This window comes from Mchenga conophoros, linkage group LG3, assembly GCF_057382185.1.
Source record: "Mchenga conophoros isolate Kocher_MC1m ecotype Shallow Benthic linkage group LG3, M_conophoros_male_GT1.1, whole genome shotgun sequence".
Lineage (NCBI taxonomy): Eukaryota > Metazoa > Chordata > Actinopteri > Cichliformes > Cichlidae > Mchenga > Mchenga conophoros.
This window is the reverse complement of record NC_140528.1, coordinates 42,889,348-42,961,056: the sequence shown is the minus strand read 5'-3', so window position 1 is coordinate 42,961,056 and position 71,709 is coordinate 42,889,348. Positions and strand designations below refer to the sequence as shown.

The window sequence follows — 71,709 nt, the reverse complement described above, 5'->3', positions numbered from 1 at the left end:
TTCTGTTCTGTGGAGACTTGGGGTGTATTTGTGTTCAGGGTTGGGTTGGGTTGGGTTGGGGGGGGGGGGGGGGGGGGGGGGGGCTGTCCCATTTCGGTTCTTCATGGCCACTGGCATTTTGGTTTGGTCTTTTTCCTCTTCCTTTTTATAAATGGTTAATGGCAATATAGACCCCAGCATTGCTGGGTCAGGTATGCCTCTTAGATTCATTAGTTGGAATATCAGAGGTATGGGTAACCCTGTTAAGAGATCTAAGGTTTTTACTCACTTGAAACGTCTAAATTCTGACATAGCATTTTTACAGGAGACTCATCTTCGCATTAAGGATCATTACAGGTTATATTGCCCTTGGGTAGGTCAGGTATTTCACTCAAATTTTAATTCGAAGGCTAGAGGAGTGGCCATTCTCATTAATAAGAAAGTTCAATTCTCTTCGACCAATGTTATCGCTGATAGGAATGGCAGATACATCATTGTTGCTGGTACCCTGATGCAGAAAAAGGTTTTGTTGGTAAATGTATATGCCCCGAATTTTGATGATGCTGAATTCGCTAATAGACTGCTGAGTAACATCCCCTTTCTGAATACACATTTGCTTATCCTTGGTGGTGATCTGAATTGTGTTTTTGATCCAATTTTGGATCGATCTAATCCTCGTAATTTGACTCAATCATCTATGTCTAAATCATTCTCAGATTTTATGAAACGGAATGATCTTGTTGATCCATGGAGATTTCGCAACCCTTCAATCAAAAAATTTTAGTTTTTCTCTCAGATCCACCAGTCTTATTCCAGGATTGATTATTTTTTCATCGACAGAACTCTTAATTCACGGGAGGTTCGTTTTGGTAAAGGGTAAATTAGAAGAGGAGGAAGTAACATTATTTAATGTATACGCTCCGCCAGGAAGCACCAAATCCTTCTATAAGAAGCTACTTGATTTAGAAACACGAAACACATTTCTTGGAAACACGAGGAGTTTTGATTTTTGGTGGAGACCTCAATGTTCAACTCCAGCCAAAACTAGACTCATCCAACCACCAGCAGAAGAAAAACTCAAATGCTATCATGGTCCAACGCATGCTTACAGAATTGGGTTTGATTGATGTGTGGAGATCCTCTCATCCAGGGGATAAACAGTTTACCTATTACTCTGCGTGCCATTCAGTTTATACTCGTATTGACTATTTTTTTATGTACAAATCAGACTGGCATAAGGTCGAGGAATGTAAAATCGGGGTCAGAGATTTATCTGATCATTCAGGAGTGTACCTAACCTTGAACCGCGCTAAACAGCGGACAAATACACTTTGGAGACTCAATACCAGTATTCTGAATGAGAAATCAGCACAAACACAAATCCAGCAGGAATTTGAAACTTATCTACAATATAACGACAATGGCGAGGTATCTCCAAACACTCTATGGGACGCAGCAAAAGTTGTCATTAGAGGTAAGATTATTGCCCTCACAGCTCACAGGAAAAAAGAAAAGCAGGAAAGACTTGAGAAGCTACAGGGGGAATTGAAATCGCTGGAGTCAAGACATATTGCCCAAAAAGACCCCCAGATATTGGTGAGGATGAATAAAATTAAACAAGATTTAAACGGCATTTACGACGAGGAAATTGAAAGAAAGCTCAAATTTACAAAACAAAAGTATTATGAGACGGGACCTAGGGCGCTGAAGCTTCTGTCGTGGAGGCTGCGAAAACAACAGGAAAAGAACAGAATTCATAAAATCAGGAACCCTGAGTCCCAAATTATTTGCAGTAAACTGGAGGATATTCAACGGGCATTTGAACAGTATTACAAAAACCTATATACCCAACCTCCCCTGGTAGAGAATATGACGATGGATGCCTTTCTAAGCTCATTAGACTTACCGTCTATAGGAGAATTGCAAAATAAGAAACTTATGGCTGAGATAACTGTTGAGGAGCTGCATAAAGCTATTTCCAGACTGAAGGCGAATAAGGCACCAGGCGCTGACGGTTATCCGTCCGAATGGTATAAAGCATTTAGGACACAAGTAACACCAGTGCTGCTTAATTGCTTTAATCATACGCTAAGAACAGGAGTAGCCCCACAATCCTGGAGAGAAGCAGTTATCTCAATTATCCCAAAAGACGGCAAAGATACAAAAGAATGCAGCTCGTATAGGCCAATTTCTATCCTCAATGTGGACTATAAATTATTTGCTTCAATATTAGCTAAGAGACTGGAATCAATTATCCCGGAGCTGATAGACTTAGACCAGACAGGCTTTGTCTCAAATAGACAGACTCAGGACAACCTGAGGAGAACGCTACAAGTGATGGATCACATAACATCAGGAAATATTAGTGCAATGTTGGTCAGCCTAGATGCCGAAAAGGCATTCGACTCGGTGGGTTGGGAATATCTATTTAGGGTACTAACACGATTTGGATTCAAAGATGGCTTCATTAAATGTATCAGAGCACTGTATTACTCCCCAACAGCCAGGATCAGGATTAATGGACACCTGTCTCAAAGTATTATTTTGAAGCGAGGGACACGCCAGGGCTGTCCCTTGAGCCCGTCCCTGTTTGCCTTGTACATTGAGCCTCTGGCTCAGGCTATTAGAGAAAACTCTGAAATACAAGGAATAATGATCGGGGGTGAAGAACACAAGACCTGTATGTTTGCGGATGATGTTCTCCTTTTTATTACAAATCCTGAGTCTAGTTTGTCCCAATTGATGACCTTACTAAAAGCCTACAATCACTACTCCGGCTATAAACTAAATATTCAAAAAACTCAATCCCTTACGTTCAATTATACACCTCGACCGGAAACTGTAAAGAAATTCAGCTTCAAATGGGACTCTCCTACAATAAAATACTTGGGAGTAAACCTAACGAAAGACATGTCTAGACTCTATGAAATTAATTATTGCCCCCTCAACAAAGAGATCAAATCTGACCTAACTCGGTGGTCTCTCCTCCCTTTGGATATGAGTAATAGAATAGAAATAATTAAAATGAACGTTCTGCCTCGAATTCTCTATCTCTTCCAGTCACTACCCCTGGAGATACCCCAAAAACAATTTGACGAGTGGGACAGATGGATCTCACGGTTCGTCTGGAACGGCGGAAGACCGAGGGTCCAGTATAAAACGCTGCAATTGAAAAAAGAGAAGGGAGGGAGAGCTTTGCCGTGCTTACAAGATTACTACTACGCCGCACAACTGAAGCCCCTGGTAAACTGGTGTTCCCCAAACTATGAAGCTAAATGGAAAAATATGGAAGTTACACAATTAGACTTCCCATTACAGTCTCTTTTAGGAAATAAGAACCAAGCTGAAAAATTTTACAAAGATTTGAACCATTTGACCCGGTTCACCCTGAAACTATGGTTCAGGGTTGTGGGGAAACTACAAATAGAAAAGCAGGCTAAGACCTTGAATTGGATAGCTTATGACCTGGAGTTTGTACCTGCCAGGCTGGATGGGACCTTTAAACAGTGGACTCTGAGAGGAATTACTTCTTTTTGTTCACTAGCAACAAATGGGGGATTCCAAAGCTATAAAACCATCTCAGATACATACGGATTGGCAAAGCACGACTTCTTTAGATACTTGCAGGTCAGAGACTATTACAACAAGACGTTGCTAATCAGAGATGAAAACGAATACAACCTAATTCATATCTTTCAAGAGGCATACAAGAGAAATGACTCTAAAAAGATGGTCTCGAAAATATACGGTAGTATACAAGCCTCTAAAAATCACTCTACGCTGTACATTAAGCATAAATGGGAGAGGGAATCAGGCTCACGAATTTCGGAGGACAGCTGGTGGGGAATATGTGAGTCTCAGGCTACCACTGCAAATTCAAGGTCCTTAAGAGAGTTTGGTTGGAAGAATGTAGTGAGATTCTTTAACACTCCTAAACTCACAGCTCGGCAAACAGGCTCACAGAGCCAGGGCCTATGTTGGAGAGGTTGTGGAACCCCTATGGCAAACCATTTTCATGTCTTCTGGGCCTGCCCAAGGATTCAGCCATATTGGGGGGAGGTGGCCCTTGAGATAAACAAAATAATTGGGATTAAAATAGACTATTCATTTGATACATTGTATCTTGGCAAATTGCCTACGGCACTCCCACATAAAGATATTTATTTATTGAAAATACTTTTGGCTGGCTGCAGGAAGGCCATAACCCGTAGGTGGCTAAAGGCAGACCCTCCAACTCCGGCCCAATGGCGTGGGATAGTGGAAGAATTTTTTGGAATGGAAAGGCTTACCTTTGTTCTTAGACTCGAGCTCGAGAAATTTAAGAAGCTCTGGGAAAAATGGGTTGTGTACTCCCCTTTGCACTGAATAAATGAATATTACCATGATGTAAGTAGATGCTATTACTGGAACTGTGAATGTTTCCCATGCTGACCTTAAGTTTTGTATTCCCATACTGTAAAATGATAAATAAAAAGTTATAAAAAAAAAAAGAACTCTTAATTCATGTGTTAATTCCTCTGACTATTCTGGTATTGTAATATCTGATCATTCTCCTCTGCTATTGGATGTTCAGCTTTCTACCCATAAACGTAGCCCTCCACTTTGGAGATTTAACTCTCTCCTTCTGGCGAATAAAGAATTTTGTGAATTTATTTCAAGCTCTATTGAGGAGTTCTTGTCCTTCAATCAGGATGATTCTGTTTCATATTCTCTGCTATGGGAGACTCTTAAATGCTACCTGAGAGGTCAAATTATTTCTTACTCTGTCCGTGCTAATAAAAAGATTAATGCCAGGCTTAAAGAACTTATAGCTGCAATTAGTAACCTTGATCAAAGTTATACACTGAACCCTTCTCTCCAGAATTACTGAAGCAGCGCCTTGATTTGCAAGCAGAATTTGATCTTATGTCAACCAAAGAGGCTGAGCACTTATTACTACGCAGTCGTGGCTCATATTACGAATATGGTGACAAGGCTAGCCGCTTGTTGGCACATCAGTTACGACGTCAGGCCTCCTCGCGTGTGATACCCAGTATTAATGTCACAGGCTGGGTCTCCGACCCAGCACTCTGAGTTTTCTTTGTATTTTTTGATATGTTATTAGTTTGTGTTATTTCCTATTTTGCCTTTAGTTTAGGCAGTTATTGGTTATTGTTCCTGGGTTTTCTATGTTTTGGGGTTTGGTATTTATTCATCACGTGTTGGGTCTGTTGTGTTGTCATGTTTAGTTGTTAGTATTTCCTGTTTTATTTTGACAATGTCATGTGTTCTTTGTTCATTGTATTTAGCTTTCTCTCCTGGTCCTGTCATTAGGTTTATGTCTGTCAGCTGTTCCCCCATGTGTCCCCACTTCCCCTGATCACCTCATGTCTGTATTTAAGCTTTTTGTTTTCTTCATGCCATTGTCGGTTCGTCTGTTTATCTCACCAGGGTCACAGTTTTAGTCATGGTCTTAGCCTGTTTACCTCACCTCAGTCATAGTTCTAGTTTTCATCTGTTATGTATTATTAGTCTTAGTCATGGTCTTTGTTTATTATTTTTCCACCACAGTCATAGTTTAGGTTTTGGTCTCAGTACCATTTAGTATTTTGTTTCTTAGTGTTTTGCCTGTTTGTTTTTGGTCTCTTGGTTCATTTCCCTGCCGTCATCGCATTAAAGGTTCACCTTTCTGTTAATCATTACAATTCCTCGTCATCATCTGCTTTTGGGTCCTGTTTCCACACACATCGGCGCACCCCGCCGTGACAGAACGAACCGACCAGTATGGACCCAGCGGATGCTGCTCTCACCGAGTGTCTGGAGGAGACTGCTCGGATCCAAGTGATCCTCGACCGCATCTTTACAGCGCCCGATTTAAAGAGCAAGCAGGTAATGGTTAACGTTGCTGAAGCTATTATGGAGAGGGATCCCCGCCTTCTCCAGCTCCCGGACTCACCTGCCATAGTTGCTGCCTTTACCAGGATAAAGGAGATGCTGCAGGCCCAGGCACTGTCGAGTCAGGAAATGGCTTCCAGCACCCACCAGTCACAACAACCCCACAATCAGTCATCTCCATTGCTGCCTCCGGAACCTGAGTGTGTTCGTGTCGGTTCGCTGAGATTCGCCACAGCGTCACCACCTCTCAGCTCACCAGTTTCCACGCCCTCATCACAGTCTCGCCATACTCCTGCCACGGTCCAGCGCGAGGAAGCGCTGGACACCGTTGATTTAGATCACGACGAGCGTCAGTCGATATACTGCGCTCTATTGGAGGAGGAGCTCCGGTGGAAGCCGTGGCTCATTCCGGAGCACGAGCACTCTTTCCGGGGAACTCGACTGGCTCTCGGGGGACCTCGGAGTTACCAGGGACTTCCACCTATTTCACCGCCGTCTTCCACTCCTAAGAAAAAGCGGCGTACGCGCCGCCGACGCTCCATTACACAAACACAAGTGAGTGATTATATCTTGGCACCTCATGTTTTTTCTCCGGAGGTTATGGAAACTGACACTACTTTTCCGGTTAATGAGCCCGGCTATACAGAGACTGTTTGCCCTGGAAAAGCTAGCCATCAGGCTCAGCTAAGCTGCTGTGGGACTGCTATCCAGGCCGGTTTGGAGACGGAGGTACAGCTGGTGCAGCCAATTTCAGTGTCAGTCGGAGGGCCCGGGGAGCCCGTCCGGCCTCATGTTTCGTTTGCTGGAGGTTCAGGAGAACCCAGCCAGCTTCATGTTTCGTCTGCTGGAGGTTCAGGAGAACCCAGCCAGCCTCATGTTTCGTCTGCTGGAGGTTCAGGAGAACCCAGCCAGCCTCATGTTTCGTCTGCTGGAGGTTCAGGAGAACCCAGCCAGCCTCATGTTTCGTCTGCTGGAGTTTCAGGAGAACCCAGCCAGTCTCACGCCACGTCAGCTGGCGGGCCCGAGGAGCCCGTCCAGCCTCACGCCTCGTCAGCTGGAGGGCCTGAGGAGCCCGTCTGGCCACCTTCTGCTTCACCACCTGTGGCTGCAGCGCCACCTCCTGCGGCTCCCGTGCCGCCGCCTGCAGGACCACCACCTGCTGCGCTACTGCTTGCTGCTTCTACGCCTCAGCCTGAGGACGACGCCTCACCTGGTTCTGCCACACCTCAGTCTGAGAACTCATACGAACTCATTTCACCCACTATAGACTGTGTGTTGCTGCAACTTGAAAAGCAACCTGCCTCGTCAGCTGGAGGGCCCGAGGAGCCCGTCCAGCCTCATGCCTCGTCAGCTGGAGGGTCCGAGGGGACCGTTCAGCCGCCACCTGCGGCCGCCTCGTCGTCACCTGGTCCAGCTTCATCCGAGTCTTCATCCTCGTCTGGTCCAGCTTCGTCAGAGTCGTCATCCTCGTCTGGTCCAGCTTCGTCAGAGTCTTCATCCTCGTCGGGTCCGGCCTCAGCCTCTGCTGCTCCGCCTGGTCCGGCCTCAGCCTCTGCAGCTCCGCCTGGTCCGGCCTCCGAGTGTTCAGCTTCGTCTGCTCCTGCACTTCCCGTCCGGCCTGCTCGTCCCGTCCGGCCAGCTCGTCCTGCACGTCCTGCTCGTCCTGTCCGGCCTGCACGTCCTGCTCGTCCTGTCCGGCCTGCACGTCCTGTCCGGCCTGCTCGTCCTGCACGTCCGGTCCGATCTGCACATCCTGTCCGGCCTGCTCGTCCTGCACGTTCTGTCCGGCCGATGACTGGACGTCGTTGCCGTCATGGACAGCCCTCTGAACTACGCCGCCGTCATGGACGGCCCCCTGAACTGCTACGCCACCTGTGCCTCCCGCCCGGCCGGCCTCCTGACCTGCTCGGTCGCCGTCGCTGCCTCCCGCCCGGTCGGCCTCCTGATCTGCTCCGTCGCCACCGGTGCCTTCTACCTGGCCGGCCTCCTGAACTGTTTTCTGGGCTCTTGGACCGTTGGCCTCCGGGTCGGCCCCCTGAGCTCATGGATTTTGGACTGCTGGACCGTTGGCCTCCTGGTCGGCCTCCTGAACTTTTGAACTGTCTTTTGTTTTGTTGTCGGCCTCCGGGGCGGCCACCTGAACCGCTTCGCCATTCGCTCCTGTTCTGCCGGGTTCATGGTCGCCCTCCTGAAGTCGGGTCTCGGACTTTTTGTGCCATTGTTGTGTTTGCTCTGTGTGTTTTCGTTTCTTTGTTTTTTGTGGCCTTGTTTCTGGCCCTCCGTCCTGGGCCCCCGCCGCCCGCCCTTGGTGGGTTGTTGTGGTTTTGTTTTCTGGGTGTTTTCGGGCGTCTGGAATCCGCCCTTGAGGGGGGGGCTCTGTCACAGGCTGGGTCTCCGACCCAGCACTCTGAGTTTTCTTTGTATTTTTTGATATGTTATTAGTTTGTGTTATTTCCTATTTTGCCTTTAGTTTAGGCAGTTATTGGTTATTGTTCCTGGGTTTTCTATGTTTTGGGGTTTGGTATTTATTCATCACGTGTTGGGTCTGTTGTGTTGTCATGTTTAGTTGTTAGTATTTCCTGTTTTATTTTGACAATGTCATGTGTTCTTTGTTCATTGTATTTAGCTTTCTCTCCTGGTCCTGTCATTAGGTTTATGTCTGTCAGCTGTTCCCCCATGTGTCCCCACTTCCCCTGATCACCTCATGTCTGTATTTAAGCTTTTTGTTTTCTTCATGCCATTGTCGGTTCGTCTGTTTATCTCACCAGGGTCACAGTTTTAGTCATGGTCTTAGCCTGTTTACCTCACCTCAGTCATAGTTCTAGTTTTCATCTGTTATGTATTATTAGTCTTAGTCATGGTCTTTGTTTATTATTTTTCCACCACAGTCATAGTTTAGGTTTTGGTCTCAGTACCATTTAGTATTTTGTTTCTTAGTGTTTTGCCTGTTTGTTTTTGGTCTCTTGGTTCATTTCCCTGCCGTCATCGCATTAAAGGTTCACCTTTCTGTTAATCATTACAATTCCTCGTCATCATCTGCTTTTGGGTCCTGTTTCCACACACATCGGCGCACCCCGCCGTGACAATTAAACACTCTTATGACAATATTACTACAGATCCCTTGGAAATTAATTCTACCTTTAAAACATTTTACTCTTTGTTGTACAGGTCCGAATTTCCCACAGATAAAGCTAAAATGAATGCATTTCTTCATAATCTTTCAAACCCCGTTATTGGTGCTAATGATGCGGGGCAATTGGACTCCCCATTATCTGTCGAAGAAGTATTAAAAGCTATTACAGCTATGCAGTCTAATAAAGCCCCGGGCCCGGATGGGTTTCCAATTGAATTCTATAAAACATTTATTGGTAAATTGGCACTATTGCTTTTGTCTGTGTTTAACGAATCCTTGGAAATGGGTTCATTACCGCCTACTTTCACACAAGCAACCATAGCGCTCCTTCTCAAAAATGACAAGGACCCAACCTCCTGTGGTTCCTACTAGAGATGGACCGATCCGATATTACGTATCGGTATCGGTCCGATACTGACCTAAATTACTGGATCGGATATCGGAGAAAAATAAAAAATGTAATCCGATCCATTAAATATCACGAAAGCACCTCGCAAAACTTGCAACACGCCGTAACTCACCTCAGAACGTTAGCAGTCGGAGCAGTATGCATCACGTGATAGAGCGGCTGTGGCATGCCGGACCTGTTGGTGGTCTGGATAGCATGTGGAGCTTCGCTAGCAACCTGGCATTTCATCTCCGACAAAGTTATCCCCGAGAGAAGTAAAGCAAGTGTGTAAGTCCATCTCTGAATGTTTGTAAAGCATTCCCACGTTAAGCTTAACAAGCGACTGCCTCTGGCTCTCCGGCTGCTACTTCAATCGTGAAACTGCTTAAATGATCAGCTGATCGGCTTTTCTGTCGCGAGTCCGTCTCTCTTGTTTGTTTTTGGCCCACTTTGCACCAGAAAGAGGAAACCAGCGGCTGAACAACAGCAGAACGTTTAAGCTTGATAAGCTGTTGTTAGAATTTATTTAATATTACTTTCTACTCCAGGATCTTTTTCTACGTAGCTGACGCTGGTAACTGTGCAGGGGCGGATCTAGCAAAGTTTAGCCAGGGGGGCCGATAGGGCATGAACAGGGAAAAGGGGGCACAAAGACATACTTTTCTTTCTTATTCTCATTTAAAATGTCGAGCTTTTAATAAATAATTATCTGACACCCAAAGTTTTAATTTGATGTAAAATGAATAGAAGTCAATTACTGTATATAGTGACTATTAAGTCTAATATATACCCTAGTAAGCTATAGTACTTTTTACTTTGGGAAGGTACCATCTGTGCAGTCTGCAATTTTGTTGAAGAAAGATGTTGAATCTATTTAATATTTCTTGAAAAATAATTGATTTCTGTGCATTTTTTTTCACACTGCATCAAATTAAGGTTGATTACGTCGATTAAGCATCATGAGGTGGCGCGTGAGGGGTGGTTCCTTATTTTTTTATTTATTTATGTTTGTTGTTGCTGGGAGTTGGAACCCTATTAGTTAGGTTGCTTAATATTTACGCTAAGTACTCTTTAAAATACCAGAATAGGGAGGATGGTGTAGGTCTAAGTTTATTAGATTGATCAGTATTGCTGAACTATGAAATATTTTTTTGTATACAGGTATAACAGAATAGCTTTAGTGTAGTTGTTGTTTTAAACTTGAGTATGAACTTGCAGACTTGCAAAATGCAGCAAGATATTTTGGAAAACAGTTTTGTTGATTAAAAAACACTATATCGGATTCATATCGGTATCGGCAGATATCCAAATTTATGATATCGGTATCGGTATCGGACATAAAAAAGTGGTATCGTGCCATCTCTAGTTCCTACAGGCCATTATCTCTGCTTAATGCCGATGCAAAGGTATTGGCTAAAGTAATTGCATCTCGCCTTGAGGATGTGCTTCCTCAAATTATATCTGAAGAGCAGAATGGCTTTATAAAGGGACGGCAATTGTTTTTTAATACCCGTACACTCTTCAATGTTATTTACTCAAAGCGTCTATCTGAACTTCCTGAACTTGTGATTTCTTTAGATGCTGAAAAGGCTTTCGATAGGGTGGAGTGGGAGTACTTGTTTGCTGTTTTAGAGAAATTTGGTTTTGGCGATAAATTTATTTCCTGGATTCGGCTTCTTTATTCGTCCCCTAAAGCCAGTGTTCATACTAATGATGTTTACTCTGATTATTTTGCGCTGGGTCGTGGTTGTTGTCAAGGTTGCCCTTTGTCTCCCTTACTCTTTGCCATTGCCATCGAGCCTCTGTCTATTACATTGAGATCTTCTTCTGTATTCAGGGGAATCATCCGTAATAGAATTACACATAAAGTATCATTGTATGCGGATGACTTGTTATTATATATGACTGACCCGGCATGCTCCATCCCTGCTGTTTTAAGTATTCTGGAGAACTTCAGTTCGTTTTCAGGTTATAAATTAAATTTGGGGAAAAGTGAGTGTTTTCCTGTTAATACGGCAGCACGTCAACTTCAACAGTCTGATCTGCCCTTTCGTCTCAGTCCATCTGGGTTTAAGTACTTAGGGATTAACGTGACTCGCTCTTTAGCTGGCCTTAAATCAGCAAATTTGTCTCCTCTTATATCAAGGATCACATCTGATATTCAAAGATGGGGTAATCTCCCCCTTTCTTTAATCGGTAAGATTAACGTTGTTAAAATGAACATCTTACCAAAATTTTTATTTTTATTTCAGTCAATTCCCTTATTTTTGCCAAAACACTTTTTTGTTTCACTGGACAAGATTATTGGTTCTTTCATTTGGGGAGGGAAGCCACCTAGGGTCTCTAAAACTTTGCTGCAGCGATGCAGATTTAGTGGAGGACTTGCATTACCTAATTTTTTAGTCTACTACTGGGCTGCTCACATCCATAAACTTTGCTACTGGCTAAAATCTTCTGGTTCCTCGTGGTGTAAATTGGAGCTATCATCATGTAAGGGCTCTTCTTTACCGGCTTTGCTCTATTCCTCTTTACCCGTGAGACCCTCTCTGTACACTGATAATCAGGTGGTTCTTAACACACTCAAAATCTGGTTTCAGTTTAGACGTCACTTTAATTTTGTAATGCCGTCTTCCTCGGGTCCTCTAAGCGACAACCATTTGTTTCCCCCTTCACTTTTGGACTCGAAATTTTCAGTGTGGTGTGACAAGGGTATAAAACAGTTCAAACATTTATATGTGGATGGTGTTTTCGATAGTTTTCCCAACTTGTCTTCTCGTTATAATCTCCCTATTACCCATTTGTTTCGCTATTTTCAAATTCGAAATTTTGTTGCCAAGTGTTTCCCAAATTTCCCCTCTTTACCTCCAGAACAGCAGTGGGAAACTACGTTATCATTTATTCCTCATCACAGAGGAACCATTTCGAAACTCTATGATGCTATTCTGTCTTTTAGTAACCACTCTAATGTTAAGCTTAAGTGTACATGGGAAGAAGAACTGGGAATTCGAATACATGAGGAGTCTTGGGAACAGGCTATAGCGAGAGTACGATCTTCCACCTCCTGTGCTCGTCTTGGACTTATTCAATTTAAGGTCATACACAGGGTGCATTTTTCTAAGTCTAGACTTTCTGAATTGTATCCAGAAGTGGAAAATAAATGTGATAAATGCCATGGTTCTCCTTGTCACCTTAGCCACATGTTTTTTCTGTGTCCTGAGCTACAAGGTTTCTGGACAGGGTATTTTGCTATTATGTCAACTGTTCTTGGGGTAACTCTTCATCCTTGTCCTCTGATTGCTGTATTTGGGATTCCTGTTCGCTCACTTACACTTGATTCCACACAAAAGGACATTATAGCCTTCACATCCCTACTAGCGAGACGTCTAATATTGTTGCATTGGAAGTCTGTTAAGTGTCCTACTATTTCCCGGTGGCTTAAAGATGTCATGTTTTTTTTAAAACTTGAAAAAATTAAATATACGTTGAGAGGTTGCACAGCCAAATTTTTTCACAAGTGGCAACCCTTTATCTCTTATTTTGCTAGTCTAGAGGTATTGCCTGTTTAACTCTACTTTTGTTACTGTTATATTCCTCTAATATGTTTGATGGTTGTGTTGATCTGTGTGGGACTGGGGGGAGGGGGGGCGTTGTGGTTTTTTTTCATATATATGTGTGTTTATTTACTTAGGAAAATGAAGAAAGGTTGATTGTATTTTGGTAACTGCAAGTACTGTTGTTTTCTTTTTTCAATAAAAAATATTTTCAAAAAAAATTATTAAAACCCACCCCTGGTGGAAATGATCCCACCATCCTTTTCATAAAACCACTTGGTGTTTATTTTGTCTATTAGCTGAGAGTTGATGGAATATATAGTTTCAGCTGGAATAATTATTAAGTAAGATTTTTGCCACCTGTTAAAAATAACCGCGTCGCTTTTATGTTGGCTGGAGATGACGAACATACGGAATTTCTCTCCCTGACGACAGCAACTGGGAGTGACTGAGTGGCAGTAAAAACAAATACGTGAGACGGAAGTGTTATTTTCCGGGAAGACGGCACAGAGTGCAGTCGTTCGGCTGTGGTAAGTATTCGTCTTTGTTTTGTTAAACATTGGGGAACAGGGGTTTTATGCGAATGTATATTTATTTCAGGTTGACGGTGTCCATGTGAAAAATGTTTAAAAGAAGAAGAGAGCTGGTTAAAAGTCCGAATTTTAACCATCCCCAGCTGCCGACTTATTACGCCTTTTTGGTGGCTTCATAATCTGTTTAAGCCGTGACGATCCTCAGAATCACCTCAGACACAGTTAACACAAAAACAAAGTACTACAGTCGAGCCACATAACGAGTCAGTGACGTCATTTCACAGAAACTGGTCCTTGTTTATCACGTTTGGTCACGCGGTATTCTGAAGAACGACATGAGTAGGGATGGGTATCGTTTAGGTTTTATCCGATACCGGTGCCAAATTGGTACTTTTGAAACGGTGCCGGTGCTTAAACGGTGCTCGAACCGGTGCTTAAAGAATGGAGAACACAAACTTTGTCCAAAAACCTCTCATGTTCAGCTGGTTTTTTGTAAAAAGATAACAATGTTAGCCTTTTCTGCAGCTATGGGGCATATATGGTATCACTCTTGGCTGGAAGCAGTGCTTAAACAATGGAAAAAAAACACAAACTTTGTCCAAAACCTCTCATGTTTAGCTGTTTCCCACTTTTTCTTTGGTCATTTTAGCCTTTTTGTCCAGGGTGAAGGGAGTATCTGCCATCAAACAAGAAGACAGCCGCATGTAGCTATGATGATGTTTGCTAGTTCACCTTACATGCATTAATGTAATAACGTGGTTAGCCTACTCAATGTAAATTACACACGAACAACATTAAGCTACTCACGCAGAGAAGAACGGCTGCTGCTGCCATCATCATCCTCATCATTTCTGCTACACTGGCAGGGCTAGGGGCCAGGACTCTATTCTTCGGGTTTTTGGGGGATGTTGCTCCAGGTCCGATAACTGGCAACCCACCCAACGTGCACAGTGTGAGGTCTCGCAGCAAGCTATCAAATGCAGCGCATTTCTCGGCTTTTAAAAAAAACGCTATGCGTCGCCAGGTGTTTCATCAGATTCGAGGTGTTACCTCCTTTGACAGTATCACAGTATCAGCTTAAAGCACTTGTTGCTGCTGAGTTTGCATATTTTGCTGTGAAGTACAGCCAGACTTTTGACCGCTTCGCCTTGGACATTTTTAATCTGTAGCTCTGCTCTAACTGAACGTACGTACCTGGCCCCGCCTACTATCCTCGGAAACGTAAAATGATTGGCTAGAAGTGTATCACAGCTCAGGAAAAAAAAGCACCGAAATAAAGCACCGAAATGTGCGCTGCTTTTCGGTCTGGTTACTACCGTTTATGTCAGAACCGGTGCCATGACCGGTACCCATCCCTAGACACGAGCTTCATTTGGATACGCCCCCTTTGCTCAACGCATGCTTCGTTGCTCATTGTTGCACAGCATGCGTGACCTACGTGATGTGAACATGGGACAGAAAAAGAAAGACAACAAAGATCCAGGTTCATCAAAGTCTTATTATTAAAAGATAGAACATTTAAAGGGTTCCCACGCTTCTCAAATATTCTCAGAAAAGATTAAAAAAAATGGGTAACAATAAATAAAACTTGTTCAGGGGTAACTGACCTCCAACATGAAATTTTACAGAGACAAACTCCAGGCTTGAGTGTTACATTTCAATAATGAGGAACGCCTACGTAAAGATTATATTTAAATACAGCTTTATGTCAAAGGTTAAATATTTCTTACAAAATTTTAAACGTACTTTCTAAAAAGGGATCTAGATTATTATTAATGTAGGATTATTTTCAAATGGTTTGTTCTTTTTGCTGTTTCTATGGTTAAACTCAGATTACCATTTGTTTTTCTCTTTTAAAAGTAGTTTTTTTAATTTGAAAGCTTTGAAGTTAAACATTAAAAAATAATTTTATGTTATTGCTGTATTAATGTGTCAGTGCATCAGTAAAGGTTTGAAATATTAATCAAAAGCTGCTTCTAATGATTCAAATTTCATTTTGCAGGTGACAGAGAACTAAAATGGCAACAACAACTGTAATGCTTGACAGCGGGTAAGAACCAGTTTCCCTACTCTGTAATCTCACTAAGTTTTGTTCTAGTGAGTCATGTAAATAGTTTTAGATCTCAGGTTGGAACCTGCCCAGCACCAGTAGCGGTTTTTGATAGGGCGACATGGGGGGTTGCCCAGGGAAGCATCATGGTAGGGGTGGCATCACGGGTATCTCCAAAAAAAAGTTGCTCGTACTCATGCATACATCAGCCAGCGCAATTTGGAGATGTCATAGGCACTGATCGGTCTTCTGCCGCCCATTTGCTGGGAGTAAGGGCGCCCTCCGTTTGCAAGGTGCGCCTGCTGCTTGCGGCAGAGTAAGGAGAGCGCGGGGCGGTGGGGGATTCTCTGGCTGGCTGGAGCAGCATCTAATATCCAACCCGCAAAATGAAACAAAATAAAAACAAACCAACAAACATGAAAACACTGGACATTATGATACAGACTTATAATTTGTACCTATGTTTTTTCGAAATTCTATAAAGTGAGTGCGAGAGCCCTCGGTGAGCCTGCTTGCTGCTGTGCTGAAGTCAAAGTAAACTTTATTGTCATCTCCGCTGCATACAGTACATTATATAGAGAGACGAGACGACGAGGCTCCAGTCACAGCAGTGCAAGTAAACAAACAATAAATATAAGAAGAATAGGAAAATAAATATACACTTTAGGACTAGGGGTAAAGGGATCAATAACTATTTAAAATTTACAGTTTGATGATTTAATATCTCACACACAACCTGTCGACAGGGGAGGGGGGTGCCGGCTTCGGGTTGGGGGATGGGTGTTCTGGAGCGCAAAATTAAAAACAATGGAAGATGGTCAAGAACAGTTCAAAGCCATCAGGTGCTCAATTTAGAAAAAAGAGAAAAGAATAGGAGAGAAAAGAAGAGGAGGAGAAACGAGCAAAAGATACCGGAAAGCAGATGTGTCATTGGATAATGGCAGGTCATGTATCCTGAAACAATCAGAATCATATTCAGAATACTTTATTAATCCCTAAGGAAAGTATGTGTGTTACAGTTGGTCCAGGAAGAAATTCTAAAAAAAGTAACAGTGACAGACTAAACTCCAAACAATACATTGCGTTACAGATTTTGCACATTTAAGAAATAGCACTAATATATACAGATCACTCAATTATAAATATCAAGGATTAACAGAGGTGATGATAAATAAATATCAAGATTTTGGGGCAATCAATTGTATGATATTGTGAGAACGAAGGCTGCATTGGTTGTGGTTTTTACACATATAAACACATAAATAAGTTGGAACCAGCCCAAGGAGATAAATAGATAAAGATCAACCAATAGGAGAGTCTGCGGATATGCAAAGATGGACATTTAGCAGCAGCATACAAAGAACAATGATGTACACGATTTCCATAGCCAGTGATAAAGTGTAAAGCAAAATGGTACACAGTATCCAACCTCTTTAGGTAGTGAGCAGGTGCATTCATAAAAAGCAGGTCACCATAATCCAATAAAGGTAAAAAAGTTGCACGAATCAAGTGTTTTCTCACTTGGAGGGAGAAACAGGACTGATTTCTTTTTTTCTTTTTCTTTTTTTTTTTTGTCCCGTTTGGATCTTTAGCCATCAGAATTGTTGTCTTGAGGCCAAGAAAGATGCCAAGCGGATTTATTTTACCAAGTGGATCATCATGGCCTTGCCATATTGGTCCATTTGATTGACCTTTATTATAATTATGAATTTATTTTATTATCAGTTGCTACAAACGGGACAGACATGACTGGGGGATAGGACAGGGAGAAAGAATGAAAGAAAGAGAGGGAGATAAAGAAAACCAGAGGGGAGAAGAGACGGTGAGAAGGGGGGGGGGGGGAAGAAAGAAAAAAAAACAACAACAAAAAAAACAAAACACCTGGGTCACCTGTATGGAGAAAAAAAACAGAAGAGAAAGCAAACAACAAAGAGCAACATAATAAAAAAAAAAGCACCATCACAATAAACTAGCTAGCAGTAGATATCAGTAGATACTAAATAATAAACAATATTGTGCAGCACGCAAGATAGACAGCGCACAATGTGCTTCGAGGCAGCAGCCAAGAAAGCTGTAGTCCGCGTCTGTGAATACCCATCTGTACACCTGTGTGCATACCTGTGTGGATCAGCATGCTTGCATTCCAAAGGTTTCTCCATGTAACGATCTGCTTGGGAGTGTGGGGAGCCACAGCCCCGTCCTCCAGGGTATGAAGCAGGTATGGAGGAGATCAAAACTCCAGACATCCAGAGGCCCCCAGAACACAAGAGACCAAGGAAGACCAACAGAGGGGCAGCCGCGCCACTGTCCCAGTAAGAGCTGAGGAGAGTCCCAGATGAGGGCTCACTCAGCAGCCGCGGAGCAGAAGCCAGGGGGAGTTGCAGTGACGCGCCCGTGAGCTCCGCTGGCAGCCAGCTGTGCCTGAGTGACCGAGCCCCAGGCCGAGAGGCCGGGGGCACCCCACCTCCGAAGTGGCCCGAGCGAGCCCCAGGCTCCAGGCCCCGATAAGCGGCCGCCAAGGAGTGAGCCGGTGTGTACCTGGACGCCCACCCCCAGACACAAAGAACCACCAACGCACCGACACCTGAGGGAGTCCGCCACTGGCAGGGGAAGTGGTGGTGGGTGGAGATAGGCCTCCAAACCTTGGAGGGCCTGAGATGTCCCCAGGGAGGTGGCGTCTGATACCCAACCTGACATATAGACAGCTGGTTGGGTCTCCTGAAGAGCAAAGACCTGCACAGCTAAGAAAACGATTGTGGATTCTTTGACATTTTTAAATTGATTCCTGGACTTTTGCTGTTGAAATAAAACAACTTAAAAATTTTCACTTCTGTTTATTTACTACTCAGCTCTTCTCAGTGCTTCTGATTCTTTGCTTAACTCACAGCGGTTCAGACCTTTACACCATTTCCACTTTGGGGAAGTGTTAGGTCTAAAACCAGTCCTCGCTGTTTCAGAGACCCATCAGTGTAAACAAAGCAAAACCACAGCTCTTTTATCTTTTACTTGTCACAAGAGAAGCCCGGCCAGGATCTTGCAGAGAGTTATTCACTCGTCACCTGAGCTCAGCCAACTCCAAACCTGATTCCCCTTGCAGCTCCTTTTATTTGAGTGAAAACAGTCATACATTCAAGGCAAGCATATGTGAGCAACGTCAGCGTCTATCTGTGTGTGTGTGTGTGTGTGTGTGTGTGTGTGTGTGTGTGTGTGTGTGTGTGTGTGTGTGTGTGTGTGTGTGTGTGTGTGTGTGTCATTTCCTGACACCATATATGGCTTGGCCCTTCACAACATCTCCAGTTGGTCCATATAGGGCATGACCTTTTAACGAATCAACATGTGTACTAAGCATGTAAAAAGCAGAAGTGAGCAGCCCAGTTAAACTTATAAAAGCAGGAACTTGTTGAAATGACAATCTTAAAATAATCAACTCTATCAGGAAGAGTTTCTGTTTCCAGCTGTGTCCAGAAATCCAGCTGTGGATGCTCAGTATCTGAGCTACGTGAGCTGCAGCACAAGAAAAGTGGAGTTTGTGCTGCTCAAACATAAACACAAATTACATTAAATATTCTTGATGGAAAATTAAAGGTCCAAATGTCAAAGAAAGGTGACATTTCTGAGTGCATCAGAGAGCATGTAGCACACTTTCCAGGGGCTGCCATGTATCGGCTGGACGTGGACACAACGCCTCTTATTAAATGCCGCCTTTAGCTCAGAGGGAGAAGAGACGAGAAGGAACGGGATAAAATGAGAAATTCTCGACATTATATCTGTATAACGCAATAACATTTACTCACAGTAACAAACATGGGGTGGCTGAGGATAAGAACCTAACTCTGAGATGTGAAAATGAATGCAGAGTGAAGCCTCAAACCAAACTGCCACACAGCACAGGATGTATGGACCCAGGATGGTCGATGGTTCAGTGCAGAGACAGCAGCTTGTAACTCCAAGCTCAAAGCTGTTGAACACACACACCAAACTACTGTGGTGCCATGACTTCAGGAGGACAGACATGAAATGTCATGACTTTGGCATTAAGCTCTATACAGTGAGGCTCACAGGCTGACTGAGGACTTGGGTAAAGGGAAGGCTGTTGTCACAAACTCTGTTAACATCATTATGTTTTCTGTCTTAGTTTGGGACATAAGCGGTCTAATGTGTCTCTTGTCTCTCTGTCTAAAGGAAGGAAAGGTATGCTACAATCATCTCTGGCTCATTTAAAACAAGTCATAATGTGTTTTCCATCTCTAAAACACCTTTCAAATGTCTGCCTTGTGTTGCAGATGAGGACTTACCAGCAGCTGTTTCACAGTTTGAATCTGCAAACAAAGGCAAGTGTTTTCCCTTAGAGAAGCCAGCTGGTGCAATTTTGAGGAAAGCAGAGCTTGAGGACACCGTTTACAAAGATTATCCTGCTGATGTGAATGGCTGGGGAAAATTCTACCTTCCAACGACTGTAACCATGCAAGTTATTGGCGTGGTGGAGGGCATCTCATGTCTGTGCGACCAGCTCGTTCTGATGACCTGCAAGGACACACAGGTGTATGGCTATGATGGAGAGGAGCTTCATCTGGTGGCTTCAAGCATCAAGCAGCTACTTGATGAAGGAATGGAGTATCCAGCATCCAAGACCTACTACAAGGGGGAGGCCTTCAAAGACATGGTGAGAAATTACATTTGTTTGCTGGGAATAACTAAGCTTTCATGGTTGATTATCCTTATTAGTCTGTTAACTTTCTGTGCTTTTCTTGTTTGTTTGTGTTTAGACCAAGAAGGACTGGGAACAGGTGTGGAAGAGCCCTGTGGGGAGGAGGTTGGATGAAGAGCATAAAAAACTTGTGGCAACAAGAAAGCCCAGCTTACTGGACTTCATGAAACGCAATCAGATACTTAAAGGCTGTTGATTGTGTTTCCCTAACCCTGTGATGATTAGGGCTCCCTACAGAGATCAATTAGTAAAAGCTTTTTCTACTAGCTGGTTCTACAAGCTGTTGAGTCATTGGGTGTGGTTAAGTTTTCTGTACACTATGTTGCGCTGGGGTTCATTTGAGGTTGTATTGAACTATTTTTAAGAGGACTATATGATTTTTATTATGTTCTGATATGTAAAACCTTTGAATGAAAGAGGGCGTGCCTTTTTTGTATTGTGTGTATGTGTGTGTATTTCCTTCTATAGGCGACATAAAGAACATGTTGGATTAACCTAATGCAATAGTGGTTGCATTGGTTGCACTGTTAAGGTTCACATAATTGAGGAAGGGGAGTACAAACAACCAGGTCCAGAAGATCTTGGTCAAACAATTGATTTTAATGAATACACGCGTGAGAAGACCACTGTACGCAGACAGCACTTGATCTTCGACTTAATACACAAGCAGAAGAAAGCAAAGTACAACCAAGTCTGGAAGTAGGGATGTTGGCACTGTTGGAGCTATTTGTTCTTTATTTTTATTATTTTGAAATTAGTTAAAGTTTGTTGTTAGTTTACTTATATTTTGGGGTTTATTTACAAGTTTTATTTGCAGGTTAATATTTGTTTCAATGTCTTTTTGTTTTTTTTTTGGTGTTTACCTTGTTAAGTCAGTCAGTAATACCTGTAGGGCCATTTTTCTATAAATAAAGAGACTGGTATAGAACCAGCACGTACTGGGGTGGGCCTATGTTTTTTTGTTTTTTTGTTTTTTTTTACCAGAGCAGGAGAATCAGCAGGAAGTAAGAAAAAAATGGATCTTGATATTGCTTGCCAAACTGGATTAATAAACTATAAAAAGTGCAACTTTCAAGTTTGGACAGTGGACTTCTTTTGCCTGCGTACAAAATATTATCTCAGTGCAGCAGTGGTTTGTGGATTTTTAATTGTGGGATGTTTAGTTTATCAAACAAAAGGAATTGCCACTACACTGCAGATAACAGTGCCTCTACTATGTTGTAAATTTTGACAAGATTACGTGTGCTAAATTGGTGTCAGTATCACCTTCAGACAACACCAGACACATTGTATGAAAATTAATTTAAATATAAAGCAACCAGTACCAGCTGCCAGATCTCTGCTCTGTGTGCTGGATTCCTGGATTCCCAGAATCTTGGCAGGAAGTTGGTGTTTTTTCAGGTTCCTTATCAAGGCACAGGTCAGACTTGAGTCATCATGTGACACGTCTATGAAGTTTTGTTTTGTAACCGACTGCTTTGTGTTCTTCACTGATGATTGAAACGACTTTGGCATCTGGGAGTGCATCTTGTGAGGGCATACTGACTTTATGAAGTAGTTCAGCTATTTGTTTGTAATTTTGTGACACTTCCTTTCCTCAAACTGCTGCAGACGATGCATATGTCAGATTCTTAGCAGTTTAGATAGATGGAGGGAGAGGATATCTTTACAAAGTTTTTTTTCAACCAATCTAATTCCTGTACAGTGACAATAACGGGCTTTCTTGATGTTTTGTCCTCTGTCTGTGTGACAATGGTACATTAGCTACATGATTTCGGATCCTCCTCTCTTTCTGTCCCCAGGTGTCAGAGGCACTCGGCTCATCTTGGAGTCTAGTTTCACATCGTCACGGGTTTTCAGGCCAACGTTCTCACTCCCAAAGTGTAATATTTGACGTTACTTGTTTGCCCGACACTGCATGAGCCACGTGACAGTCAAGGCCGGACTGGGACAAAAAATCGGCCCGGGCATTTTGACTAGAGACCGGCCCACCAGGATAAAGATTGAAAATGTGACGTCATTCAGGGGTAAAACCGCAAAAGATTCTGGAAACTTGTGGCAAGAGGTACTAGCACACGCAGGCTTTCAATTGAACTCAGTTACACAGCGATAAAAAGAAACCCAAAAAATGGCAAGAAGCTGTTGTATTATTAACTTCAATAGCCGGTCGCATGACAGCCACGGGAAGCCGACGGGCAAAGAGATGGGTTTTTTTTATCGGATTATGTCGTTGAAGAGAAATTTTTTAAGCCATGTTTCTGAAGTAAGAGCCGACGGATGGTCTGGATATACCAAATATAACGTCCCAGAACACTCCAGCTCACAGGTTAGTCTGCTCCAAGCATTTACACAAAGGTCAGTCTGCTGTTGTAGTTAATACGTCATTTTTCTTAACATAATTGGTGATATAGGTTACAAGCAAGTCTGGCACTGAACAGAAATTGTCGCGCTATGCTCCTTTGTTTATTGTGCATAAATAGTGAATTGTCCTGACACAATATTGTGTTTCGCTTCTGTTATTATGGTACATTGACAAAAACATATATTTTATTCACAGGTTTTTTGTATCACTAATTGTCCAGTGCGATTACAGCATACAGTATTATTGTCACTGCTACATTTCTGTGATGCTACCAGAAATTATTTCCACTACTAATTAATTACCGTTGAGCTCAAAGGTCCTATTAATAAACGGTTAACGAATGTGTATCTATGAGACGATTTGTGAGACTGGTAAACTTACCTTTGTTCGTACGATGGTCTTTCGTTCTACACGGTGCATTTCAAGGTCCTGTACCCATCCGTCGGTAAACTGTACCTGGGCTTGTTGCAGTGACCTGAAGTTACTAAACTTCATGAGTGTATGCACTCACTCCAAGAACTGTATAATTATAAATATGAGCGTGGTGAAAGTTGGGCAGCACGCTGACGTCTTTTGTCCACTCTGTGTGCTCGTAAGGGTCTGACCCTTTCACACCTTTGATTTTTTTCCTCGTATCTTTTCTTTGTCTTTTCGTCGAGTCTGTCTTTGTACGGACCGGCATTGTTCTCCTTTTGTTTTGTGCATACCTTTTTTGTGCGCCAAAGAAAAAACAAGAAGGTATTGGAACCGGAGAATGAACGTTTTGCGGTGCTGCAAATGCTTGCATTTGATGCGGTACTTGGATTGTTTTGCCACTAGTTTCCGGCATGCAATGCACGAAAATCACGTGATTGCTAAACAAGGGGGAGGGTGCATCCGGCCTCCTCGGCTGTAATTGGTCCAGCCCAGAGTCGATCATGACCAATTGGCCAATCCAACACCTTTCATTATATATACCCTTCCTAAAAAAAAAAAAAAAAAAAAAATCCATCGGCCCATAAAAACAAAAAATCGCCAGCGGCCCACCGGGCAAATGCCCGGTACGCCCGATGGCCAGTCCAGCTATGGTGACAGTACAACAATCAAAACAAAAGAAAGGAGGTGGAGGAACAAACTGCGGCGGCTCTGTGACTTGTGAAAGCAGCGGTTCTTGCACACACAGTCGGGTCTCCTCTTCGATGACATCGCATCTAAAGTGTCGATCTCATTGCTCTCGTATTGATCCGTATCTGTACAAGAGTTGGTATCGACATTGCGATATATGGACCCTGCACGCACCAATACGTACTTTCTTTAAGCGATTGCGCTGGAATCGCTTAAAGAAGCTTCGCTTCCCCTCTTCCTGAGGGGAAAATGACAGAGGCAGCCGTCAAGACACGTCAAGACACGTAATTCCAGTAGGCATACACTCACAGACTAAACTGAACAGAAGCCTAACGTGGAGTCTCATGCAATGATCCCACGTCGGTGGGAGCTCCAAGACTCTCTTAAGTAGCTCCCCCGACGAGGCCTGATCAGCAGCAGGTGTGTGGCTTCGGGTGTGGCCAGTCCCCTAGCAGGGCCACACACCCCAGGCCTGACGGCGCCTATAAACAAGTGCTCAGACACACAGCCACCCACGCACACATATGTACAAGCATGGAGAAGGGGAAGCAACACCAAAAATACATAATAATATCACAGGTCCATGACTGCCCAAGGGTCCTGGGTCGCCCAGTCCCAGGACCCTGACAGCTCATGTGTTTTTTCCTCTTTGTTAATAATGGTACAAACACTATGTGCTGTATTTGTCACTAAATAGTTTACAACACCATGAGATATATTATTTTATAAGAAGTTAATATATTTTCAAGTGTTTTATACTCTGAGCAGCATGAACAGGGACTCGAATTATTCTGTATTTATTTCCTGTTAAAGGGGGGGAAAAAGTACACAACTGTCAGAATCTGAACTCCAGAAAAATCTTGACTTAAACTGGTTCTGTTAACTGATGAGAACAGTGTGTGCCTCTCTATTGTTTTATATGTATTCCTCTTGACTGTATACATCTCTTCTGATTGGTGCTTATTCCTAATGTGTTTAATTTTTTTTTACTCCTGTACAGTTGGCATGCTAAACCTTTAATTTAGTTTTACATGACAATGAAGGGCTATTCTATTTGAGTCTATAAGATGATGCAGGCAGCTCATAAAGCACAGATGTGGATCGTTGTTATTACAGTAGAGTCTGTTTATCAGCTCATCTTTGAGTGTCATCTTCCTGATTTATTCATGGTTGCTGTGTTGATGGCTCAGGACTTATTTCTAGTGCTGGACTGGCTGTATTTATAAATTGGCACAAAATATGAAAAATAGAAACTGCTCACGAACATTTTGGATGATCATGTTTCATAATCCCCCCTGGGGTTTATTTACAGGCGAGGAAGACAGTGCAGAAACGTTTAAAACTGATGGAGTTTTCTCTGGGTGGTTGTTGATGTTTGCATGAGTTATGACTCATTCGGTGTCATGCCTCTGTGGTATTAAAACGGCCTGTGGGTTTAATAGGAAAGAGGGAGGTGAAAATTTAAACTCTATACGGTTACCCAGAAAAATACTCAATAGATGATTTTTAATGAGTGTGAAGTTTGCTCCCCATCTTTTCCAACAGAGGTGGTGTCAAATGTTTTTGTGACATTTATGCTGCAAAAATAGTTGTTTGTGCTGCTATCCTTTCAGAGATATAAATCAAAGCTTCTAGAGGTCATCTGAGGTCAACTAGCCCCCTTCTTACTGTAAAAAGATTCTTCTTCTTTCTTCTCATATTTTTAAAATAAAACCAGCACAAAAGTAGTACAATTGATTGACATCAAATTTGTTTGGTTTGGATAAACGTGTGTATGTGTGACCTTTTACATTTTCATGAATAACTTTAACACAGAAGCAGCACAAACACAAATATTGCAGCACAAACGTTTGACAGCACTTTTGTTGAGTTGGAAGAAGGTGAGGGTCAAGTTCACCATGAAGGTAAATCACGGCCAGAATAAAAACAATAGGAATTTTCACGAGCGGGAACCAATTTGTTAGACTTGGAACTTTGTATTGTCATTGTGCAGTTTTTTGCGTAGGGGTGCAGTCAATTGTGTAGATGGTGTATAGGAGTGGAGCCGACACACAGCCAGCGCTGAGTGAAAGGGTGGATGATCCTGCTTGCCAACCTTGACTGACTGTGACATGTGGCGGGGAGAGGTCCAAGTTTAGCAGCTTGGCTATAAGAATGTCTCGGTTGATGAAAGCTGAGCTGAAATCAATGAAAAGCTTCCTCACTGATGTTCCAGGATTCTCCAGGTGATGCAGAGCAGATTGGGGGGCAGTGGAAATTTCATCCTCGGTGGACCTGTTTGCTTTATAGGCAAACTGGTGGGGCTCGAAGCTGGGTGGGAGTGCTTTGAGACTAGCTTCTCGAAGCACTTTGCAACCACTGGAGTCAGTGTGATGGGTCTGTAGATGCTGAGGCTACTTATGGTGGTGGACTTGGAGAATGGGACTATTGTTGATTATTTCAGGCATTTGGGGACAGTGGCATGTGACAGGGAGAGGTTGAATAGTCCAGTGAACACAGGAGCCAGCTGGTCGGCGCAGGCTTTGAACACTCTACCAGGTATTCCATCAGGGCCAGGAGCTTTCCTCTGATTTACTGCTCTCAATACAGACTTCTCGTCTGTGAAGGTTCTCAGTCATCCAGGTCATCGTAGTCTAAGGAACTTGGAAAGAAAAGCATCTGGACTTCTTTAAGTTGCTTGAAGACGTTTCACCTCTCATCCAAGAAGCTTCATCAGCTTTAAGGTCAAATGGTGGAGAGTCCCAGATTTAAGCCCAGTGGGAGTTTCCCCCCAAAGAGGGACAAAGGACCCCCTGATGATCCTCTACCTAATCACATGAGCCAAGGTGTGAAAGCGGGTGTGGGTCACAATCAGCCAGGGTTTCGGGTGTTTTTTCACATTGTTGGCGTGATCACTGAGCATCACTTCTGAGTTCCTGTTTAATCTGTCAGATTGTGGTCATCACATCTCTGTGATTGAACAACGTGCGACGCCACAGATTTAAACTGGAATATTATGCTTTGATGAATAAATAAATACATGAAGAAAACATGGACCAGTCAAAGACTGAATGATAGTAATGGAAGTTTAATGGATTTAAAGCACTTACATGTAATCATTCTCCTGTCAAAAGATTCAAACATTGTGTAATAAAACATGTGACGGTGTGAGAAACACCTGCACCTCTGCAATCTGCTCACATGTTCATGTTAAACAGGAAACTGAACGACTACAGTGCTGTGGAACATCTGTTAACCACAGGCTAAAAGACTGGTGGTCCTGCAAGAACACCGCCCACCGCTACCTTTCATCTGCAAACACACACTGACTGCAGGATGGGCATTTAGAAACTCTGGCTCAGTTTATATCAGTGAGACAGGCAGTTAAAACTGAACCTGGTGTTGTGTGCTACGAACTTAAGTTAAATTACAATCCACGATTCTGTTCAGACCTTTTCTTAGTTGGTTTCTGTATGATTATGATCTCAGGTTTTCTTAGTTTTAGTTTTTGTTACCTTTTCCAATGAAGTTTCTGTTTGTGGTTTATGTTTAATTCTTTGAGTTCCAGTTTATTCTGTCTCCTCTATATTCTCCTGTATTTTAATGCTAATCTTGCTCCTTTTATTCCCTTCTTATGTTACTTCCTGTTTTACTTTAATACCCCTTTGTTTCTTGTATATTTTATTTTACATCTTTTAATTCATTCTCATTTGATTACACTTATTCGCCTTTGTGTATTTATAGCTTCAGTCTTCCTTTTTCACTTGTTGTGTTTTACTGTTTCCCCAGTGCCTTTTGGAGTTTGTATCCCCAAAACTGTGGTAGAGGAATGTATGAACTTTCATTCTGATGGTTTTTATCAGCCTTAAATAAACTGCTGGTTTCCTGTCCTGCACTCTGTGTCCCCTTCATGGGTCCTTATCTAAGATTCACATCATGACACTCTGTAGATCTACAATATAAAGTGTAATGTTCGTGATTTGATGTTCTGTTTTTCATGGACATGTGGTTAAGTAATGATCTCCCAAACAATGTAGCAGAGAGGTAGTTTGTGCATCTATGTTAAATCCTGGTGCACCGTGTTGGGAAGGTTCCACTACAGATTACAGAATACATGCCCCTAAATGTATTCTGTAACGTATTCCGTTACGTTACTCAATGAGAGTAACGCATTCTGAATACTTTGGATTACTTAATATATTATCATGCTTTTTACAACAACATGAATGTGATTTATTACTATTACTGAAGGTTACTCACGATACCAACACCAACTAGATTTTTAAATCTTAATATAAAATGAGTAACAGTAGAGTGGACATTAGGTAAGGCTGCACTTTTTGCAGTGATCTCGTATAGAAAACTATTCTGCACATATATAAAACAGGTCCGCGGCTCTGAACCGTAGTAAAGGAACCTCTGGCTAATACGGTGGGTTCTGTGTCGGGCTCGTAGCTGAAAACTAGCTTTACTTTGTTGTCTGGGTCAACTTTGCTAGTGAGAGACAGAGAGAGGCGTTGAAAGACTGCTCCAATGGAGCTTATTGTTTCGGAGGAAAACACGAACACAGTGTACAGTCGAGTCTTAATAGCTTACTTACAACTGGGCTCGTCAGGCACTCTTCTTGGCTGCAGTGGTTATTATTATTTTTACATGCTTCCAGCTCCCGTTTCTGCTCGATGATAACTCATACTTTTCAACTCTCCTACACTGCCCATGAGGCTACATTCTTTATGGCTATGCCTGTAACACTCTGTCTATTGCCGTCATATTAAATAATTTTAAATAATTTTTTAAACAATAATTAAAAAAATTATTTCTTCACGTCATTATGCGACCTGCAAATAGGGGTAAAAAATGCTGTGAGATTGAGACACAGGCATTAGAGGCTCTTAATTAGTGTTTTCTTTGGGTTTGTGGGTTTGTGACTGAGGGAATTATCTAGAACCTCCAGACTAGGAGGCAGTAACCCACAACATCTTTTACCAGCAACATGGTCACCCTCTCTATTGGTAAGGCTGGGCATACTGTGACGGGAAAAATCCCGTAACAAGTTTTGATTTTATGTAAACTGGTCTGGGAGGGTAACCCATCTCTATTCCATGCAGTATAATGTTAAAACCACATGCAATGTCTGCAGAGAAAGGTAAAACACTGTAAATAATTACAGTCTGAGAAACTCCAGTGTCTCTCAATATGCACACCGGTTTCAGTTCATTGTTTATATCAGTTAGTGATAACAAACCGTCAAAGATAAATGGTTCAAAACAAGGGTCCGGCACCTTACCGCCACAACCACTCACCTCAGGATGGGACGCTGCTTTCACAAAGACAACACCTTTAGGTTCCTGAGAATTCGGTGTTTTGCGTTTCAGGGTCAAACAGTCTGCACTGACATGCCCCAGTTTATGACAACATAGAAGAACCACCTCCTCGGGGCAACACTCAGCAGTCCATCTGCATCTTAAGGACAAAGGACACTCTTTCGAGGATACCAATTTTCACATTTTGGACAGATAAGACAGATGGTTTGAAAGAGGACTGCAAGAAGCCATCTATGTCCACTGTGAACGGCCATCTTTGAACAGGGGTGGTGGTTTACGACACCAAATGTCTTCCATCTATAATCCAGTTTAGAAATCCCTTTCCAGACCGCTTATTGCCAGCTCACATCATGGGCCTTTTGCAGTGGCGTGTCCAGCGGGGTGGTCTGGGGGGGCACAGGGCACCCCCTCCAACCAGACTGGCCACCCCAGGTGCCACCCCGAAGCTAAAAATTTAATGAAATATCAAATGTATGATTATGGTTTCACAGTGAAGCTCAGATATCCGAGGGTAAGTGAATGCAGCACCAGCTTCTGCATCATGTTAGCAAAGGTAGGAGAGCCAAGCACAAAAGACAGCACCGCAGGAAACATTTTTTCGGGGAAAGGTTAACAAGTTAACATAGCTGGACTAGCCATCGGACATTTGCACAGTGGGCTGATGACTTATTTATTTATTTTTTGTAACGGCATGAACAATGAGAGGTGGTGGATTGGCCAGATGCAGGCCGATGTGTAGAAATAACTCAGTTGTTTGGTGGTGGCTATGGCGGGGCTTCCACAGAGGCAACAGGTGGATGAGGGAAGGTGAGGCAGGAGGAGAGCCCCAAGGTGGCCGCCGGTCCGAGTGTCAGGTGAACTGAACTTCAGGTAAGAAGTTATGACCTGCAGTCTATCTGGGTCAGATATAAACCAAGTTTAGGTGGAGTTTATTTTCGTTGTGCTGACTTTTTACAGTCAGTTACAATAACTCGTACTGCGTTCTAGCCAGCTTGACGGAGTTTATACAGCTGTTCGGTTGCTATGATGTTACTGATAGTGAACTTTATTTTATTCATAAGGTTAGTTAGTAGAGTTGCCAACGGCTCCTTAAAAAAATGGAATGGTCCCTCATTCAGAGAAAATATTACACGTTTCGTATTGAGCTGAGAAGAGACGCAGTTTGTCCCGGACTTTAGCTAGAATGGAAAAAGACACAAAGCTGGAGTTATTCTGTCTTTACAGCTGCCTCTTCTCTCATACTCTCACCCTCCCTCTCCTGTTGCTACTTCAATCATGAAACTGATCAATGATCAGCTGATCGGCTCTCTTGTTTATTTATCGCCCACTTTGCACCAGAAAGAAGAAACCAGCGGATGTCGCGCTAAACAACAGCAGCACGATTAAGCTTGATCAGCTGTTGTTAGAATTTATTTAATATTAATTTCTAGTATCAGCTGATGTTTGCTGGAGCCACAGCTGTAAAGCTGCTGGACATGATGTCGGTTTGTATATGTGGTGAGAGGGAAACATGAAGATGAAACCAGGAGATGTCCTTACTGAATCATCAGAGCAGAACAGGTGATGGAGAAACAGGTTTACCTTTTAGGTGACATGAATGAGTTGAAGGGAAGTTATGAACTGTTTCTGAGAGACAAATAACACCAGGATCCTTTTCTAAGTAGCTGACAGCTGGTAACTGTGCAGGGTCGGGTCTAGCAAAGTGTTGCCAGGGGGCCAGGTAGGGCATTAACAGGGAGAGGGGGGCACAAAGAAATACTTTTCTTTCTTATTCTCATTTAAAATGTCTAGCTTTTATTAAATAATTATCTAAATCTTACAACCAAAGTTTTTATCTGACGTAAAATGTATAGAAATCATACATATACCAACAAGACTGTACATCACTGTCACAACAGGGTTTGTTTTCAGTCAAAGTCTTTATGGCTTTAATACCTGGTGGGCCGGTCTGTAGTCAAAATGCCCGATTTTCTGTCCCAGTCCAGCCCTGCAGGTTAATACTGGCAGTGTCACCATGCCAGCTGACTGTATTTCATCATCAGCCAGTGTTGTTCTTTATCAATATTACCAAAGTTTACCATAAGGCAGCATAGAAAGTATTTATTTGCTTTCAGGTTTTATTCAAATGTTAGTCTTTTCAGTTGTTTCTCCACTTGTTTCCTGTTTCAAAATCAAACACCAGTTTGTGAGAAGATTATCTTCTTTTTTTTAACAGGCATTGGTTTTGCATTGGCATTGGCTAATTTGCCAATTGTATGTTAAAAATGTTCGTATTTTAATATTCAAAAATGTTTTTGCCCAAAACATATGTGCACTACATGTCAGTAAAAATACTATGCAAATATTGATGTCCTTGACTGCTGAATAAACACTGACTGATTGTATCTCTTGTACTTTATCAACGCAGTATCTAAAAACTTTGCACCGTAGTGGTTAAAATCTCATTCTAATAAGAGTTAAAAGTTCATTCGGTTATTAGGTTTATAGGATTATTGAATTATGGTTAACGGTTGGTAGAATTGTTTTTAACATTATCTGCCAATTACATCTGCCACCCTTCTCCAAATCTGTGCCCCAACTGGCCCCCCCAACAAAAATTTTCTAGACACGCCACTGGCCTTTTGATCTCAGAAAAGCACATGATAGGGTGGGCTAGGTTTCACAATGAGCTCACCAGAAACCTTGGCTGATTGTGACCTTGGCTCGTGTGATTAGGTAGAGGATCATTATGGGGTCCATTGTCGCTCATTGAGGGGAACCTCCCACAGGGCTTAAATCTGGGACTCTCCACCATTTGACCCTAGAACTGAAGAAGCTTCTTGGATGAAACATCTTCAAGCAACTTATTAAAGAAGTCAGCCAATTTTACACTGGAATAGTCCAAACTGTCCTTTAAAGAAAGCACGACCACCACCCCCTGGGCTTTGCCATTTAATTTACATTGCAATAAAAGGGGCCAGATCTCACTAGGCCACTGAAAATCACCAGCAATTTCCTCAAATGCTGCAAAAAAAGAATCCATCTCAGCCTCCTTAAATGCAGGCACCAGAGAAATGCACTTAGTAATATCACATGTGGTAGCAGACATGGGGGCGGAACCTGGAATATCAGCAGAGACAAATGAGGCTCATGGCTGAAACGCTGAGTTCGCCTGACCTGGGTCTTCTCCACAGCCTCCAAATGGAGCCGTGCCGGTCGCACCTTTAGCCGGGCCCCGTCCCGTGCTTCTGAACTTCCAGAGAAGAGGGGATCATAGCGAGAGAGTGTGCGGGGCATCTTTCCCCGGTCATCTCCCACACCATCCATACCTGAACCATTTTATGGTCCCCCTCACACAAGGAAGTTCGACTTATCTCACCAGAGACCACAGGCATTTCAGGCAGATGAGGGACTCTCCACCAACTTGTCTATTACCAGTGCCTTCAGGCCACTCTTATGGAGCGTTTTAGGGATCTGCACTTTAAGGTGGTCTACAATTTGCAGCAGTTCACGCTTGCGGCAGCTACATACTGCAATCCGCATACAGGAGGCACAAGTCTCCAGCTAGCCGACTGTCAGTGGGTCCTGGCACTCTTGGATTTGCTTGAAGAGAAAGGCGGTCTCACTCACTACGATACCCAGGGCCATAACACTGGGGACACCACTGACAATCCTAATACATAACCTTTTTTAATAATGTCTTTCCAGACAGATCACATTTTATTGTATGTTTCATTGTTTTTGATTTTAATGAAAAAAATACAAGTCATGTATGGATGTATATGAAACAATGCATCATAAATACACTTTTGAAATAAGTGTATTTATGATGCATTGTATTAAATATAACTTAAATATATATGCAAAGTTATATTGTGGTGCAAAAATTAAATTCTATCTTGCAGATTACATCTGTCAGATTGCTTTTGAACAGCCACAGCTTGTCTTTGAGTGATTTTTAGAGTTTCTTTTTGTTGTTTGTATGATTCTTGTTTTCTTTGCAGGTTTCATGGTGTAGTCACCTGTCAGTCAGGGCTCACGCTGTCCTCGGTGCACACCTGATGTTCTTTTCAGGGTTTAACCTTCAGTGTCCTTTAAAGCGTGAATTTAACGCTCTATGTTAAGCCTGTTCTGAAGAGAAAAGGGGGTCAAACCCAGTAGTAGCAAGGTGTACCTAATAAAGTAGCCACTGCACTGTATATAAAGACAGCACTCACAGAATGATAAGAGCCAGTAGGTGGCAGCAGTGGAGCATCAGTTTGCCCCATACCCATGGTTTCAATCTGATATTTGAGCTTTAATGTCAAAGGAAAAAAAAAACTGTAGGTATGAGGTTAGAAGTGAAAACGAGCTCCATCATCACTACTGTGAATTTATTAAATGAAAATGAAAAAAAAAAAAACACGCTGTGAATACTGTTATATCTGAGATCATGAAAATCCAGATAATCCAGAATAAAGGAGGTTAAAAGAAATAAAAATTAACTTTGTTAACATCAGTTTAAGGTCCCTAGAGACATAATTAGTCTCTGCTGAAAAAAAGCAGAGCTGTGGCTGTGGCTTTATTTCAGCCTCCGGTAACAAGAAGCTGCTCAACATTTTACTCTGAACTCCTTCCTGTTCACAGCACTAAAACCATCGAGCTGCTTTCACATTTGGGAGTTTCCCAGGCAGTGTTACAGCTGCACGCAGCTTCAGAGCCTGTTTGATAACTTTTAGTAGAAACTCTACAAACTTAGGTAAAAGCCTCTAATGAAACTGCGCGACTTTACACACGATGGAAGGAGATCATTGGTGAGGTAAGTTGTGCTTAACCTATTTTGACCTTACATGGTTAGATCATGTCCTCAACAAACAAGAACATGAAATCAGCGAAGCTGGTTGAAGTAGCAATTGCACATTGGATGGACTGATTAATGCACAGCTGCTAGTACGAAGTTCATTTCTATCTGCAGAAATAGGCGGAGCTCATTAGGTCAGTGAAACCGCCCCAGGCGGCACTTGTAAAGGGAGGAACGAAGAGTTGTCAGAGAAAAGTCCGGCTGCGGTTTTACATGTTACTGAGACAGCTAACGATTAGGAAGCATGGCTCTTTTGAGCAGGTGTATGTGGACTGTGCTCCTGTTTGGCTGCGTTTTTGCTTCTGAAGGTAAGCTGTGAATACTTTCCTCTTTGAGTCAAGAAAGTGTTTACATCTTAGGAATATCGGAACAGTTTCCAGGTTTTCTATAGGAGATTTATCTTTTCTATAACATGTTTCGCGGCCAAAACTGATAACGCCAAAAGACAATTTTTAGTTGTGAGCATCATCACCTTTACTTTTATAGAATATATAAAGACAGCTCAAACCCTCTGCAGGAATAACAGGACAGTAAAGAGAAAATGTAATTTACCTGAAACGGGACTGAGCTGGTTGTCAAAATAATGAGCAGCTTATCATGTGGTGATCTGCAATCACTCACCCATCTAAAAAAGGATTCATTGTTCTTTTTTAACAGATTATCACAGAATAAAATAATAATAAAAACAGAGTTGGTGGTTCAATTGCTGTAGTTCTGCTTTTCAAAGTATCTTCGGGCAGCAAACCGCAGGAAGAGCCCCCTTATTCCCCTTCACTGCAGCGTGAGTGTGTGAATGTCAAGCTTAGGTATGTGTGTGTGTGTGTCAGTGTGTGTGTCAGTCGTTAAATAAGGGAACTGACTGAGTTAGTGTACTCCTTACCCTCACATAGCCACAAGCTCTATTTGCAGAAAGACGGATGTGATACAAGCAGTGGAAATTGGTTTCTTTCTAAAGGTGGCTTGGCTCCGGATTTTTTTTTTTTTTTTTTTTTTAAGAGATCGGGTGAACAGCTCGGTCATTTGAGAGGGTCTAATGATTGGATTTAACAGTGAGAGAAAAAAAGAGCTAACTTCACTAGTGTGAAGACATTTTTTTTCTACCTCACAGATAAGTCCTCATGTGTTTCAATCAGATATTGGGTCTGTAAATGTGACATTATGTTTTTCATATTGTTAAACATGCTGCTAAACAAACTGAGGCAGACTAACTGTGTTATTTATTATTCTACAGAATACTGTATATACTATGGGCATCATGGAGCTGATCCAGAATCCTTACATTATTATTTATTACTAGAGCTACAATAATAAAGCAAAGAGGAGGGGGGAAGTAATAAATATGAAATAATGTATTTATGATGATTCCATTTGTTTCACTATCCACTCTGTGCAGGGCAAAGCTTATTACATTTTTAAACAGATACAATCATTTTACTGTTGTAAAATCCAAATTTTGTCTTATTTAAAATATAAATCTAATATAATCTGCTTCTTAATGTATGTTCTTTAAAATACAGCGTGTGTTTTTTAATATATTATAATTATAATAATGCATAATTATGTGGACATGCATATTAGATCGTTTTTTATAATCCCTCCAGAAAGGCAGGAAAAGCCCTGTAACTTTACGCGCCCTGTAATGCTACAGGGCGGGTGCTCTTTGTGAGCTCGTAACCAGCACGTTCTGCTGTCAAGGGGGATCATTGGTTAAATGTGATCATGTTACTGATGCAAGCCAGATCCTTTTATTTAGCAAACTGTGATTAATAGTATATATTATTGTTGAGGCGCACAGACAGGACTCCGCACGCCCACACACATAAAAAAAACAAACAAATAAATACTTTTGCCTCAACAAAAAGGGCATTTTGGGCACCCATCAGGAAAGAGGCGTGCCTGGTGCACAGTGGCTGTGGTTTCATGGTCAGAGTTATGTTACAGAGTTTATCAGAGATCAATGTGATTTTTAGCTGATGATGCTAAGATTCATTGACTGAATTCCACCTTCATAACAACTTTATAGAAAAAAGACAGGATCAGCAGTCTGTCAGTAGGGATGGAAATCAGGATAACTCCTGAAACATCTGCTGACATCTGGTTGAATTCAGCTGTGTACACCTACAAAGAGCAGCAGGTAAGCTGATCACAGCCTGTGTGTACACTAAGAAAATCTACTGGAGCTCTCAATGGAAATTACTGAGTCATGCTTCTTTTCCCCAAATTAAGACAGATTTTTAAGTTTTCCCCAGCTGGTGAATCCACTGTAACTCTTGACTGTAAACATTTCACTGTTTAAAGGCAAAGTCACCCTCTGCAATGTAGACAACAGATAATAGAGATATATATTTAGTTATTTTCTTTTTTTACTCTGCTCACTGATTCAAGCAGAGGACCTATATTAGAATTCAAATTTAGACTGAAATGAAGTTTGTATTACTGTCTAATAATATTGTTTTATTATTGTATTAGGAGTATTTTTAACACTAGTAGTTGTACTTCTACTAAGTACAAAATATATGTACCTTTGCCACCTCTGCTGAGCACTCATAGAGCTTTTAAATACTTACTACTTTACTTTTAAATTAGATTTTACTTTTAATTACTTACTACTTTTAAATAATTACCCCCTCCATGAGGTGTTTTGGGCATGGCCCCAGGAAGACCCAGAACATGCTGGAGAGATGTTATCTCTCATCTGGCCTGAGAACACCTTGTGTCTACTCTCATCCTCTCCAATAAGGTTGCCAAAGTGAGGGAAGTCTGGGCTTCCTTGCTCAAGCTGCTGCCCCTGCAAATCGATTCCAGATAACTGGAAGAAAATGGATGGGTGAAATATTTTCCATTGAGGTCTGAAGATGACATTGCCAACATCTGGAAGACAAAGTGGAATAAATGTGACCAGTTAAAATACAAATGGAAAAAAAAAAACAGATTGTAAACTACAATCTGTTTTCTTGTCCTGTAACCAAAAAGGAAGAAAGACTGTGGATATAAAACTCACTGAGCCTGTCATGGTCCTGGGCCATGTTGGCCCAGTATTCTTAGTTTTTGTGTGTTTTGTATTTTGTTCTTTATTTATGCATTGGTTCCGAGGTCGTTCAGTTAAGATGTTCCTTATTTGGTTACCCTCTGTGAGCCCTCGTCTCCCCTCCTTGTGTTTTATTCCATGTTTCCCCAGCCCGCTATGCCTGTGCTCTCCTGTCTCTCTCTCTCCTCCTGTCTGCACCTCTGTGTACTTCCTGTTTTACTTTGACAGTCTTCCGTCAGCGTTGTTTACTCCTCACTTACTCACTTACTCCTCACTCCTGCCGTGTCTTGTTATGATTATCTGTGTCAGCTGTGTTTCCCGTGTGCTCCCACTTCCCTCGTTAACCCTCTGTGTATTTATGTGCATGTCTCCCTCAGTTCTGTGTCGCATCGTCAATCTTTCCTCCCTGAACCTGTGTGTCTTTCTGTGTTCCCTCGGTCTTCTGTTAGCATTCCCAGTTTAGTTCTGTTTCTTTGTGAAGCCTGCAATAAAGCAGTGATTTTGAGTTCAGCTTTTTGTCTCTGTGAGTTTTGCGTTTGGGTCCTCATCTGCCTCCACACAGCCAGTTCATGACAGAGCCAACCTGTTTAAAAAAATGAAGTAATGATAATGTGGCCAGTCACTTTAAAGCCTATCCAAATGAAGAGGGAGAAAGCCGTAAACCCTTTCTGAATTTTTTTAAAAATTTTTTCTTTAACCTCTTAGGACCTGGACATCACATTTTGGGTTATTTAGACCAAAATACTGAATTTTGCTCTACAAAGGCCTGATATCCACTTATAAGGACATTATACTGCTACTGTTCTATTGAAATAGAAATAGCGCCCTGACCCACTGGTGTCAAGACAACCATCTCACCCTCAACGTCGCAAAGACAAAGGAGTTGATAGTGGACTTCCGGAGGTGCAGAGAAGCACACACCCCCATCACCATCAACGGCGCTGCTGTGGAGAGAGTGAGCAGCTTCCGGTTCCTTGGCGTACACCTGGCTGAGGATCTTACGTGGTCAGTACACACAAACAAAACAGTGAAGAAGGCGCAGCAGCGCCTCTTCTTTCTCAGGAGACTGAAAAGATTCGGCATGAGCCCCCGCATCCTCAGGACCTTCTATCACTGTGCCATTGAGAGCATCCTCACTGGATGCATCACCACCTGGTATGGCAACAGCACCGCCTACAACTGCAAAGCTCTCCAGCGAGTAGTGCGGTGCTCTGAACGGATAATTGGAGGTGAGCTTCCCTCCCTCCAAGACATCTACAGGAAGCGGTGCCTGAGGAAAGCGGGGAGGATCATCAAGGACTCCAGTCACCCCAGCCATAAACTGTTCAGACTGCTTCCATCAGGAAGGAGGTTCTGCAGCATCCGGTCCCGTACCAGCAGACTGAGAGACAGCTTCTTCCATCAGGCCATCAGACTGCTGAACACGTCATAGACACCTCAGCTTCACTACTGGAACTTTAACATTATTATACACTACACACTGTACAGTAACGTCACTGTTTTGCACATGTCTCAACTCTGTATATTTTATATATTTTATTTATTGTTTACTCTATTTAATTTGTAAAATATGTGTGTACGTACACACACACACACACACACACACACACACACACACACACACACACGTAGAAAAATATTAGTATACACATCCAGAAATGCATATACTATTATATATTGTACATATATTTATTAGTTTCAGATGTAGCCATTCTTGTATTTTGCTTGTTTACATTATTGTATTTTGCACAACTCTGTTGCTTGTGAAGCTCGCACACAAGAATTTCACTCACATGTGCTGTACCAATGTACCTGCACATGTGATGTGACAATAAAAGTGATTTGATTTGAAATTTTAAACGAATATCCTCATATGTGGCTCTTATTTTTCTTAAAAACAAAAATAAGTAAAAAAAAAAATCTGGTAATTCTTTGTTTTTACATTCACCGGGTCCCAATGTGACCAAATATAAAGGAGAAATTAAAAATCTACGCCATGGAAGAGTTCGGGTCTTTAGGAGGTTAAACAAAACAAAAAACCTAAAGCAGTGTGATAAATTTCAGCATCAAGAATGTGCTGTATTTCTCTGGTTCAGCAGGAATCAGTGGTCTCTATTGTAGCTCATCATGATGATCAGTGCTGCCGACCTCTTTAAACTGTCCATATTCCATATTGTTTCATCTCCTTTAGAAATGAACATCACAACTGGACAGGACGTCACTCTGCCCTGCGAAGCTCCAAATAGCAACATCCCAGTTGTAGAGTGGAGCAGACCTGATCTGTCACAACATGTTCTCGTATGCCGGGATGGGCAGTTTGTTCCAGGAGAGCAGCATCCATCTTTTAAGAACCGGGTGGATCTGCAGGACAGACAGATGAAGGATGGAGACGTGTCTTTGATTCTGAAGGATGTGACGACTAATGACACTGGAACGTACGAGTGTCGTGTCATCCAAAGAGTTACAGAACCCATGAGGCTCATCAAGACAATCTACCTGAGAGTTGTTGATCCTCCAGGTGAGTGAGTAGAGTTGAGTGTGTGTGTGATCAGAGGTGAAGTTGCTTCCTGGTTGTTGATGTTTGTTTCTCACCTGCAGGTCAGTCAGGAGGACTCACAGAGGATGGAAGGAAGAAAAATGAAGTCAGTAGAGAACGTCCTGGTCTGGCAGTCTTTGGTTTAAATTTTGTTGTGATGCTTGCATTTGCAATCTTTGGAAAATGTTAAAAAGAAATCCTCACTTCCTCCTCCTGAACAACATCTAGTTTGAACCAAAACACTTTCCACAATTTTTGTCTTGTCAGCAGAAACCTAGAGTTTTTCTTCAGTCATGTGACCTTGAATTTTGCTCTTATGACAAAGGATTGACGATTTATTCAGAGCTAGCTGGGAGATTTGTCTTCCGTTTTGTTTTTCATGTGATGAGGCAGAACATTTCAAAATCAGTTTCCTGTTTCAATCCTGAAATCAGTCGAATCTCACACTGTAACTAAGTGAATGTGTGTTTTCTGTGAGTTTCTGGTGCTGTTCAATCTCAGAGGTTCAACTGAGGTCCAGAAGTGATTGATGTGATTGTAGAGGACAAATGTAGGACATAAGATTGGCATAAGATTCAGTATTTATTACACACAGAAGCATAGATTTATTATCTTTGCTGTTGTCAAGTGTTTGCACAATTTGAAAGATGGAAACAATCTCTAAAAATTCTGAAGTGCCTGGATCTGATCCATGCTGTGGTTTTACACTGTAAAAGAAAAAGTTCATTGTCGGGTTTAGTTAGTGGGTTTTTTGTGTTTGTTTGTTTTTGTAATCGGATGAACTGTTTTATGATAGCGTTTTTGGTATCCTTTAACTCAAACTGTCAGATTCATGCAGAACTGACAATAAAATGATTTATTGCATCAAACTGAGGATCTGTTTCATTACAAAATGTTGAGCTGCCAGTGACACACAAAATGGGTGTGTGGGGTGAAGTTAGCGCTCTTCTGTGGGAAAAACCAGAGGCGATTAATTCACTCGGGCGCGAGTCGGTATGCTGTCTGTGACCACGAGTTTTAATAGAAGAACTGATCAAGTCCTAGATCGACTGTGCGCAGGGAAACTGATCAATATTATGTGCTGTCTCTGCTGTTTTTTGTCGTTCTTTTGATTGATTTGTAATTTTGTTTTGGTTAGTCCGTCCAGCAGTAAAGATGGTTATTGCCAGAGAGCAGCAGGTAAGCGCATAGCCTCCTCTGCACCCTGGTGACATACCCCTACTCCAAGGCCCTGCATGTGTGGGTGGTTGTGGTGGAGCGGGAAGAGGGAGGCAGCTGGAGATGGGGAGGGAAGGAAGGGAGGGGCAAGTGACCCCTCCCTGGGGCCAGCTCCCCCGCTGACCTCAGTAGGCACCCCCATACTCCGCGACCCGCCAGGGAAAGGGGGCCCATCCAGACCGGGGCCCAGTGCAGCAGCGCCTCCCGGCCCCACAGAGCCTGGGACAGTCCACTCAACCCCACCACAGAGAAAACTGCACCCACCCCACCATCCACTCATCTTCCAGACTACATGAGACAATAGACGCCCAGGCTGAGATCTTCCTCCACCTCTCCTGTATCTCCCCCTCCTGCAGAGAGTTCCTGAGGAGAGGAAAGCTCCTGCAAGGTGTAACAATCTCCCCCACCAGTTGAAGAGCCCCCCCCCAGCCCCCCCTCCTTCACAAAGTGGACAAATACAGTACATGACATTTGACCCCACCAGAAAAACAAAACAAAACAAAACATTTGGTTCTACGTGAAAACTCAAACTGACATTTAAACATGTTAGCATAGTTACTGTATGCAAAGAATTAATATATATGTTGTTCCATGGTTTACTGGTGTTGAGCTTCCCCTATACCCCCTGTTTCTGGTCTATTTGTTAGTTTATTTTAACTGGTGGTTTCTTCTTTAATTGGATGTAATTGTTATTTGTTTTTGGTTTTCGTTTCAATTAATAAGTGCTGTATTGGAATGATATTTTTATTACCGTTTGTTTTCTCTTTCCTATTACTTGGTGTTCCTAATGTGTTTAAGTAGATCTCCTCCCACCTGTTTCCATTTGGCCATTATCCTTTTTTTGTATTATTTTTGAATTACAACATTTTTGAAATTTGACGTTTTATGCACAGGTTGAAAATGACATATTATCGGTATTAATGTTCTTTTAAAAGTTATTCAGCAGTTCTTGGAGAGTGTTTGGGATATAATATGTCACATGTAACCCTTCTGGATGATATCCAACAAGTTTGAAGCAGAAATTTTGTTTCAGTGACAAGTTATAGGCCACAATCACTTTTTGGCAGCTTGAAAATGGCATATTATCAGTGTTATTGTTCTTGTACAAGTTATTCAGCAGTTCTAAGGGACTGTTTGAGATATAATATTTGACATATGACCCATCTGAATGACATGCAGCAAGTTTGAAGCAGAAATAGTATTTCATTAAGAAGATATAGGCCACAATCATTTTTTGGCAGGCTTAAAATGGCATATTATCAATGTTAATGTTCCTTTAAAAGTTATTCAGCAGTTCTAGGAGAGTGTTTGGGATATGATGTGCCACATATCATCCTTTTGGATGATACCCAACAAGTTTGAAGCAGAAATATTGTTTCAGTGAAAAGATATAGGCCACAATCACTTTTTGGCAGGTTGAAAATTGCATATTGTCAGTTTTATTGTTCCGTTAATGGTAATTTAGCAGTTCTAAGGGACTGTTTGAGATGTAATATTTGACATATGACCCTTCTGGAGGATATCCAACAATTTTGAAGCAGAAATATTGTTTCAGTGACAAGATATAGGCGGCAATCACTTTTTGGCAGGTTGGAAATTGCATATTATCAGTTTTATCGTTCTCTTAATGGTTATTCAGCAGTTCTAAGGGACTGTTTGAGATATAATATGTCACAGGACCCTTCAGAATGACATGCAGCAAGTTTGAAGCAAAAATAGTATTTCATTAAGAAGATATAGGCCACAATCACTTTTTGGCAGGTTGAAAATGACATATTATCGGTATTAATGTTCCTTTACAGGTTATCCAGCAGTTCTAAGGGACTGTTTGAGATGTAATATTTGACATATGACCCTTCTAATTGACATCCGCCAAGTTTGAAGCAGAAATATTGTTTCAGTGACAAGTTATAGTTTGCCTACTGGTGGTGGTCAGAGGGCCCGGTGGCGCCTGTGTCCGGCAGCCTCGCCTCTGTCAGTGTGCCCCAGGGCAGCTGTGGCTACAATGTAGCTTGCTATCGCCAGTGTGTGAATGTGTGTGTGAATGGGTGAATGACTGAATGTAGTGTAAAGCGCTTTGGGGTCCTATGGACTAGAAAAGCGCTATACAAATGCAGGCCATTTACCATTTACAATCACTTTTTGGCAGGTTGGAAATTGCATATTATCAGTTTTATTGTTCCTGTACAAGTTATTCAGCAGTTCTTGGAGAGTGTTTGGGATATAATATATCACATGTAACCCTTCTGGAATATATCCAACAAGTTTGAAGCCGAAATATTGTTTCAGTGACAAGTTATAGGCCACAATCACTTTTTGGTAGCGCTAAAATGCCATGTTCTCAGTCGTTATTCTGAACAAACAAGAACGAGTCATGGTGATACTGGCACAATAGGTCTTTATTGTTTTTGTATTCGACAGTCCTATAACAAATATAACAAATATGAACAACGCGAGTAGACATACTAAACCTGCAGGCATTAATTATTCCATCGTGATGCGTGTAGTCATTCGTGACTGCGCTACACACTGAAAGCAACCTTCTGATAAGCGTCATAGTTCGGTTACAAGAAACGTTAAAGCTCCATAAATGCATACCTTTGCCTAATAACAAAGGCATAAATGTGTTTGGGGTTTTTTCCCCCCACGTTATATCAGTTGCACGGAAGTAGCTGGCAACGCAAGTAATCCGGGCGCTGCAGCTTTAAGCAGCTACCAGATCAACTACCAGATCAACTGCCCATTTGCGCATGTGCAAAGGTAACTCCACTTGGACAAACTGCCAGAAACGCATTGACAGAAACATTTCAGGGATTTTGAGTCACTCTGCACTCCAGATGCATTAATTGCGTAAAAATCTTTAATCGTGTTGACTGTGATGGCGGATTAATTTGCGTTAATGCGTTAATTTTGACAGTACTAATTATAATGTATAATATAATGTGTATATATTAGAATGTGACTGTTGGAGCTGTGTGACCTCTGTGAGCTTCCTGATTCAGATTGTGGTGGAGATGTGTCGTCCTTTTTGTTTGCTCTGCTGTCTGATAGAGACATATCAACAGGCCAAGCAGAGCCAAACAGCTTTCACTTTAGATTTTTAGTCACACTGTTGGTCACAAGAAATTGTTCATGTTACTCAGAGTGTATCTTACCTTTGGCACAGCTGGAGCTTATGTCAGCAACCACAGGTGATCAGGGCACTGAGATGAAAGACTCTGCTCTGAGGTTTCCTACTTACTCTTTTCTGGATTTTACACAACTGAATTCAACATCATACAAACAGATGTTTACAGATGCTGTCATTGCTGATTTTTCATAGTCAGTGTAAAATTAGCCCGTGGTGAGTAAAACTATACAGCATCATACAAACGGACATTTGAATCAAACAGTGGTTTCAAACTTCCTGGCATGTTTCACATAAGAAGCTGAAAATAATTATTTTAACCTAAGATAATGCATCACTATGAACTTCACCACAGCTCTGCACTAAACTGTAGAAACCTGCTGACTGGTTTCAACTTTTCATAACACATAAAGATTATAACTCAGCTTGTTTTCCCAGATGTTCAACAATATGAAATAACCACAGGCTGTTACACAGTAAGATTTGATCTGTGTAACAGCCTGCGGTCACTGCTGTCTGATTCTCCTCTTCATGAGAGTGATGTGAGCAAATATCACCTCTGTAAGCCTCAATCATGTGCTTTGGGAGTTCAGAAACGAGATAGCAAATCTGATTCATCAGTGAGCTAACAGGAAAGCAAAATGGATTTTGAATTGAGGAGTGGAATCACCATTTCAAATGTCAGAAATAAATCATTGATTTTAGAAGCAATTTACTCATTTCTCTTTTAAAATTTTGCTTAAAAATTATTATGAAAATCAGTTTGGTTTTTTTTTAATTTGGAATTCGAAATAGTTTTTTGAAATGAGGTTTTTATTGAAAGTTTCATTCTTTTTTGTGAAATTCATTTTCGATTTGAAGTATTTATTAATGGATTAATAATTTATTTTGAAACATCGATTTAAATTATTAAATAATAAATTACTTTAGTAATGATTGACTAAATAAAAATAATAATAATTTAAAAGGAATTTGTGAATGCATAATTCATTGTACAATTCATTCATTATTTGAGCACGGAATTTTGAAGCGTGTGGCTCTTGTGGTCCTCCATATAAAAGGCACATTTTCCTCAATACTTCTTGTTCAGTATATTTAAAGAGAAGAATTGCCTCTATCTCCTCAATAAAGTGATTCTTGTATGTGATTGGCATATTGGGGTGACGCACACTTTACAGAGTTTTGTATAAATGTAGCCACCAGGTGGCAGCATGTGTTCTTCAGCTTGTCCGACAGAACTAATGACAGACAAGGAAACTGTTTTTACCCTATTCCAATTTATGTTCATGTGTTAAGACGTACAACAAAATGATAGAAAGAACATGTAACAAGTGTCACCTGGCAGTTTGTTGTTCTCTGCCAGGTGATTGGCTGAAGAGCTGTGAAAAGGTAGTGGGTGTGTGGGGTGAAGTTAGCGCTCTTCTGTGGAAAAAACCAGAGGCAATTAATTCACTCGGGTGCGAGTCGGTATGCTGTCTGTGACCATGAGTTTTAATAGAAGAACTGATCAAGTCCTAGATCGACTGCGCGCAGGGAAACTGATCAATATTATGTGCTGTCTCTGCTGTCCTTTTTCGTTCTTTTGATTGATTTGTAAGTTTGTTTGGGTTAGTCCGTCCAGCAGTAAAGATGGTTATTGATTGAGAGTAAGTTGTGTAAGGGCGGACTAACCTTCCTTTTTGTTTTTTTGTTTAATTGTTTGTGCCACTTCCCTTTTTCTCCCAGATCGCGGGCCATGCATAGCACTGATTCCCAGCTGCACTGAGACCCGAATTGTTTGCAGTGTGTGCCACGATTGCAGTGTCGCTAAGCGGGGTGTGACGGTTTGCAGTGTTGTTATTTTCGCACCGTTTGTGTGGTAAGTCTCATGTGCAGCTGGGATATCAGCAGGATGTGTTGTAAGTCCTGTCTGGACATAACTGGGAATTTGTTTGTCTAACTAATGTAATAAATAAATTATCAATTTATTTCTTTGCCCCGTTTACCTATACCTTGTCCTTGGTTACAAACACAAATATTTATTTGCCAATAATAAAGGCAGAGTCTTTATTATTGGTGAAGTGGAGACTCTGCCTGGGTGACAGTAAACGTGAAACTAGAACATACACTTTGCTTTCTGTTAGTAACACAAAGAGAGTCCGAAATTTATTGGTTTGGATTCTGGGGTATCATTACCACAGCTACACTCAATCACAAGACAACTGAACTCTGGACTTTCCCTGTCTGTAAGAAAAGTTTCCACACAGCGGCTGCTGCATTAGACAAAGGGAAAATGTGGCGCATTTCATTAAATACGTTTTGTTAAAGAGGAAATCCTCTGCTCGCTTTTGAAACCATGGTGAAGGTTTTGCAGACCTCAGATTACCTTCAAAGTACAGATATTTCTGTATTAAACCTTTGGTTTTGCGGTCTTTGCTGTGTTAGAAGAGAGGAGTTCATATTCAGATGTTTTACTTTTCTTGGTTATTTCTAAGTCAGCATATAATTAATAGGAAGCCTGATGTACAAGCTTGTCTTTACTGAGTTCAAGTAAACATAACTTTTTATCACTGTATGTTCGGATAAAGACCTACGTGTCTGTTTTCAGCTTGCTGCTGCTGCCTGAAGCAAACCTTCACTTGGTTTCACTTTGACATTCAACACGATCATAGTGAGAAGAGGTGTTTACTGGCTGTGGGGTCAGGCAGAAACAAAAGGCTGTCGTCTGGTTTTTCTTTCCTGTTTCTCTTCTAACCGGTAATTAGGTAACATGTTCTGCAGTCAGTCGCGCCCTGAGAGTAAAGTCACTGTAGCTCGATATGTCAGTGACTCCTCCTGCTCCAGGAAATAACAACTAAACACCAGATAGACACAAAATGAACTCATAGAAACGTATCGTTCAAAGACAATCAAGAGAAAATGGCTGCTCTCTAGCTGATTATACACATTAGGCAAAACTCCCCCGCATACTACTCTTGGTACTTTCCAAGCATAAATCTTTAACCCTGAAACTTCAGCGGTGTTCTGACAAAGAAATCAAAGGATTTCTTTGTCTTTTCTTTTTTCATTCTGTTTGTGTAAAACAGAGCGAAGTGAACTCCACCAGCTGTGCGGACAAAGTACATGTCTGTGTTCATAACTGTGCATCAGCAGTCTTTCAGCGGTGGTCACAAGCTGGAAATGAAAGATAAAAAGTCTAACCATCGACTCTCAAACTGCCGAGGTTACTGCTGAGACTGTCAGTCAAGACTAAACAGTTTCACAATACAGAGAGAGAGGAGCAACCAGCAGCAGGCATGATTGTAATATTCATGGATACAAAGTTGACGTATGTTCATTTTATGCCAAGAAATATAGAAATATGATCCCCCCTCAGATTAGCACCAATGTCACGAGGACTCTGAACCTACAGGAGTAAATGTGATACTCAGGAATTAGCTTGTGTCTGTCAGCAACAGAGAGGCAACAGTTTCTGTTCCTGTTAAAGAATTTTGTTAACAGAACTTTAACAAGAACAGGAACTGTGAAATGGCTACAAACCACACAACTCTGCATGAATTCCTCATTTTGTTTTCTGTGGTGTCTGAACAGAACAACCCAGATATTTCAGTTCATATTCTTAATCACACAGTTAAACAAGTTTAGTTATATTCTTTTAACCTATAAGTGAACAGATTGAAATCAGCTAATTTTTGTTGTAGTATTTAAACCAAAAACCCTTCAGCAAAGCTCCAATTTCTTTTTCCTTACACACAGTCAGTCTTTGAAAAACTGTGAACCAAATTTAAACAGACTCACTGACTTACAGCTTAACAGTCAAACAGTCTGTTAATGAGTCACACAGAGGCCACAAATATCACGTGACATTCAGCTTTAACTTCTTCAGGCTACATCTGCTCTGAGTCTCTCTAAAACGTTTTCTTTTAACTGCAGTTTATATGCTTCGTCTTCTTTGAACTAACATCCACACAGCACTCAAGCACGTTAATCAGGACTTTGATGTGAAGCCTGATTTTTATTTTTAGACACATTCTTTTTAGTTCTGTGGAAAAGTATTAATGAGTAGTGAAATATGTTAAATAAAGAAAAAAAAGCTTTTATTCATTTATTTCTTTATTTCATCATATTATTGAAATGTGAAATTCACCTCTGATTCATAAAGTTCTACACAGAACAGTCAGTGTTAGACACACTAAGACCCACAGAGATACACAGATCTGCATGAGTGCACACACACAGAGGTTATTTGATTAACTATTTATATTAAATAAATTTGTTTCTTTTCAAATTTGCAAAATATGAATACATTGCTTATTTTCTCCTAAATCTATGCCAAAATGATCGTATTTCCAAGGTCAAGACACAAAGTTTAACTTAAAATCCAGACCTCTGCATTTGAGTAACTCCTATAGCACATGCAGACAAACACTGCATCATGCTGAGACCTTTAGAGGACTCCAACCTTTGTGTTGTCTGAGCTGCTTGTTATCTCCAGCTAAAATTGTTGATGGACAGATAATCTAGTACTGTAATTTGCATATGAGTAGGACAAAGCAGAGACAAAGACTGTTAAATAAACGTAAATCAAGAAACATGATTACAAATTCCACACTCAGGTACTTCTCAACCTGGTCTCAGAGTAAGATTTCACTCTTGTGCTAATGAGGACGTGATACTCTGCAATTTTCATGTCACTCTGAGAAAGAAGTGACAGAGCTTTCAGTGTGGATCTGTCCACACAGGAGCAGTGGATGTGGACTGTTTGGCATTACTTGAATACAGATTTAAAAGAATAGAAACACTAAAGTTCCAGCGGTGCACTTCTGATTTAGTTGCTGACCTGAACAAGAGAAAGAGTTCTGCTACACCCACGTGTCATTCCTGTTCGGTTGGATGAGCTACAACCAATGACAGTCATTGGCTCCAACAGACAACTGAGAACCAGAGTAGCAGGGAAACTTGCAGCAGAAAATGAAAGCAGCCTGTGAGTGGGACCACATGTGCACCATGCTCCTGTTAGTTGCTCTGATGTTAATACAGTACCCAGTGACAGTGTATGACCATACAGATTGAGAGAAACACAATGTTTAATACATTTTTTTTCCAGTGTGCTTTGGGAGTTCAACTAAGTGCTGAGTTAGTTCTGCATTTTTGAGTAAAGTCTGATTCTTAGGAGTTACTTAACCAAGTTAGGTGTAATTATTTGGCATAAGTTGATATAGGTAAATTCAACAATGCATTTTAGTGCAATTAAATGTAAAACATTTAACTCTGTATAACTTAGATCATATAAAAGCTGTTTAACCTTAAACTATTCACCTTACACTAGTTTTAAAATGGTAATTTAAGCCTGGAGGGAACTGAGGAGCAAGCAGTGAGTGTGTTGTTCAACACTGGAGTACTTACACAAGCCGTCTACTGACTCTGCTCCTGTACTTTGTTTTCTCTGTGGTGTCATAGGAACAGGACGTTTAACACCAGATTTACTAAACGGGTCAAAACAGGTGTGATTTGTTTTATGGGTGAATTACAAAAGTTCTGCTGTTGTCTGAACACAGATGCGGTCAGGTCAAATCTATCAAACACAAAAATTAAAACTTTTTTTGTCTGTTGAATATCTGGGCAATTATCAGTAAACTTCATGTTGAAAACTTTAGTAAATCAATTTGAACTTCCAGAAGTGAGTATTCATCAGGGTCACAAAAATCTCTGAATTCCCACCTCTGACACACAATCCTGTCACGGCACTATATTTGTTGGTGCTACACTTTACTAAATCAGAGTCAAGCATATTATATTTTTCATTTTTTGCCACACAGTTAAAGAAGGTCTTTTAAAAAGAAGTTTAACAATGAGGAAACACTAAATGGATAGCTTTGACACCTTAGTGGTGAAAGTAAAAAGTCAAGATGGACTACAAAAAAAAATATCTTACCAACTTTAGTTTTAGTTTTGTTTTTTAGGTTAAAAACGGCAACTCATTATTTATATGTTGTAGTTTAATTCTCCGCCTCTCACCAGCTTAAGAAGCAGTTGTGTGATCATCCACATTTGAAACAGAAATAAAACGTCTTTTATTGTCACTAAACACATGAACAATGAGAACAATGGAGCATCTCCTACTCAGTGCAGACGTGGGAAAAGAAAGGGGTGGTGAGGTGTACAGTTCTGCGGCACTATATACATATCAACAGTAAATGTACAAGTATACAATATCAGAGAAAAAAATAATAGTGATATATATTTACAGTAAGGGTTATTGCACGTAAGTTAAATAGTTCACAGTCAGCTCTTCCCATTCACACACAGGGCAGGTGGGAGTTCCTGCTTCAAGTAGAAAATTTTAGTCAGACAATCGGGTGCCGATTGAAGCTTCGGGTGCCATTAAATTCACGACTATGAACGAAACCTCGCAGTTTCTTCCGCCGCGTTTCCGTTTTGCATGCGGGGAAACTGGCTGCATCAGGTTACAAGTTGTCTCTACCGATGTATGACAGAATGGGAGGAGCGAAAACACATCCGGCTATGTCGGGCGTACTTGTCTGGATGCCAAAGTCTGTGAGTCACTTTGAGTCTAGTACAGTCAACAAGGACTTAAGTACATACAGGTCCGCAGCTTCAAACGGACCATGGCTAGGCGACACAGACTCAGTGCTTGTTTCGAATATTTTATTAAACTTTTCGGTTTTATTTGGAACACTTCATAATGGACAAGACGAGTGGGTAAAACAACTGCGCCACGCTAAGGACGATGGAGAGGGATTAATCATGAGGTATGTTGCTTTTCCCCCCATCTGTTTTCATTCGTTATTAGCATTTTACTTTTTGGCTAACTCGATTAAGAGCGTACTTCCATGTGACTAAAAACTAAAAACCACTACGTTCGGAGACAAAAACAAACTTGTGACTGCGTCAACAACCGACTCTAGCACGCAGGCTTTATGTTGAGGCGACCCCTTGTGGAAATGGTATGGAAGTAGTTTGTTATCTTTGCGGTATGACAAATTAAAACCGTAGACGGACGAATGATGGCGCTCTGCCTGTATAACAGAAGTTTAGTCGGACGAAATTTGTTGAGGTCACCCAGCGGTTGTACACGGGCCGTAACACCAAGTGTTTTCCTACGTGGGTAGAATATTATTACAGAAGTATTAATGGTGGACTCACCCAATCGATATGGTTTTTGGTCACGTTTTTTAAAGAATATTTCCAAAACAAAAGTTGTTTGAGGGCCTTTGAGTAACTCTGTGCGGTGTTCACCGAGATGCAGAAAAAATATAGCAATTCACAAGATGAACAGTTTTCTGCAACGTATTCGGAGCAGCAGCAGGGGTTGCAGTACCCACAGCTACGTGTGGCGAGTCCTGTAATTAATATCCAAGAACAATAGGTGGCGATAAATAAATACAATTTGTCTAATCAGAGGTCTCTAAGAAAAAACGCAGTTTACAAGTATCAGTTGTACTCACTACAACGCGACTGAAGCTAAGCTAAAGCAAGCCATGGCTACCTCGAGCTTATTTCCTCAACTTCTCTGGCTGCTGTTCGCCATTTATGCTCAGATTTCTGCCTCCAAAGGTGAGCTCTGTAGGAATTCACATGTTTAAATAGATGCAGCACTTTGTTTGATCTGCTTTAATCGCTTAATGTTGGTACGCAGGTTAAACTCACGTGAACAGTAACAGCGCTAAAACGTTTATTTAGTTTTAAACTTGATCAACTTTAGTTTTAACTGTACTTTTTAAATAAAAAATAAATAAACCTTTACCGTGATAAAAAAAAAAAAAGGAAGAAAGGCGTCGACTAAAACCCCTAAAAAGTTAGCCGGATGAGTTTCCGTCTAAAGCCATTACACCATGTTATGACGGGGATTTAAGAAAAATGAAGACACAAAATAAACAGCAGCGACGTCTGTAGCGTTCCTGCTAGCTGGCATGTAGAGGTTAAGTTAACCGGGAGCAAGGTTTATGCATCATCACTCGGGTTGTTTTTGTCCACATGACACAACAGTAGTTGCAGTATTAAAATCTGCTGTTTTCTATAAAAACAAAAAAAGTATTGCTTTGTTATTTAATTCATTTATTTGTTTTAGGGTTTCTTAAGTATTTTTCTAATGGTTTGTACTTTTATGTTATACATCTGAACACTTTCAGGTTTTTACATTTCATTTTCTTTACATTTTCAAAACATTCTCGTTACTTTTGGTTTAACATGTCTGAGGGGTCAGTTTGTTCTGGGGAGTTACCCTCCCCTACAACAAACTGATCTCAACAAACATTCATCATCAGCACTTAACACACACGACTGACGTTGATAGGAGCTAATAAATAGGTCGTCAGTGATTTCTACAACTGATTCAGTTCTGATTCACAAGATCCCAAATCAATTCAATTTTGACTAAATCAGGAATATTATAATTCTGATCGTTTATCAGTACATATCCATATTTTTATATCTACTTGTGAGACTTCATTAGAGGTGTAAACATCACAGCAGATGCTTTTGTGTCAAAGTAACGACATAATTTCTAAAAGTTTAAATTTCTTCAGTATTGAACAGCAGAAATGAGGTGTTTACATCATTTTGCATTATCCATTTACGTGGCCTTTAATGGTTTGCTGCTTTAGCTCTTTGGTGGTTGTTGAAATAACCAACATATTATGTATGATGCTATCGTACATCATATTGTGACACACTGTGCTAATCTGATATTCTATTCAGTTGAAGTGCCAATATACAAATCTACATGATTGTTTGTTTGTATAGAATATTTGTATGTGCTATATTGATACTGGTACCCACCCTAGGCAGTGTTCCTGCAAAGTTTTATCAGGATTTGTCCACTCATCTATAGGAGGATAGTTTTGCGACGTTAAACAAAAACATAACAAAATAAATAACAATATCTTAACCTGAAACCCAGATCAGCACGGTCTCCTTGATTGTTCTTCAGCATTGTAGCATTTAGCATGTAGCATTGGGGGTACTGTGGCTCAAGAGTTGGCAGTTCGTCTTGTAATCGGAAGGTTGCCGGTTCGAGCCCCGTCTCGTTGTTGTGTCCTTGGGCAAGACACTTCACCTGTTGCCTACTGGTGGTGGTGCCAGTGTCTGGCAGCCTCGCCTCTGTCAGTGCGCCCCAGGGCGGCTGTGGCTACAATGTAGCTTGCGTTCACCAGTGTGTGAATGTGTGGATCATTGAATGTGTAAAGCACTTTGGGGTCTTTAGGGACTAAGTAACGTGCTAATCAAATACAGCCCATATACCACTGCAGTGATTGTCTTTTTGTCAGAAATAAAAGTGTCAGCAAATTGCTGTGTCATGTTAAAATACAGCAAGCAAAGAAAATTTTAAACCCCAGCATTTATTTCCTGGTTTGTTGGTAGGGGCGTAACACACTGTTGACCGTCGACAGTTAATCAGAGAAAACACTGGTGATTCACTCTGAAGTATCACTCTTTTGAATCCGTTTCCTTGACTCCTCTCTCCTTGTGTCACTTCCTGAGCTCCTTGGTTCAAATCACCTAAAACACAAGTAGAAGAGTGCCATGGGTTTGTGATAAAAATCAGATTGTGATCAATTTTAGCATCTAGTGTTCTGTACTCCCTCTGGTAAAGTGACAGTGGTCTCTGTTTGTAGCTTCTTTTAATGATTGGTGCTGTAAAAATGAGTAATTGCACCTTTTTAATCTCTCTGCTTTGTGTCGTTTCCTCTATCAGACCAAGAAGTCATCACAGCTCAGTCTGGACAGAACATCACTCTGACATGTCGAGCTCCAAACAACAACAAGAACAACATCATAGTTGTAGAGTGGAGCAGACCTGACCTGGGAGAAGAATATATCCTTTTGTACCGAGATGAGCAGCTTGACCCAGATGACCAGCATCCATCTTTTAAGAACCGGGTGGATCTGCAGGACAGACAGATGAAGGATGGAGACGTGTCTTTGATTCTGAAGGATGTGACGATTAATGACAATGGAACATACGAGTGTCGTGTCTTCACGAGAGGAGCAAACCGCAGGAAGAGAGCTCATCTGAAGACTGACCCCATCAGCATCATCTACCTGAGAGTTGATCCTCCAGGTGAGTGAGTAGAGTTGAGTGTGTGTGTGATCAGCAATTTATTTATTTATTTATTTATTTATATAGCACTTTCAGAACAACTCCCAGCTGAAAATAAAGTGCTGTACGCTTGACATATATCTTGAATAAGATAAAAAATTAAATATAAAATGATAATTAGAATTAAACTTAAAATAATAAAATCAGCACACTATCAGGGTCAAACTGTGTCATAAGCCAAGAAGTAAAAATGGGTTTTAAGACTCTCTAATGTGCTGGGGCAGATCGCTCCAGAGATTAGGAGCAGCAATCCGATTGTTCAGTGATGATGTGACGAATCCTACTACCGGGCCTAAAGTAGTCTGCGTTTAATATGGCTTTTGTGTTGTTAACATGTTTAATGTTATGTATTTTCTTCTATTTAATCTCAAAAAGCTCCTAAAACAGTCAGTGATCACTGTTGACCTCCCTCGGCTTTTATTACCGCTAATCATTTATTTAAGCTCAGTTTTTAAAACCTTAGGATGTAACTACAGCCCATCCCATGCAGCAGTATATGAACGACTAACCTCGTATTGTGGATGGATTATCTCAGTTGTTCTCCTGGCTGAAGTTTGGTCCTTTTACAGCATCCTGCCATGCGATTATATTTGTACCTAACCACCGAGAACACTCACGTTAACTTTTATCGAGTGGAAAAAAAGTTAGCTTGTTTATATTATGCTAACATAGCTGTGTCGCTAGCGGTCATGTAGCACATCATTATATACCAGCTAGCCCAACTTCAGTAACCCTACAAACGTCACTGCTGTTTAGTTTTCTGTCTTCATTTATGCTGGAAGTGATAACAGAGCTGTACATTTTAATTTGTTTCCAAAACCCCGCAGTCAGGACATGCCATATTGTATTTAGATAGAAGCTAGCGAGCTAACTCCCTGCTAACTAGAGCTGGGCGATAGAACGATAACGATATGTATCGCGATATAACTTTTACTCGATAGAGAAATTAAACTATCGCGATAGACCTCGCCGCTCTTGTCCTCTTTAAAAAAAAAAAAAAAAAAAAAAAAAAGGTCAGCCAATCCAAATTAAGTAGCGCAGAGCCGAACCAATCACAGCCGCAGCGTCACGTCGCGCGACTTGTTACGTACAGCACAAGTGCCAACCCGCACGTGTGTTTGTTTGGGAAGCAGCCAGCCACCGTACCGCCCGGGTAATGGAGGAAATGAGTGTGCCGACTAGAAAAATCAACCAAGCGTGACCGAAGAGAAAACAGATGATGGTTCCAATGCCGGAGAGATTGTCGAACGGAAGAGCCATAGACGTTCCGTAGTGTGAAGGTATTTCGGCTATTTCAAGTCTGACAAAAAACAGAGTAGCGTGCACTGTAAATTGTGCCGAAAGCAAGTCTGCAAATACAATAAACTGGTGCATGCGTCACACTGTGCGCCACGTTATTGTTTCGGTGAAATGAATTTCTACAATACTGTTAATTCTACTCTCTGCAGTGTTTAAATGCTTACATATACACACAGTTACTGTCCCTCCACACAGACGACTCTGTTCTGCTTCTATGCCCCAGCTTTGTTTACTTTTTCCCACCGAGGCTTCTAGACTTCTGATTGGCCAACATTTCTGCACGGTTAGGAATCTAGCTCCACCTGCTGCTTTGGCATGTTCATAGCAGCGTTTTCCTTCATTTCTCCCTTTATGTGTGGACGGGATTATTTTTTAAAACGAAAACGGAAAATCTCCGTTTTCAAAAATACGTGTGGACGTAGCCTCAGTCTCTGACTGGAAGCGCTAATTCGTCATTCGGCTTTTGTCAGACTAAAGTAACTGTTAAAACTGTTTGAAAAGCTAAGCTATACAACAAGGAGAGATTGAGAATTTCCTTTTAGTTCTCAGTTTATTTGATATTGACAAAAGTTAGTCAGTTTTGTCTGTTCTTCTGTAAAACAAACTAAGATTTATTTTTAGAATTAATACTTTGTTTCTAAGTGGAATTGACAATTTAGTCTGTTTCGTTTGTTCTATTTTGAAACTTAAACGCTTTAGCGGCTGCCTTTTGTGTAGTTTGCAATATTTGCCTTTATTTATCTGAAAAAGTCTCATGTTCCTTAAGTACATCTACCCTGTTGAACTTCATCCATCCATTCGCATCCGCTTAATGGATGAACTTATTATGGGAAATAAATATTCAAATAAAAACAAGCTGCTGATTATTTCACATTTTACTTGTGAGCAATGGCACATTTAAATCTTACAAATAGTTATTTGGCTTATATCGTGATAGATATCGTTATCGCCTGAAATGAAAAAAACATATCGTGATATGAAAAACTCTTATATCGCCCAGCTCTACTGCTAACTTCTAACTCCGTTAAATGTCATAAATTCCGTTTTCATGGATGCCTGGATGTTAAACTCAATTGTTACACCTGGTAGAGCAGAACGCTGATCATTTTATTAAAGATGAAAGACTTTAGACAGTTTTTCAACTCTCAGTAATGCCACAGTGATCGTTTGATATATGGACCTGCAGCGGCGTTTAGGCCCAGACACGGCTAGTGACGTCAGACTGAACAACCAGATAGAGAAGGCCCTGTCCCCTCTGAGCTTCCTTTTGGACCTGGGTATCTCCATGAGCAGCTTGTCAGCTGACCTGAGAAACCTGGGGGGTGAGTAAGGATGAAGAAGCTCAGAGAGGTAAAGTGGGGCAAGATTGTGAAAGCATTTAAAAACAAACATGAGAATTTTAAAATGAACTCTAAGATATACAGGCAGCCAGTGGAGTGACGCAAGGACGAGAGTGATGTGCTCTCTTTTGCAAGTTCTGATTAAAAGTCTTGCAGCAGCATTTCGGACCAGCTGCACAGGAGAGAGAAGACACCGACTAACTCCAAAATACAGAGCATTACATCCATGCAAGCAAGATGAAATAAAAGCATGGATTACTGTGTAAATGCAGCCTGGATAAAAAAAAAAGTCTTACCTTTGCCTTAAATGCGAAGTGAAAAGGTGAAGCTGCTACCCGGTTGTTGATTCTCCAGGTGAGTGAGTAGAGGTCTGAGTGATGTGATCAGAGTGCAGCAGATACTGTCTGACAGCAGTTTGAAGAGGAAATGGATTCTGTTCTGTTCTTCACTCATCACCTACCTGACAGCTGACACCTCACACCTGTTTCTCACCTGCAGGTCAAGGAGGAGACACAGAGGCAGGAGGGAAGGAGGCAGGAGGGAAGGAGGCAGGAGGGAAGGAGGCAGGAGGGAAGGAGGCAGGAGGGAAGGAGGCAGGAGGGAAGGAGGCTGGATCTATTGGACTGATCGTTGGTCTCTCAGTTTCTGCTGTGCTTGTTGTTGCTGCTGCTGCTACTGCTATTTTATTTATTCACAGAAAACATAAACAACAAGCCTTCTCCTGAGGCTACATCCACACGTACACGGTTATTGTTGAAAGCGGAGATTTTCCGTTTTAGTTAGTTTAGTTTAGAAAAAATAGCTCTGCCTAAGTGTCTCCCCACTTCCTTTCAGCGGCAGGTCGCCAGAGGAAACAGAGATAATGATCAAGTTTAACATTGTCTACTGTTGAGGCCAGTAGTAAAACATATGTTATTTTATGACCAGTAGTCAATGTAGTTGAAGTAGGATAACAGCTGTAGGACATATATTATCCTTTAGTTTAGATGGTGTGCTGTGTATGTAGTTTAGTCCTTATTATACTCTTGAGTAAAAGAACATAATCATTTTGTAGGTCATTAGATAAAGTATGCATCACTCTGTATCCTTGATCGGCTGTGAATGTCTTGCACTGTTTTCTTGACATGCTTTATTGTTGAATCATAGAAGGTTGCAAGCAGGAGGCCCGGTGTCTGGGGAAAAGAGATAAAACCACATACCATGCCCCCACCTTCCTTCACACAGAAAGACAGGGAGCCAAGGCCAGGAGCCAGTCTCGCTAAGAATTAGAAAAACATGTGAAGATGCAGCTTTTATGACTAGGTGGGGGTCGTCACTAGCTATAAAAGGCTGTGTGATCCGCTACCAGTTTGAGACATGCGGTCGAACCTCTGACCTGGCATCTCTCCGGTCGGACGTTCCAATGCTCTGTATTGTTGAAATGTATGGAAATAAATGATTGTTGATTGAGCATTTATACACCGAGTACTGTCCTTCCTTCAGCCCAAAGATTAAAAGGATTGGGAGATTTCAACACTATAATATTGCCAAAGAAAATGCCAAAGCACTTTAAGCACTGGCACTTTTTCAGTAACTTATCTCTCTTGTAAAAATGTGCTCCAAATAAAGAAATTTGTGTTGACAAGATTGTTAGTTAATCTTTACAAATAAATATTGTCTGTATGGACAGCAATTTAAAAAAAAAAAAAAAAAAAGAAGAAGAAGATGTGAACAAACAAAACAGTGCAAAAAAAGTGTAAAACAGTGGGGTTAAGCAATGCAGTTGAAAAATGTGGGTGCACCTAAGAAAAAAAAAAGTTAGGCACACCAGTGCAACCGTGGCAAAAGGTTAGTTTAGAGCCCTGATCAGTATATGTTGGGCTGTGTGACAAAAGAAGAAGTGATGAGTTTTTCAGACAGGAAATGGTTTTAATCTGGTCCACACTACGGTTGGCCTTTTAAAAACAGGACTTGCTAAACGTGCTCCAACAGCTAATCTAAACACACAAACACATTTACACATACCTGTGGCCATCACTGCCACCTGAGACTGAACAGTGGAAAGCTGTGATTAGGAAAGCAGAGGAGTCAGTGTTTGCACAGTTTAATTTTGGAATTCCAATCTACAGTTTGACTTGTTTTAGTCGTCATGTTAATCATGTTTCTTATGACTCGTGTTTGTTTTTTGAGTTTAAAAATGTAATCACGTTTTTGTTCTTAAGACATGCTGAAGAATCCTAATTAAAGTTGTATTCACCTCAAAACAAGACTTCATGAATTATTTTTGTGCATGGGTAATGTTTTAACAGCAAAGAAAATCAACTTTAATGTTTGGTTAGATTTTAGGATGAATTATAATTATCATTTTATAATGAGCTTTTATAACTGTGGGCACTTTGTGCTACGGACAGAAAACAAAATACACATGAATAAATTATTTAGCCATGAAATAAATTTACTGCATTGAAGTGCAGTAAACTGACAAAGCCAATGGAACATTAATGTGATATTCTTTGTTATTCTTTTTTTGTATGGCAGTTTTATGGTTTTCAGATTGCAGGGTAACAGGTTAAGTTACATGTCATCAGACAACCTCTGCTTCCAACTGTGAAGCAGTAACCTCTGGGTAATTATTCTCTCTGTTCCCGCAGTGCATTAGACAATCGTTTTCTAGTTTCATGGGGATGGCGTGCTCCTGGGCATGCCATCATTAGATTTAGCTATGATTAGATGATATGATGTTAAGAGCAGATGAACTGATTAGGACTTTGTTGAGAACAGATTGTCTCATTTGTAATAAAGATAAAGGATTTTTTTATGAGACCTAGTGAATCTTTTATAATCATGAGCTAACAATGGAAAAGCTTCTTTAGTATGAAAATATTATATTTTTTCAGTTTGGTCTAAACCTGTTTGTAACAACTTTAAACAAAATCATACACATATAATCATTTGTTGAGTTTTCCTAACTTGAAGGCTGATGCAAAAATTGATATTTAGATCATGAAATTCTGATGGCTGTCTTACCATGTCCATTTTACCATGTCAAAGGCTGTGCCCCATTTAAAATATTTATTGTTAGAGTCTATTTTAATAACTACAATGAGCCAGTGTTGAAAGGTTCCTAAAATCCACCAGGTCACCAGTGGATCACTTAGGATTTGGTTACATTTAAGGTACAAAGTACACAAACATAGTTTCAGAAAATAAAAGTGTTACCTTTCTAATCAAGTTCTGGTTTCCTCTGCTGTTATAATTCTGTTGTAAGCCTTTGTAGTAAGGTTTCTCTTTGTGTAGGTGTTCTTATGTCATACCCTCAAGCATAACATATGACTGAGGAACACAAAAGAAAAAAAATATACACCGGCAATCTGAATGTTAACCAGCTGTTAGTATTGTAAGTGTTAATGTTTGAAAAGTACAAACTAATAACTGTGGGCCCGGGGCCCACTTGTGGCCCACATCACCCCTACTTGCAGCCCTTATATTAACATGAAGAAATATAATGCAATTTGACCATTGGAGTTACTTTTCTTGTTAGGCAGGATTTGTTTGTTGTAAAATGCAATGTTTAAAAAAATATATTTTAAAAGCAAAAACTTATTTAATATGAAGGCAATATAAGCAGAGAGTACAAATATGTTGAGAGATAGGCTGTGTTGGTTCAGTGAGAGAGTTATTTGGAAAGAAAACAATTTTCACTAGCAGTTAAAAACTAATGTTTGCACTTATGTCTACATTTTTATTTTGGTAAATATGAACAAATTTATAGCAGAAGTGCTGCCACGTGTCTGGCCAGAAAGAGAGTACCAATGTGTTTATTTGGTAGTTCAATGAAAGGCTTCAGTTAGTTAAGAGTGAGAAAAAAATTGCATTCATGTTTTCAGTTTTGCCTTGTTATACAATATGTTGAATTAAAAAAACAAAAAACAAATAAAAAACTACATTTTCAAAAAAAAAAAAAAAAAAAAAGAAGTGTAGAGTCAACAAAATGGAGGTGAAGACAAAATGGAAGTCTGGCGTGTGGAGGAGGAGCCTCCTGCATACTTTCTGCGTGAAACACGAAGGCTACTTTCTGTTTGAGACAAGAAGGCGGCTGTAAATAAATATAAAATCGTTCTTGTTTTTTTTGTGTCTTTGAGCGCAGCATGCAAAGTGATATCTTTGTTTCTAAAGCTGACAAAGAAAGTGATTCACCTTCCTGGAAATTACACTTAAAGGCCACTTGGCAGCCTGCCAACTTAAACTAAAAAAGTTGTTCCCATCTCACAGGCATTAAACTGTAAAAGATCAGAAAGCAAAATGAGAGAGCAATGGATGACAGAGCTGACCTGCTGCAAATTTTTCTCAGTGTATGAAGACGTCACATAAGGACCTTTTGTTTGAGTGTTGTGCAATCAGCTTTTCAGTCTGAGTCATCATCATCACATCATCAAAACTTTTCCATTCTCGTTTATGGACAGTTTTTTTTTTTAACCTCAGCTGTAAAACAGCTGTTAGATGCAGAGATACTGTAAAATTGCATTTCTTTCTATTTATTTTATTAATTTCAATATTATGAAAGCACATTTACCAAACCAAAGAACATAAAGTTCCACTGTTTCCTTTCTGTTAATGTTTTGTTTTAATCAGTAAAATTACTCTTAAGATAGCAGAGAAAATACAGTTTGAGCAAAGAAAAAATAAGGAAAGATGATCTCTGTCTGTGCAACACTTCCTGTTTTATTCATGACTACCGTAATAAAACAGAAAAATCTCACAAACTACTTTTGAATTGCCATGCCATAGTTTCACATGTCTTTTTAGGCCCATACATCACAGAGCTTCTTCTGCTCTCATACTCGCATACAGTTTGTTAAAAAAATGCAAATCCTATTTTTTAAAACATTTGGTGCATTTGTGCTTGTTGAACTTCAGGTCCTCCAACACAGTTTACATATTTTCATAGATTTCTTAGTGTGACCAGATGGCACAGATGTAACTTCCATTATTTAGGCAGACTTTTTGTTTCCACTCACCTGCATAAAAATCACAGCCCATTGTACAGCAAACAACGCTTCAATATCAGCAGAACAGGCAAAGTCATCATGTATTTCAAGGAATTGAATAAAATCCTTCTCAAAAAACTTAGAAAAAGAGAATTTGCGTTCTGGAGCCAGGTTTATCTCACTTAACCTAGACCCACTCTACTACTACCTTTCTCAGATCCAAATCCTTTGGAGATAATACATCTGAATTGCAGGACCCTATATAGAACCCCTTCAGGTTCTATATATGTATTTAACATATTTGCCCCGCCCCCCCCCTGACTCTAGAAGCTGTAAGTTCTCATTTTCATGGCCCATCCTCCCTTTTTCCACTTCTCAGTAATACACAGAGATCTGCCTGGCTCAGAAGCCAAATTATTTACCTCTGGTTGACTGAATAACTAGCAGACAGAGGCGCTAATTGAACATCAAGCTTTGAAATCCTCAACACTAAAATGTTGCATCTTAGGATGAAACATCTTCTCCCTCTCATCAGATAAGCCAGTAAAAACAGGAGGTGGGATTTCATCTGAATGTGGGGCAGGTCTCATTGCTGATGGCAGGTTCGGGTAACAGAGATGTTTGCTTTTGGAGCTGTGTTGAAAAATAGTGGTTAAACAGAAGTGATTCTGTGGCTCCCTCCATACCACTGCAATAGCAAAATCCAATCCCTTTCTCTTTCCTTTAATCCATGCTTGGTTGTGGGAAAAATGCCGCCCTTGTATTACTACTTTGGTTGGAGGTTTTCCACACATGCCCAGGAAACTGAATGAGGTGCCCACAGCTTGACTCGGTCACCCAGTTTCATATCAGAATAAACAAAATCTGTTATGCTGTGTTTGTTTATAGAAATGTAATAAGTATTTTCTGATTAATAATTTATCAATGTATATATTTTGTTTTCTGTTGTAGAACCAAAGCTATACAAGCCTCTCATGTTAGAATGAGACATATCCAGTCATCCACCCATTCACACACACATTCACAAACAGGTGATGGCAAGCTACATTGTAGCCACAGCCACCCTGGGGTGCACTGACAGAGGCGAGGCTGCCGGACACTGGCGCCACCGGGCCCTCTGACCACCACCAGTAGGCAACGGGGGAAGTGTCTTGCCCAAGGACACAACGACCGAGACTGTCCAAGCCGGGGCTCGAACCAGCAACCTTCCGATTACAAGACGAACTGCCAACTCTTGAGCCACGATCTCCTGCATCGCTAGATCGGAGCAAAAATGTTGTGTAAAACTGTCAAATCAAACATGGAGCTGTAACAAGCTCCTGTGACACGTGAGTTGTTTTACTCAAAATAATGTTTGGGTAAGTAATAATAAATAAGTAACAATAACGTAACTGTGTGAGTGGAAAGATTGAGTAAGCATGCATGGTTGCTCTCTTATCTCTTATCATGTCACAGATTAAAATAATAATAATAATAACAATAAAAAATAGGCAGTGAAAACTTTCAGTGTGGGTTTGTCCACACAGACTGTTTGTTAGGTGTGACCTACGTCATTTTGTTTATAGGCAAAAAAGGAAAGTTTTTTCAGGGTCAAAGTGTCTCTTTAGCCATGAGTATGTATTTCACAGACAATGAGTCACTCTGACATGTGTCAGGTCTTCACTACCATCAGAGGGTTACCCACAGAAATTATGTTGCATGTTACAAATGTTGCCGTTGTTTAATCATCATCATATTGTCTTTGATAGTGAAAGTAACTCAATTGTCTGTATGGTTTGAGGCTAAAAGACGTGAAAATAACACTAACCCTGTAACACGAAAACTTTGTGTTATCTTAACCCTTTATGTTTTGTGTTTTGAGTTAAAGAAATGCTCTTAATTTCAGGAACAAAAAGGAACTTTTTAAAAAATATTGTTTGCCTTTTGGAGCTGTGGGACCTGGTTCTGTGCAAAAAGCAGCTTCCTGATTCAGACTGTGGTGGAGGAGACGTAACAGAAAGGGAATGATCCACACAGTAGGGGTCAGAAGGAGTGTGAAAAATGTAAAGTTCCTCCTTCACTGTGTGAATGTTTGATGATCTGTGGAGAAATTTGTCCTGACATTTAAAAGAACAAAGTCAACTAATCGGCAAATGCATCAAACTGCAGTTAACATGCAGTCAGATCTATAAACAGCACAACATAAACAGCAGGAACATCAGAGGTTAAAATAGCCTACATCAGTACTGGTCCATGTAAGACTTTAGGTTTTGTGAGGCTGATGTTTTATCACTCTTGTGACACTGGTATCAGAAGAGCTGTCCGCTGTTTCATCAGAAGGAAGATGGTTGGAAAAATTCTTCTTTGACAGTGTAGCAAGAACAACGACAAACACAAGAAGGAATAACAAAACAGAAGCTACCAGTGCAGAACGTCCTCTACTGACTCCATCCTCTCTGTGTGTCTGACCTGCAGGAGAGAAACAGGTGTGAGGTGTCAGCTGTCAGGTAGGTGATGAGTGAAGAACAGAACAGAATCCATTTCCTCTTCACACACACTCAACTCTACTCACTCACCTGCAGGATCAACACTCAGGTGGATGATGCTGATGGGGTGAGACTTCAGATGAGCTCTCTTCTTGCGGTTTGTTCCACTCATGAAAACACGACACTCGTATGTTCCAGTGTCATTAATCGTCACATTGCTTAGAATCAGAGACACGTTTCCATCCTTCATCTGTCTGTCCTGCAGATCCACCCGGTTCTTAAAAGATGGATGCTGACCATCTGTATATACATACATATATATAAGTGACCGTCCCGGTAGATAAGGACATATTCTTCCTTCAGGTCAGGTCTGCTCCACTCTACAACTATGATGTTGTTATTTGGAACTTGACATGTCAGAGTGATGTTCTGTCCACACTCAGCTGTGATGTTTTTCTGGTCTGAAAGAGGAAACGATACAGAGCAGAGAGGTTAAAGGTTAAAGTACAACTGTTTACTTCTACAGCAGAGTGAGATATATCGACTGGCACTCTGGGATTGGTCTCTGACTGTTGTAAAAGATCTAAAAAAAAAAAGAAAAAAAAGCTAAAGTTAAGAAACATTGTTATTATGCTGTATTCATAGACTGCAAACTGCCTTTATGCATCATTTGTATGACATTTAAGAGAAAAGCGTTTTTTTCTCCTTTTTATTCCATTTCATATAACTAAAAGTTCTGCTACACTACTTTATGTGATCTATGGAGAGCTTATAGAGACTGTGCTGCTACTACCTCGCATGATTGCACAGAAAGCCCATGGTGCATCTGATTGTGTTGTTGTGTTTAGGCTTTTGTGTTGCTGCTTTACTTATGAGGAATTCTGATTGGTTCAAGTGAACCAACCAGGAGTGAGACTCCGTTCCTTCCTTCCTCAAAAGTTTGCAGATCTTCTTCCCAAGTTCTCATATAGTGGCTTGCAAAAGTATTCGGCCCCCTTTAACTTTTCCACATTTTGTCACATTACAGCCACAAACATAAATCAATTTTATTGGAATTCCACGTGAAAGACCAATACAAAGTGTTGTACACGTGAGAAGAGGAACGAAAATCATACATGATTCCAAACATTTTCTACAATAACTGAAAAGTGGGGCCACTGTAATTACATCATTTCTGTTTTTTCGGTAACTGCAAGGGGCTCACGGTAACTTGTGCTATCCGGAAAACGACGCAATTTGTCGAAGATGCCTCGGAGGTCAGTGCACAGATCGTAGCGAGTGTAACGGTGTTTATATGGCATTATTCCACTTGCCTTTAAGGTCACTGCAATAGGGAAAAAGCGTCCTCCCCCTTGGTGTGCCCGGTTATGTGAGGCTGGCTGCAGTAATCACTGCCAGGAGCTGTATGGCGAGCCATACGCCGACACGGTGATGGTTTTGGTTAATCGTTGCAAAATAAATCTGCAACGATTAACCAGAGACTCGTTGTCTTTTTTAAAGATACAACACAACGAAGAGTGTTGGAGTTTATTTGGGCCGACTTGTTAAAGCAGGGTGAAGCAGAAACCGATAACACGAGGTGACGGCACCTTTCTGTGTTTGCGTGTAATAATCTGCACTATATCATCCTAAAAACTGTACTTGTTTATCGCATATTACATTTGCACACAGACTAATATGTTTGAGTTGTTTGTTTGCACGGTGTTTTTTATTTACTTGTTATCAGACCATTAATCCGAGACCAGATTTAAAACTGAAACAATAATTTAATAATCATCTACACACAGAGCGATCAACAGATTTGAATAACTTGTAAATAAAAGTTTTCAAAAATTGTGCAAGCACTTGAACATAAAGCCGAAAGTCATACATACACACTTCACCTCCAGAAGCAGCAGAACAGAGGTATCCAAAAACAATCCACCAGCGTGACAAACACAGGGAAAAGGCGTCCATTTGAGTCTCGAGGTCCGCTTTTCAGGCTGGAGAAAGTAACAGTGGCGTTTAGAGTCGCGCGTGTCTGAGTGTTTGCTTCTGTCTACTGTCTCCCTGCAGAGGAGCTTTTTCTACGCTTCCCTGCAGGGGAGCGTAGAAAAACACGTGACTGTGTTTTGCAAAAAACAGTCACGTGTTTTTCATTCACAAACGGGAGGTGAGCGGAGGTCATCCGGAATGCGAGCGGCGTGAGAAAAACTATAAAAGATGAAAAATTAAAGCTTGAAAATCAGGGACGGTGCAATGGACACTTTTCATTTTTGCTAACACTCCCTTTCACTTCAGATCTTTCTGTGTTGTAACTTTGCACTTTTCCGCAGCTGGCTGACGGACCACAACTCTTGAATGAGTCAGCTGTTTTACAAGGCGGTTGCGTTTCATGTGGGCTTTTAATAGTCCCGAAAAACACAAGCTCCGTTTTTCAGTAACTACTGGTCAATAAGAAAAATATCGATAAACAAGGTTTCTTTACTTTTAAAAATTAAATTGTTTATTTGTTAAAGACAAAAATGAAATCAATAATTAGCAAAACGCTAGTCCTATAAATGTAATATGTTTGACTTTTCACCTAGTAAACTTTTTTTATTCTCCAGAGTTCGGTGGAAACAAGAAGAGAGGTCGCAATCCGTTGCCTGATGGTGTATCTGAAAGAGAAAGAAGAGGATCTCTTCAGAGAACAGCTGGTAGGTAAATATCACATTGTTTTGTGTTATATTTTTAAATGGCACATAACATACCGACATGTTTCTTTTTAACCTACTTGCCAGGATGGTGAAGAACAGTTCCCAGAAGAAGTGTTAAAGATAGTAGTCACCAGACGTGCAGCAGTGTCTCTTCCAGCCTTCGCTAAAATTGTGATTGAAGGAACAGCTGTCCTGGAAGACATTGATGTGCCCAGAGCGTGTGCCTTAATGATGGGACTTATATACGCTCTCAATCTGAGCTACCCCAAACAAGTAAAGAACACTCTAGAGGTATTCCAGAAGGTGCTTCTGGAACTTGATGGGCTTAAAGCCAGCTCATGGGTAATGTCTCTTAAGTACAAACTTCTGTCATAAAACAAATGTAATTTAGGCTGCAATATTCAGATGTGCTGATGCTTGTGTTTTTTATGCAGTCTTAGACAAGTGTAGTTTTGAGAGTTCATAATGCGTATAACCTTACCTTTGGATTGTTGTGTTGTTAAATATTAAAATGTTTTGTAGTTTTCTTGATTCTGTGATATTTACCAAGTTGATAGGTTAAAGTTAATGTTTAATAATAAGCAGATTTGCAAAAACAAATTGCCTTACGTTGCAATGTTTGTTTTCTGAGGTATTTTAGAAGGGTGTGATTTAAAATTATTGTTATTTGGAAGATTTTATAAATATATATTTGCTGCTTTATTTCATATACCTTTACAAATCTTTATAGTGGTTCTCAGGAAAACTGTGTTTTATGAACTATAAAATATTTGTTTAACTGTTGTAGCTGTTTAAAGCCTAAAGTCTGTGTGAAATGAGTTCTTTGTCTGGTGCCTGAAGCAACTTCCTGATTCAGTCTGCAGTGTGCAAACTCGAAACCGTGCAACAGCTCCAACCACAAACACTGTGTACGCGTGTATGTGCATGTGTAGGCCTCCATTTTCTTATCTCTGCTGTCTCCCAGGGAAAGGCCCTGACATGACATGTCATAAAGTCAAACACATTTCAGTTTGGATTCTTACAAAGTTAAAAGGGGTTTTACTATTTTTATTTTCCCAATTATATTATTAAATAGTGTCTGATTTTTTAGCTTGTTTTTATGACAGATTTTTTTTCAACATTTCTGTTTCATCCTTCTGAGTCACTGAGTGACTAACCATACAAACCAGCCCCAGGCAGCAGGCACTTGTGGGCCAAACCTGGCCGACATTGTGTGAGCCAAAAGTGATGAGGAGGGTCTAAAATGAGTGCTGTGTGGGCCAGATGTGGCAGAAATGTCAGAACACAGCTGACGACTAACCTATCAGAGGTAAAAACATGGCTGATTTGAGGCAGTCTGACTCACTCAGCTTGTGACGCCCAGAAAATACACGCACCCTGCGAAGGACGCTCTCTCCGATCCAGCTGAATCATCTGTGCTCTGAAGTTTATTGGTCGTGTTTTTCTTTCAAACACATTTCAGTCCTTCATCAGCAGTTTTATCCTGACCACATGATGACTTAATGAGGAACTGTCAGTTTCTGTATGTGTTATTTTAGGGTCTACCTTACAATATAAAGCACCTTGAGGTGACTGATGTTGTGATTTGGTGCTGTATAAATGTTAAAGGAAACACCAAGAGCAAAGCTGCGGGAAAAGGAAAAAACAGGTTCAAGCTGACAACGCAGCACTGATTAGACTGATCTGATCACATTTTTAACATTCAGTTTGTGCTCAGGCAGTTAGATGTAGGCTCTGTAAAGAAGAAGGAGGAGAAAAAGGGGATAATAAATGAAAATATCTCCAGCAGAGATACACCGGTGTATCCAAACTAGTTGACTCAAGTGTAACTTAATACCATATCATTCAATGATGAAATAAACACATATACACCTTATACATTGTTCAAAGGGAAGTTGGAGCCTGTGAAATAACAAACATATGAAAACCACAAATAAAATAAAACAACAGAGGAAAAACTGGGTTGGTTTTCATTTTATTGTGTTGCCCAAAAAAGGAGCCTCAGATTTTTCCTTGTTTTATGAATTCATGAACTAACCGTACTTCAACTGTTTCATGTTGTTTGATGTGACTTGTTCAGACGGAAGATTGTTCTTTGTGTTTTACCTCCAGTTACTTTTGATATTCGTGTAATAATCTGTTAGGGGATGAGTGAATGTTTTTCATTCCTGGGAGGAAATTTACAAAATACACAGCACACCTCCAGATTTGAGTGATGAACATTGACTTCATTGGGTACACCCATTCAACTGCTTGTAAAAGCAACAATTTAACTTTAACATATTAATTTAATGTTGGTAAAGGAAAATAATTCATTTTTAGAGATTCTGTTAAAGGAAACAGGTTCAAATCATAAAGTTCTCTTTTTATTGGGAGCAAGTTCTAAATAAAGAAACTGGTACTACACTTTTAATGTACGTCAAGATACTTTCTGTTTTTGTGTGGCTGGAGGTGCAACAGCTACACAAACACAAGAAGTGTAAGTGAGTCATGTTTTTCTAAAAGAGGAAAACTTTTTTAAATAACCAGTAAGAGTGCTTTTGTGTATCATGTGATCTCATATCCAAACTGGAAAGGTGTCGTAATCTCAACAAACGTCTCACAGCAGCATCTGTTTGCCCTCTGGTGGTCACAGTGATTAAAAACAAATAAGAATGATGGGAAAAGTGATGCAATTTGGATCCTGGACATGAGAAGAGTTTGATTCTACGTTCTGTGACTCACTGCAATGTTTAACTCCTGACCTAACCTGACCATTAAACTTTAAAATCAGGAAACAGGAACAAGCTCTGGGGAAATTTTCCAGGTTAAAAACTTTATTAGGTACATTTGTTCAACTGCTTGAGGATACAATGTCTGATTACCTGTCACATGTTAAAGAGTCGATGCATTTACGCATGTAACAGCTTCTGATGCTTGTAAGATTCTCACCTGGAGTTTAGAGGTCAAGATCAGGGCAAACTTTAACATGAAAGCAAACTTGTGTAATTTAATTTGTTTAATTTACAGAGAAATCCTGTCACTTTGTAAATGACACTTTGCAGGAAAATGAAAAAAAAAATCCCAGACCTTCAAGCATTAAATTGTAAAATTATTCGAGTTACTGTTAACATAAGAGAAGCGTTTTGGTATAAAAGCTCTATTTTTACTTTAACTGCGTGTCCTGTATCATAAATATGGCTCTAACAAACCAAACGCTGAAAAATCCAATTGATCACCTTTGAGATATGTTGGATTCACATCATGGAGAGCCGTTAAATCTGCTGCAACTGTGTGATGCTATCATGTCAATACTGAGTGAATTCAGTGTATGAGGTCAACAATCAACAATGGTAACAGCCAATAGGGGGCAGCAAAGGATCTTCAGTTTGCCCAACACTAATGTTTTTCATCTGCCCTTTGACCTTAAATTTGGCAGGAGGGGGAAAGTGAAAACAAATCAATCACTGTTGTAATAAAAAAGTGTATCTAAATAAATAACAGTGCTTTAATCCATAAATGCATCAGTGGATACAGCACCACAGTCTAAGAGCTCCAAACAGCATTTAATCCTCTGTTTGACTTTAGACTTTATCAACATCTCTGAGAAAAAGAAATGATAGTTTTAGCAAAGTTTTAGTTAAATGTTTCAGAGAGGACTGATACAAACATGCTTTGTGTCAGGGAAATGGGGCTGGAAGAACTCCTCAAATTCCCTGCAGGAAGAAAGTGCTAAAATTTTCAGTTTCTACACTTCTCATTCAATTTCAACTTCCCACATTTAAGCTGAACAAGAGAGTCAGCATGTGTGGCTTTGTGGAATTGGGTTTAGACAAGAAAGTTAAGACAGCAGGGCAGCAGGCTTTTTTGTATGTGTTTTTTTTGGGGGGGGGGCAATCGGTGGACATACTTTGAAGTCTGTCTAATGGGTAAAATTCTCAGATAATGGACTGGATAATGACCATTTTGACGTTGTCCCTCCTTCTACAAGATGTGGTGTGTGTGTGATCGATACCACCCATGCTTATGCCCACGTCTCCGACCGAACCAGGCTTTTATGTTTTACCGCGGGAGCCAGGGAAAAGAAATGATGGAGATGTGGAACTTGGATTTCAGCTTTCTCTCCTTTTCTCTGCTGTTCTTCTGCAGACAGGTTTCTCCCTCAGAAGGTATAAGCTGCAGAGCTGTGTAGCCTCTGGGGTCCGGGCCTGCACAATAAAGAAGGTGCGAAGTAATTTCCGTAACTTACTTCAATTGCAAGTTACAGAAATTTATTCAGTTTTACATGGGCATGTGCATTGTTTTGGGAAATACCTCTTATGAACTTACTTCAGTGGAAAATAAATCATACATCTTACAGCAAACTGCTCTAGATTTTTTTTTTCATTATTGCTACTAACTCACTGCAGTAAAGCTTCTGATAATCTTTCTGGGTCATGCACAATGAGGTTTTAAATTATTATTTTTTTCACATTCATATCTAAAACAGCTGTGTAGTGATTAATACATTTGCTTCACCAGTTCAATGGCTGCAGCCTTTACTACTGTTAGTGCAGGATGATGTTGATGTTTGTTGATCTTTAACGATGGCTGATCACACCAAGAAGCAAACATCCACAACAGGCCCATGAGAATCCTCTTCACCATGAAGGAGACTCACAATGACTGTGTGGTGATGATGATGAGCGGAAACAATGAGGAAATACAACAGAGTAAACGCACAGCATAGACTACACACACCTACACAAACATTTGTCACGATTCCAGTCAGTCAGAGGTACGGAGCCTCTTTTATTCAGACCTCTGTGTCACTTTTAACTGTCTACTCCTCCACCCTCTGCTCTCAGCTTGTTGTCTCCATGGAGATTTCGCAGTAAAATATGAGGAACTTTATTCAGCACCAGCAGCAGATTTCCTCTGGTTGGTTTCAGAAACTTGATTGGTCCATTCTGCTGACAGGAAGCATCAGAGCACCTTTCTTTGTAGACAGATGCTGTTTGCAAAATAATTAAATGGCATTTCATATAATTATTTTGTTTTGCTTATAATAACTTAATATAAATGTGGCTTCATGCTTGGCAAATGAAAGGTTGCTGGTTTGATTCCAGCTATAGACACTAACCTCTCTGGGATTGTGTCAGGATGGGTATTTAGTTTAAAACTGCC

The 71,709-nt window shown here is 40.8% G+C and overlaps 3 protein-coding genes and 1 long non-coding RNA gene across 5 annotated transcripts; all 4 read left to right on the top strand.

The window, feature by feature from the left end:
• The first annotated feature begins 13,352 nt into the window (after positions 1-13,352).
• LOC146578804 (uncharacterized) lies at positions 13,353-20,446 on the top strand. The gene is made up of 5 exons (XM_085269061.1): positions 13,353-13,455; positions 15,461-15,508; positions 19,644-19,699; positions 19,792-20,171; positions 20,275-20,446. Exons 2-5 carry the CDS (start codon positions 15,477-15,479, stop codon positions 20,410-20,412), a joined length of 606 nt encoding a protein of 201 aa, XP_085125187.1. The 5' UTR covers positions 13,353-13,455; positions 15,461-15,476; the 3' UTR covers positions 20,413-20,446.
• A 13,563-nt stretch (positions 20,447-34,009) lies between these two features.
• On the top strand, positions 34,010-40,231 carry LOC146578803 (myelin-oligodendrocyte glycoprotein-like). Of its 2 annotated transcripts, none has more exons than XM_085269130.1 (3): positions 34,010-34,112; positions 39,024-39,350; positions 39,436-40,231. In XM_085269130.1, exons 1-3 carry the CDS (start codon positions 34,049-34,051, stop codon positions 39,471-39,473), a joined length of 429 nt encoding a protein of 142 aa, XP_085125256.1. In that variant the 5' UTR covers positions 34,010-34,048; the 3' UTR covers positions 39,474-40,231. The 2 variants fall into 2 exon arrangements, with proteins under 2 accessions (XP_085125256.1, XP_085125255.1); XM_085269129.1 differs by having other exon boundaries at positions 39,431-40,231.
• A 10,320-nt stretch (positions 40,232-50,551) lies between these two features.
• On the top strand, positions 50,552-57,912 carry LOC146578802 (ICOS ligand-like). Its single transcript, XM_085269013.1, has 3 exons — positions 50,552-51,270; positions 53,411-53,776; positions 56,953-57,912. The coding sequence occupies exons 1-3, from the start codon at positions 51,195-51,197 to the stop codon at positions 57,177-57,179; spliced, it is 669 nt and encodes a 222-aa protein (XP_085125139.1). The 5' UTR covers positions 50,552-51,194; the 3' UTR covers positions 57,180-57,912.
• Positions 57,913-66,057: 8,145 nt separating this feature from the next.
• On the top strand, positions 66,058-68,461 carry LOC146578801 (uncharacterized). The gene is made up of 3 exons (XR_014891572.1): positions 66,058-66,343; positions 66,475-66,564; positions 66,649-68,461. It is a non-coding gene; the product is annotated as an uncharacterized LOC146578801 (long non-coding RNA).
• The last annotated feature ends 3,248 nt before the right edge of the window (positions 68,462-71,709 follow it).

Coding starts and splice junctions, on each gene's coding strand:
- LOC146578804 (XM_085269061.1), top strand. CDS start 15,477: ATGGCAACAACAACTGTAATGCTTGACAGCGG. Junction 15,509..19,643: donor ACTGTAATGCTTGACAGCGG/GTAAGAACCAGT, acceptor TTTCTGTCTTAG/TTTGGGACATAAGCGGTCTA. Junction 19,700..19,791: donor TCTGTCTAAAGGAAGGAAAG/GTATGCTACAAT, acceptor CTTGTGTTGCAG/ATGAGGACTTACCAGCAGCT.
- LOC146578803 (XM_085269129.1), top strand. CDS start 34,049: ATGGCTCTTTTGAGCAGGTGTATGTGGACTGTGCTCCTGTTTGGCTGC. Junction 34,113..39,023: donor CTGCGTTTTTGCTTCTGAAG/GTAAGCTGTGAA, acceptor CATCTCCTTTAG/AAATGAACATCACAACTGGA. Junction 39,351..39,430: donor GAGAGTTGTTGATCCTCCAG/GTGAGTGAGTAG, acceptor TCTCACCTGCAG/GTCAGTCAGGAGGACTCACA.
- LOC146578802 (XM_085269013.1), top strand. CDS start 51,195: ATGGCTACCTCGAGCTTATTTCCTCAACTTCTCTGGCTGCTGTTCGCC. Junction 51,271..53,410: donor TCAGATTTCTGCCTCCAAAG/GTGAGCTCTGTA, acceptor TTCCTCTATCAG/ACCAAGAAGTCATCACAGCT. Junction 53,777..56,952: donor CCTGAGAGTTGATCCTCCAG/GTGAGTGAGTAG, acceptor TCTCACCTGCAG/GTCAAGGAGGAGACACAGAG.